Below are 72089 nucleotides of genomic sequence, written 5' to 3'. Positions count from 1 at the left end.
CAACAATGCATAGCAGGGTTAGAACCAGTGTGACTTTTGATGGCTACAACAACGACAATAAATAAACTTATTTGGTGGGTTGTTTGATGCACATGCCTTAAAAGCGAGTGGTTTTCTGTTTGATCCCGCTACGAAAAAAAATATCTTTTATGTGAGCAAGCACAAAACAAAAGTCATTCGAGAATCTAGCGGGTTGGATTCGAACCCACAATTCAATAGGACAACACACTATGTTCAACGTTCTAGCCAATAAGCCAGGATGCTTGTGAAATAGCTACCGAAGATAGCTTATAATAATCAATATCGGCAGGTAGCTTTTCACACACACCCTAAATTTGGAGGAGGTTATTAGTGAGCTAATGATGCTCAAGTTAAGTATTTAATGACTGCTGAAAGCTAAGGCACAAGGCTCCTTTAGGAATGCAATTGAAGAGCTAAATCTTGAGATAGTTTTTCACTTAGGGGCTTTATGAAATTCCCTCAAGAAGCACTTCACACACACACACACACACTCGTTGCACAAAGCAATACCACATATGATGAGAGTTGTGCTAATGAGAAATGGACTGAATTATGAACACAAAAGAAGCATAATAGTTGAAAATTGCACACACATGCAATTATTAAAATGTCGCTAATCACCAATCAATCGATTAAGAAGGGTAGTGGCTCATTGGGATTGCCAAGAACGTGTCCAAGCTTAATCATAGATATTAGTGATTAGAGGAGAGAAAGAGAGGAATAATTTACGCTTAGGTGTAAACTATCGGCTCTGATACCACTTGGTGGGCTAGATACAGAAGCGTGCTCCCTAATCACCAATGGCTTAACATTAGGGTATGGTGGATGAAGCCTTAGCTTGACGATGGTGTTAGGGTTAGGGTTAGAGAGATGGGGATTAGGGTTAGGTTATGCCACGAACAAGAGCATAAAGAGAGAGAGTATAGACACAATGATAATTCTCAAAGTGTAAATGCTTCATTAGAGAGTAGCCTCTTAAATAGGCTTAGTGCTTTACAATCATTGGCTAGAGAGGTTGCATCATCTTGCTATTGGACCATGTCATCATTTATCTCTTCTTAGGAGGCTAGAGGACATTTAAGGAACCACAAGTTGGGCTTACCCTAACAAAATGAAAATGGTTGTGGTGGCCCTTTCCAAAAGCCACAATTTAGCACATCTAACCATCCAAGGCCATTTGGCACATGTCCAGGAGCCTATACATGCCTTCATATCCAAAATGGAACATCTAAAAGATCAGGATACGACAAGTTTTCAGCACGAGGATGACAAAATCATTGTCAAACATTCCTTGCGATTGACAATGTGCTATGACTATCAGTGTAGATACTCTTGGCAGTGTCCTATTCAATACCCAAATCAGCCATAAGGCATCTGAACCATACACATTCAACTGTCGCTGTGAAGACTGTCCTGTACTCAACCTCACAACTGGAAGTGGCCATAGTAGGTTGCTTCTTGCACAACCATGATATGCATGAACTATCAAGAGTGAAACAAAAGCCACTTGTAGATACTCACGTGTCATAACAACCAGCCCAATATGAGTCCAAAAAAGCATGTAAATCTGGCTTCAATTTTCCCCCGTTGGGATAAAACAACCCAAGATGTAAAGTGCCATTCAAGTAGAGAAAGATCCGCTTCACAGCCTGCCAATGCTTAGACCCTAGGCTATGCATAAATTTATTGATCTGTAAGACTGCAAATTGAATATCCGGCCTCATGTTGCATACATAAATAAAGCATCCAACAACAGTTTGATAAAGAGTAACATTGGCAGGATCACCAGCATCATGAAGACTCAATTTCAAACCTATTTCCATGGGAGTGGCAATAGGTTCACAATCCTCAAGTCCAAACTTACATAGAAATGTCTCTATGTAGCTTGTCTGACACAAGCCAATACCACCATCACACTCCTTAAACTGAATGCCCAAGTAATGATGCAACATTCCCAAATCTTTCCACTTGAAAGTAGCATTCAAATCAGCCTTGAATTCAACAATATATGCCTCATCCGGACCAGTGATCAACAAATAATCCACATATAGAACAACAATGAGAAGTACATTGCCCTCACGCTTTACGTACAATGTTCTTTCTGTTGGACTATTACGAAAGCCTCGTTTGACCAAATGAGTGTCAGCTTTCTCATACCAAGCATGAGGTGATTACTTCAACCCATACACAGTATTCTTACATTTGCACACTTTATCTTCTTGCCCTTTAATGACAAAACCATGAGGCCACGTTACATAAACCTCTTCAACTATATCACCATTCAAGAAAGCAGTAACAATATCTGATTGATGTACATCCCATCCAAAATGAGCTGCCAATGCATATAGAAAATGCACAGTAGTCAACGACAAGTGGGAGTAAAAGTCTCTTCATAATCTATGTATTTTTGTTGTGCATGACCCTTGCAACAAGTCGATCCTTATAGCGATCAATCTCACCATCTGGCTTGCGTTTCAACTTGTAAACCCACTTTGTACCAATGGCCTTTTTGCCAAGAGGCAAATCTCATAAAGTCCATGTGCCATTTTCTATAAGTGCATCATATTCTGCTTGCATGGCAGCCAAAAGATTTGAATTCTGTGTTTCATCAAAAGATAGAGGTTCCTTAACATCACATAAGCTAGACACAACCAAAGCATAACAATCTGATGCATAACATGCATGGTGAGAACTTGAATGAGTACGACTAGACAAAGGTGCGTCCAATTTACTGTCACGCAAAGTATGCACCAGCCATTTTGACATACCACTAGCTTGCTCATTCTCAACCCTTTCCTCATCAAGTACATCATGTACATCTGCATCAGTAATAGGCTTATCTGTAACATTTTTAGAAACCCCCACAGACTGTGCATTTGCCTCATTCAAATTTACATTCATATTTTCACCATCGAAAAGAGGTAACAAACTGTCATAAATGTGCCTTGTGAGCTTACATTATTGTCTCTAGTACATGACAACAAGGACTGAACAAAATCTTCCACAAATACAACATCTTGTGAAACCAAGATACGCTTTGTTTGTGGATGGTACAACATGTAACCTTTGGTTTCAACACCATAACCAACAAAAATGCATTTGACAGCCTTATCATCCATTTTTTTGCGTTGCATTTGTGGCACCAAAGCATAAGCCAAAACCGACCTATTTTTTCTTTCAGCAAACACCATTTTGTTGAGGTGTATACGACCATGTACATTGGTGTTTTATCCCACGACTAGCCAAAAATGCATTAAATTCATGAGACATATACTCTCCCCCTCAATCGGAACCTTCAAGAGGCAGCAAAGAAACAACCATATCACATTTTTGCAAACACATCAAACTAGAAAAATTCAGATGTCCAAAATGTGCATGGCAAAGTTTTGCATCTAAAATAGCCTTTGAATCCACAACTGCATTTGCAAAAACTTGTCCACACTTATCATACAAAGTGAGCTTATACAACCCACGACATAAAATGCCATATGCAACAATTTCATCACCAAAATTGAGATCATGGACTGTACATCTGTCATCCACAAATTTGATAACAAGACCAAGTCTAGCAAGTGCGGATACAAACAAAAGGCTCTTTTTGATCCCATGTACATACAATGAATCAACAAGTGTGAAAGAACTGTGATTCGCAGCAGTTAACACAATCTTTTCAACTCCCTTGATTAGATAAGAGGCATTATTAGCACAAGTGACTGTATTCCTATGAGGGACGTCCTCGAGAGAGGTAAACAAGTCACGATGAGAGGTAATGTGCTTTGTAGCGCAACTGTCAAAGTACCACATACGAGCATCTGCAACAACTGACATACATGCATCATGGAGAGAAGGATCATAAGTGCACTCTACACTAAAAACCCATTTTGCATCTACATCAGCATCACAATCTCCTTTCACAGAAGACTTTGCATTTGTAGTGGAACCAACCTCTTTCTTCTTAGCCTCTTATGCCTTCAATTTCGGACACTGCTTGATCAAGTGGTCACTAGCTTTACAATAATGGTGGAACGAATGTTAGGAGTAATAGTGCGCTTCACAGATAATTCAATCAATGCATGAGCCTGTGCATCTCTTACATCCCAACGAGCCTGCTTAGTTGTGAGCAAAACATCTCTAGCAACAGCAATCCTACCACCAAAACTTGCAACATCCTCAATATCCCTTGTATCCTCAAAACAAGGACGTACATCAATGACATGCACAACATTCCACACACCCTTTGATAGAAGAACATGTTGCATCATGTAAGCCCACATTGGGTAATTGTCCCCATCCAATTTATATTCAACAACAAACAACTTGAACACATCTTGTTGTTGTCAGCCATGGTGAATGCATGCACTTGGTGTGAAAACTACCCGAAAAGAGGAGAAACGAAGTGGGAATAATGTGTGCTATATAGCACAACCCGTAGAAAATTGTAAGGACCTATTATGCAAAAAATGACACTAACAAAAATTATGCACAAAATGACAAATTTCCTGTGCAGTACTGCCTGTAGTGAAAACAGAGGCCAAAATGAGCCCAATGGAAAACTGAGCCTTCCCGAAGTATTTATCGACTTGCAGCTCACTAAAATTTGAGAGAAAGTGAGTAGGCAAGTACTGGCGACACTGATGACTAAGCGCGAGAGGATGCAACCTGCTTTGATAACAATTGTTGAAAATAGGGTTGCAAGGAACTGCACACAGCTCGGAGAAAACAAAGGAAGCTCAAGGCACACAAACAAAGAGTAGTATTACTTAGTGTGCAATGGAAAGATAAGATAACCCTAGACTGATGGATATATATACAATGCACCGGGCGGGGGGGGGGGCGAAACCTCCTAGTGAGGAAAAAATGCCCTTACGGTCCTAAGTGTCGTCACACACATCACTACCACATGTATATGATAACAATTAATAATAAGAGTCATTAAACTCATACATAAGAGAGAGAGGAAAGAGACCATCTAGGTAATTGAATACATATCACATGTCTAGCTTCTCTATACAAATTTTGCATTAACCCCACCTAAGAGGTTGAAGGTTGAACTTTGTAAGGGACAAATTGAAACATTTCACATGTATGACTTCTCTGTATAAAGTGTGTGCATTAACCATAGTTAGGAGGTTGAGCCTTGTAATGGACCACTTTATGTTCAAAGAGAAAACAAGCTTGTTAAAATGGCAGACAAGTTCTAGATGCCATTATGACTATTTGGGAAGATTTAGAGCAAGGAAGAGAGATAGTAAAAAACTCTATCTTCTTCAAATTTGATTTTGATCATTTAAATGATAGGCACGAGTGGGATTTTACTTTGTAGTCCTTCCGGTAGGACACTAGTCTAGGTAAATCTTTCATAAAAAATGTATCGACTCTATTTTTGGTAATGCTTAATCCATGGTTGCTATAAATTGTTCTGTAAGAAACGCTTTTGCGTTAGAAGATCCATCAGACAAGACAAGGATGTCCATTAACTCGTATACTTTTTGCTATTGCTTTATATAGGCTAAATATTCTCTTGCATTGGAGAGTGGAGAGGTTTGTCATCAAGGTCGCGACCCGCTCCAGCCTCCTCGGCCGAATAAAGGGGGTCCATTGACGTTACTTCAGCCATATATTTGCATGAAGCGGGGCAAGAATGCGATGAATGAATCAACAAATGCAAAGTCTTCTCAAACCAGAAACGAAGCTGTAAATTATCTCATCGCAACATAAAAAAATGTAGCACCACAATCACCCAAAAAACAACTTCCTTGATCGTAGAGCCACCGAAGCTCTCTCTGACACCAATGTCACAATGCTCAGCATAATTGAGAAAAACTTTGCAGGGGGTTTCGGGTAAGAGAAATATGGAACACACGAGATGAGAGATGGAGAATAAATGCAAGAGAGAGAGAGAGAGAGAGAGAGAGAGAGAGAGAGAGATGGGCCGAGAGAGTTGCCCAACTGCCTGCTCAAGCTTCGTTGTACTACAATGATTAAAAGTATCCACATTAATAGCCTGAATATGTCTAGACATGAGCACACGGAGCTAGCACTAAGCATGACTTGAAGGCCCGGCATAGCCTCAAAATAGCCCTCACTCCGGCCTTTCAAGCCCTTGGGAGAAACTAGGGAATCCATCCAAAAGATGTCAAATTCTAAATATACATCATATGCAACTTAAGGGATGCTTTGTTGAAGTTAAGAATCCTATTGTAGAGGTGCTTTGTCATTTTGAATTGTACTCCACATGACGTGAAGACAATGATGAATCCGAAGACGATTTGGAATCACTTAATTTGTGTCTCTCTACAAGCGCATATCACCCATCAAGCATGTTTCCTTGGAGGTGCAGTTCAAGAATAGGCACCTTGCAAAGTCTTCATCAATTCAGGAGCATACAAGGACTTCAACTAAAGAAGATCTTCTTCATACTGGGAGGCTCCGAGAACATGGTCATCCTTCTATTAGCTTTCTATCCTCTAAATTTCTAAGTCAAAGAATACTCTGCTGTTGCTACTCCTTTGGTTGGAGACTCAACTAGGACAATTTTGTCAATGGGCATGCTTGAGTTTTTTTATTTTCTGGTTTGTCCTATCCATAACGATTCAAATCCAATTCTCACTAGAGACTACAAGCACTTTGGTTGTATTGTGTAATGTTCTGAGCTATTGGAAATTATGCAGCCCTGGTATATAGAGGACCCTTAGTAGGCCATCCGCAAGGTATATTGTAACATCACTAATTTTTAATAGTAACTTTTATTTGGTGTTAAAAAAGAGAGGCCATGTTAGCAAGTTTCCCACTTGCAAGGCGCTTGTACCTTCTTGTCCATCTTAGGGTCTATTCACATGCCCTTTGGTTTGGCAACTAGTTGGCAACCAGTTGGCAACCAGTTGCAAACATTTTCTAGTCACTTGTGGAGTTGCCAAAAAAAATAATTGGTTGTTGGTTTCCAACTAGTTGTCCTCCTAGTCCAATACCAAAGAGCGGAGAGAATGGAAATCACCCAAAAAAAAAGAGGGTATCTTAAAGGTAAACATGTTTTCTCTTTCTTCTCTCACTTACTTTTTGGCTTTCAAATCTCTCGTTTGCTTCCTTTTGCATTGGTTTGGGTACACTTTTTGGCCTGCTAAAGGCCTTACTGCACTATGGGTGAAGGTCGTTCAATTTTCATTGCTTGGCAAGTGTCCAAAGGGGCCTTCAAAGTCATGTGAATAGAAAGACATGATAGTCTTTTAAATGCTATTTTCCAAAGTTGCTTGATCCCATGATATGAGGTATTGATAGAGGTCCTTTCATGTAAAAACTTCATAAAAATTCATTTCAGCATCTTGTTTTATAATGTTTATTAAATTTATATTTCTTATGAAAAACGCTAATACTTTTTGTGTTTTGAATTTAAATCTTATTGTTTTTATTTTACTTCCTTCTTTTTTTTGTGCAAAACTCACAAGTGTGAGTGATTGTATTATAATGTCACCAAGAACTAAACAAAAGAGCCTCAAGCTCAAGCTGAGGCTTGAGGGACATAAGGTTACATCAGAGCTTAGTTAAAAGTACCTAACAGTGCACTATTGTCAAAAGACCAGTCCTTTACCCGACAATGCTTGATCGGATGATGAGGTTGCCCTAATTTCGAGTCCTGGCTTTTACCCACACCATATATAATCTCCTTACTTTCTTGTACAATCTTTGAGAAGCTAGCCAAAGAGTGGTCACCATCAAATATGCGGCAGTTCCTGGCCTTCCAGATGTTACTGAAGAAACACTATCTGACAATTTAAGTATAAATTAGAAGTGTAGAGCTTCGAAACTGTTTTCCACCAAGGCACATATCCTTCTTGAGGAACCCTATATTCCACATTCTTTGTATCCATTTGCACATCTTTCCTCTATTTTTTGCGCATTCTATGAAAAGGTGGGTGAGGTCTTCACTAACTAATCTGCACCTTCATAAAATAAAGCCACTGTGGATTCAAAATGTTCTTCGTGACCTCAACCCATCGATCCTTCGACCATTGTTTCTTCCACTGCTTGTTCAAAGGGGCGAAGCAATCAGCTTCGTGAATTAACGCTTGGTAAATGCTCTTGCTATGAGATTTAAAACATTGGCTACTCATGGGCCATTTCCAAGCTTTCTTCTCAAAAGTAGATTCATAGATCAACATCAGAATATTGTCCAGGCCTTCTACATCTCTATTGACGAGTAGCTTCTTAGTGCCATTGAGTTGGAATTGGGCAGCCACCTGGTTAGAGGATTTCCAAAACTTACTATTTCCATCCAAAAAGTGGCTCAACCATTGGAGTCCTTTATTGTTCATCCTTCTTGCAGTTTCTCTCCAATAAGGGTTTAGGATAACACCAACAGCTTTAGACAACCAAAGGGACCAATACGAGATTGAGTCCTGGAAGTATCTCGTTTATTCTCCCCATTCTAGTACCCTAGCCTCAGGCTAGACCACCTCGGGGCTAATAGCTTGGTGTACACCTCGATCCCTTTCCACTAACCACCTTGAGAGAAAAGGTTTTCCTTGTCTATCATATCCTTGGCCATGATAGCCCAAGACCGGTCTTGTATTGCTATTGAGACGATAGACTTGACACACACAGGTTGAACATGAACAACTGGGTTACTAGAATTCTGAGGCCATGACCAATGGTCTAGTGATACCTTTCCACTTTGCCCATTGCCACGGTGATGAGGCTTTAGTGTTGTTCGCTCCATGTGAACTTGCAAGTAAGGATTTTCGATTGGCAACAACTACTAACTGAACCCTCACGTGAAGAGAGAAAATGAAGACAATAGACATAATCAGACAATCGTTTGAGATAAAGTCTATGTACAAGTGCCAAACACCGCACTCACTCCAATGACCACATTGGAATGCCATATGAGTGCAATGCCTAAACTAGATCCAGAGGTGCTACACATATAGCAAAAGGTGATGGAGGTCGACCTACAAGAAAAAATAGCCCTGGGAAAATGAGCAAACTCAACTATGCACAAAGTACCACCCTATACTTCTACTATAATGTCTATAGTCCTTTAGAAATATATAGGCTACACTATAGCCAACACCCGCTCTCAGATCTGAGCTGCATCAAAAGTAGCCCCTTCTGTTAGCCAAGAAGTCTCCCCCTCTGTCATCCAGGAAGTCTTCCTTTCTATCATCCAAGAAGTGCTTAGGATATGGTCACACAAGGCTTAGTTTTCAGTAACGCCACTCGACTAGCTCTGACGTAGGTAGCTTTTCGCAACGCTTCACCGGCTTAGTTATTTAACTATGCCAAAAAAGGCATAGTTAGAAAACTTACCCGTGCACCCGCCTACCTCTCTCTCTCTCTACCCACTGCTGACCCTTTGAGGGTCCGTATCTGCCATGGTGAGAACTGGTCGAGGCTTACAAAAAACTAAGCCTCGCATGACCATAGCCTTACTACTTAGTTTGAATCATCTCGTATTTGCCATGTGAAGAGCTTCTTGACGCAGTACGTCCAGCCCGCATTCTGTCTCCCATGTGTCTGAATCGTCTTGTATTTGGATTCTTCCATCTGAACCGCCTACTTGATGAAGTATGTCCAGTACACTGATGTGTTGTGATTCCCCGCCAATCAGAAGCCCACCAACCTTCCAAGGTTACTTGTCCATCCCGATGGCACCTTGATCCACATGAACCTGCAACAAACCATGTCCATGAATTTCCTCACAACACTGTTCTTTGGGTGAGTTTTCTCCGGCTCACTCACAACCCCGGCCATGCCTCTCTCCAAGTGAAGTCTCCAACATTCATCCTCAGTATCCTCGACATGATTCTACTGGGTACTTCCTTTTCCCTGCTTCTTCTTTGTCTTTGTGGAGCCCTTTTCCACTAAGATCTTTGAACCCACTCACAAGAAGTTTTAGAAAGAGTTCCATAAGAGAAAACACCATGGTTTATCACATTATCTCCCTCCCTCAAGTAGGGAAGAAATTCGGGAGATCTTTTTCCATGTGGAATAGAGAGGTGGATATGGAAAATCCAATTCCCATGAGGAAAGCATAATGTCATAGTAGTCCCTTTGAGGGAAACTCAAGGGATAGTTTTTCCTAAGTTAGAAGTGGGATTGACAAATGGAAAATCTTGTAAGTCTCCCTTTGAGGGAAACTTTCTTCCGAATGTAAAAGTGGGACTATCAAGTTTACCTCTATATGTGTAATTGGAAAATTATTTCCTTCAAGGGAGTTTTTACTCCGTTTCCCTTTTAGAATATCTTAGTTTTCCTATTCCTAAAGAGACTTTTCCATTACATCAAGGTTTTTTTATTGAGAGCAAACATTTCTCCTTTAATGTATGAAGTCACATTCTTAGTTAACAATAGCATGTGCCGGCGTAACAAATTAAGAAACATAATCATTGCATTATATGGAGAAACTCAATAGTCATGCATTTGTAGTATTCGTGGTAAATGCATCTCACATAATAGGTCAAATTGAGAAATAATGTAACAAGTACTATTCATATTTGTGGCTAGCTCGAGTAGTTCTTTCTTGAAAATGATGTTTGCAATTACTCTTTTTAGTATTTCGATAACTTGAATCATACTCATTCTTTAAATTGTGCTTTAAACTAGAGGATTATGGAATCACTTATGGAATGCTAAACCACATTAAAAATTATAATTAGAAGGCCTTTAACTTTACCAAACAAAAATGGGTATCTAATATGGAAGCATGAGATAGAATGCAATAATTCTTTGAGCTAGAAGAACTACTCACATGTCTTGGTTGAGCCTTTTACCTAAACACATGCATATCAAAGGATAGTTTCACAAAATAATACACTTTAATTTAGCTATACCAAATTGGAGGAACATGATTAACTCAAAATCATATTGACATAACATTTTTTTTTGAAAAAAAACTTTTGTGCTAATTCTTTGGTACATAGCAAACATGCATATTCCTTGAGTGCCATTCTATGGTGAAAGTTTGCTTTCCAAGGGATTGTTTCACATCAAATAAGTGCTAAGATATTGAAGTTGTCAAGAGAAATAATGATTCTATCATCCATCATTTTTCTTTCGATGGATAACAATTATGGATATGCACAACAAGAAAGTAGGTGATAGTTGAACCTTACATGTAAGGTATACATAGAATATTTAAATCTCATACAAGACCACAATTTGTTATATATGCCAAGGTAGCACAAGCGTAAAGAAATGAAGACCATAATACACACCATTTGAAACTTAGAATACCATTCATGGGGTGTTGCCATAATAGGCAAATCCTTCTAAGAAAAAGCAAAAAGTGTCTTCATACATAATCTATAAGGAGTTCTCCTTGGTGTATTTTACTCCTCTACCTTCTACTCATCACTACTCTTTGTAGATGGTTTCAAAGAGTAGGTCACCCATGTTGCGTAGCAATGCAAAAGATGCAAAGAATTGGACTTGCTAGTGCAATCTCCAAAGTACTCCATGTTGCTACCTCTTAGCCCCTTAATGGTTTTGTCAAGCTTCACATACATGTCATTGACATCATTTGTTGCATACCTTGCAAAGTGATGCATTCCATCTCCTCAATCTCTATGTCAAGTGGTTCAATTTTCTACATAAAACAATGCAAGGTCAACTTATGGATTAAAAATCAAGTCATTTATTGAAATACACTAAATTTAATGTTCTTACTCGACTAAATTCATACCTTTACTTGCTTGTTTCGGGGTTGAGTGTTTGTCATCTCTACCATGCTTAGCATACTTTGTTTCTTTCCCTCTTGCTTTTGGGTGTTTTTTGTTTTCCTTGAATTGGTTAGAGTAGTCAATAAATAAGATAGCCACTTTGTTATTATCAAAGTTAATGACAAAAAAATACTTACTTTGTCACAGATTGTGTCATTGTATCGTGAGGGCTTTCGTATTAGCCTTGATGACCTTGAACTTGAAATATTCTTCATAGTTTCAATAAACAAGTAGTTTTGTGTTAAAAGAGATAAGACAATGAATAGAATTAAAATCTATGTATACAATAGCTGATAGTAAGCTTACTCACTTGAGGAGAGGCATTTGCCTCAAAAATCCCATCATTTTGCATTTCCTTCAATACCTACCAAAATCTTATGTTAAAACATGGCTTACAATGAGCTTATACAAACTTTCATGTGCTTGAAATATCTAGCTTTTTCTTCTTTGGAAGATTGAAGTTCATCATTTTGTCTTTCCTACTCTTATCCTTCTTCGACTCCTTAAACCAAAATGACAAAATAAGGCAAAGATTCCAGAATCCTTTAAGTGTTTGTTAATAGATGACTCACAACCATCTTGGTGATGCTAGCAAATTTGTTGTGAACTGTTTTTTTAACTTTCAAAGGAGCCATCTCCCATGAGTCAACTCCATTCCCAATCTCTTGCTTATTGTTATCTTCTTTGGTTATATTGTCATCAACAACTATGGGCTGATTTTCTTCTTCATCTACGTCCTCAACAATTGTGGACTAAATATAAAATAAGACATAAAAAAGAGCGCACTTAATATGAGCAATCAATTTTGAGACCATTGAGCTCATCTATCTAAATAGATAAAAGAAAGAGATCTTTTCACTTGACACTAACTTTTTTGCAGTGAAGCTCCATCTCTCGAGCGATGACATCTATCCTCTTTTCCATTTCGGCATTACCAACTTCTCTCAATACCTCATCAACAACCGAAGTGGGCTAAATCATGAGAGAGTATTGACACAAATAATAATGAACAAAACAATCATATAGCATTAAGCTCTTGAAATAAAATCCACATAATCAATTTTATGTGATAACTATCTCACCTTATGGGTCTCATAAGGATGAGGGAAAAAAATATACTAGCAATGTTAGTGACATGAGTTTTTTTCTTCATATATAAATTAATTGCTTAGAGAACTAAGATCCCCTTCACATCATTGCATATAGAACGTTTCATAAGAAAATCACAAATCACTCCTATTTTGTAATCTCAAGAAAATTCAAGATAAGCCTCCACAAAAGGAGGATAAGCTAGTGCATGAGGCATCACAAGAAGGGGAGTATTATTTAAAAAGCTTGAAAATCTCAAAATATGTATGAACAAGTGAAAAGCATATAGAAAAGGTGGATATGAAGCCACTAAAGAGTGCAAAATACTTGGTAGGAGAGATTGTAGAGGACAATTCAGTGATATGCATCCTATTAACCAAGTCAAGGCCTCGCCCTAGACATGTGGTTGATGTCTTGAAAACGAATTATTGGTCCTCTTCTCTATTGAGATTGTCTTGGAAAATGGTTGCTCTGGATCAATGGAAATGCCAATCACCACTTCAAGTCTATTATCAATGATTTGCTCCACGGCTTTTTGCTTTCACTTCTAAATTTGTGCATCTAGTTTTTAATTATGCACATAACATGCGAATGAGGAATGTTGGGTTTCAACATAAAAAATAGGCAAACCCAAGTAGGGGGTACCGGCTTGTGTTAATTCGGAAAATATGCAGAATCGTCGAAGATGCGAGGCGGGGAGATTTAACAGGGGAAGGGCACAACCGCCGCGGTCATCAAGGCATTGGACATACGAGGAAGGGCTGCGAGAGGCAGGAGACAAACAAGCAGAGCTCGCGATGTTAAGTTCTGTCGGACGTGCAGACCATGCTCAATATATATGGCTTGTCGGCATCCTCAGGGTTGTGGTGGGTTGGCTATTTCAGCGCCCTCAAGCAATAGCTACTAACTACGCGAGTTCGAGTCTATTCCTCTCTCTTTTAGAGAAATCAATTGAGTGTGAAGGTTGACAACGGCTGGCAGCCTGGCATACGCATGGTATCAGGAGAAGGAATCTCTTGAAACTCTGAATAAAATATCAGAGTTACCAAGTATGTGGTCACGATCTTGAACAAGTTTGAATTAACATGAATCTGGCGAGATTCTACATGGTAGCTCTCTAACTCTCTTTCGCATGTATTGCACACGTGGAGCGACGATGCTCTCTCTCTCTCTCTCTCTCTCTCTCTCTCTCTCTCTCTCTCTCTCTCTCTCTCTCTCTCTCTCTCTCTCTCTCTCTCTCTCTCTCTCTCTCTCTCTCTCTCTCGCAGTGCCTACGTTCCTTCTGCTCCCACTAGCGCGCACGTGGGTGATTCCCTATCGAAAGAAAACACAAATAAAAGGACAGCACTTGGGATGCAGTCTCGTCGACACCAGCAGTTGGGGATGCAGACGTCGACATCAGCAAGGCGGAGGGAGGGCAAGCGGGAGAGGTGTGTTGGGGAGAAGCTGGTCACGAGAAGGTTGACCATTAGTGCATTGGGGGTTGGATGTGTTTTTTATTAAATGAGGAGGCTGTTGCGGAGCAATGTGGTCATGTGTTGGGATGGCTTAGACCAGCGGTTAGTTAACTCTACTTCACGATCTTTCAAAGGTTCGAATCAAGACTATTCAGTTTTGGTGGGGTGTAAGGCTGAAATCCACCAAATGGCATCTGGGCAGATTCCAACTGATAAATTAGAGAACCTACCAGTAGTATGTCAGTAAGTACCCAATCATGCTTATTACATGTTGTTTTGTACTAGAGGAAGGATTTCCTGAAGAAGCATAGACAAATCAATGGAGGTGAGAAGGATATTGCAGGCGGGGAGGCTAGGTGTGGTGCCAGGGAGGCAGGCGGATTGTGAGAGGAGACTCATATGTAGCAATGGTAGCAAATCAGCACGAAAGTGTGGTGAGCGGGTGTGAAATCCAGAGCTTGGTCGGCAGGGGCAATGGAGACAGATCCGGAGGCAAAGGGCATCATAGGAGCAGAGAGATAGACGTGACGGGTAGAGGCAAAGCCAGGTCTCTCTCTCTCTCTCTCTCTCTCTCTCTCTCTCTCTCTCTCTCTCTCTCTCTCTCTCTCTCTCTCTCTCTCTCATTTGTGTGCAGCGGACTAGTGGAGAGTGTGCCGGGCTACTGACAGGGATGAAGCAAAAACCGGGCGAGGTGTGTGGACTCTGGAGCAAGGGTTGCATCGCAAAAGAGGTGGCGAACGCAGAAGGTGGTAGTGAGGAAGTGTTTATTCAGGCTGATGGAGAGCATGTAGGGTTTCTAATTCCGGCGACAATAAAACTAATACCTTGATCCACTGATCTTCTCATCTATAGAGTTTTGCAAAACTTGTCTGTGCTAGGGTCTTGAAATTGCTATTGCTTGTTGGGCTTCTTGGTCTCCTTCAACTATCCTGCTAGGAAAGCACGACTCTTCTGCTTTGCATTGTCTCATCAGATTGCATGAGCAGTTCTTTCATTGGAAAGATACATGTTGAAGATCAAAGCCAAGCGATCATGGTAGCGACCAGAAAGCAGAATTCCATGCAGGCTTAGTCTACAATTAATCAGCTTAACAGTGATGTTAACGACATCACCTTTGCAATTGTGCGTCAACTTTTGCCAGTATTATTTAAATTCTTTGATTTGTTACTGAGCTCTCGTTTTGGAGAGGATATTAGGCACTTGTGCGGTGTGGTACATCTCTTTTCTCTCTCTTCTCCCATAGCCAGAGGCCCCGTGCCTTCTCGGCTCACCTCTCAAAACCTTAAACTCCTGACATATTTGGTGAACCCGGCATGAAAAACCGAGCCGGGATGGGAGGTAAAGATGGAGATGCTAGAACAATTGAAGCAGTTTATTGACGTTTTCAATTCCAATGGATTCGATAAAAATCTAGCAGTTGTAGAATTACCAAAAGTGCTGGAATTAGTTCAGGGATGTCTGCAGGAAGCAAAAGACATGCAAATAAAAAAGCAGATTGATGATGTTCTAGAGCTAGCACTGTTGTATGGGAGCAATATCGTAATTTTCAGGGATATGATCAAGAAGGTTTTATTGCATGTTCTAAAGCTAAGATGAAGAGCCAAAATGTTCCTGAAAATCGGATGATTGTAGCTTTTGAAGAGGTTGTAAATTTAGATTTTAAAAGCAGGTTCAAGAACTGGCAGAAGCATATCCCACACGGTGGGACTATTTTGCAAAGGAATTTATTTGCAAAATCTCAAGGATTCTAGATCTAGAAATAAAGGAGATTACTGAACGAAGCCAGGTTGTCTTCAGTAAAGGTGAAGGAGATCAGATGCAGTTCCTCAACTATGATGAATTTAGGGAATACATTTTTGCAAGAAGTAAAGCCAAAGTAAATACAGCTTTGGAGGTAGCAGATTCAGCTTCAGAGGACCATACTTTGAGCAATCTTGAAAAGGTAAACAATAAATTTAATGCAAAAACAAAAATAAATGAAATTTTTTCAAAGATTGCTCGCATGGAAGTTACCTCCAACAATGATTCCAGTGAGGACGTAGACTGTACAACAAGTGTTTTACAAGCATTGACCTTGGCATGGGATGTTTTCTAAGAGTTCATCAAGAAGATGATCCTCTACAAGATACTAATGGATCTATCAGCACTATAGCTGAGCAGGACAACAGGTTTAATGGAAGTGATTGCATTAATAAAGTCATTATATATACAACAGCTGATGAAGTCACAGAGATTGTGGAGCCAACACAGGATGAGCGTGAGAATGCCGATGAGCCTATGGTTGCTCCTAACAATATGTTTGTGTGCAGCGGACTAGTGGAGAGTGTGCTGGGCTGCTGACAGGGATGAAGCAAAAACCGGGCGAGGTGTGTGGACTCTGGAGCAAGGGTTGCATCGCAAAAGAGGTGGCGAACGCAGAAGGTGGTAGTGAGGAAGTGTTTATTCAGGCTGATGGAGAGCATGTAGGGTTTCTAATTCCGGCGACAATAAAACTAATACCTTGATCCACTGATCTTCTCATCTATAGAGTTTTGCAAAACTTGTATGTGCTAGGGTCTTGAAATTGCTATTGCTTGTTGGGCTTCTTGGTCTCCTTCAACTATCCTGCTAGGAAAGCACGACTCTTCTGCTTTGCATTGTCTCATCAGATTGCATGAGCAGTTCTTTCATTGGAAAGATACATGTTGAAGATCAAAGCCAAGCGATCATGGTAGCGACCAGAAAGCAGAATTCCATGCAGGCTTAGTCTACAATTAATCAGCTTAACAGTGATGTTAACGACATCACCTTTGCAATTGTGCGTCAACTTTTGCCAGTATTATTTAAATTCTTTGATTTGTTACTGAGCTCTCGTTTTGGAGAGGATATTAGGCACTTGTGTGGTGTGGTACATCTCTTTTCTCTCTCTTCTCCCATAGCCAGAGGCCCCGTGCCTTCTCGGCTCACCTCTCAAAACCTTAAACTCCTGACATATTTGGTGAACCCGGCATGAAAAACCGAGCCGGGATGGGAGGTAAAGATGGAGATGCTAGAACAATTGAAGCAGTTTATTGACGTTTTCAATTCCAATGGATTCGATAAAAATCTAGCAGTTGTAGAATTACCAAAAGTGCTGGAATTAGTTCAGGGATGTCTGCAGGAAGCAAAAGACATGCAAATAAAAAAGCAGATTGATGATGTTCTAGAGCTAGCACTGTTGTATGGGAGCAATATCGTAATTTTCAGGGATATGATCAAGAAGGTTTTATTGCATGTTCTAAAGCTAAGATGAAGAGCCAAAATGTTCCTGAAAATCGGATGATTGTAGCTTTTGAAGAGGTTGTAAATTTAGATTTTAAAAGCAGGTTCAAGAACTGGCAGAAGCATATCCCACACGGTGGGACTATTTTGCAAAGGAATTTATTTGCAAAATCTCAAGGATTCTAGATCTAGAAATAAAGGAGATTACTGAACGAAGCCAGGTTGTCTTCAGTAAAGGTGAAGGAGATCAGATGCAGTTCCTCAACTATGATGAATTTAGGGAATACATTTTTGCAAGAAGTAAAGCCAAAGTAAATACAGCTTTGGAGGTAGCAGATTCAGCTTCAGAGGACCATACTTTGAGCAATCTTGAAAAGGTAAACAATAAATTTAATGCAAAAACAAAAATAAATGAAATTTTTTCAAAGATTGCTCGCATGGAAGTTACCTCCAACAATGATTCCAGTGAGGACGTAGACTGTACAACAAGTGTTTTACAAGCATTGACCTTGGCATGGGATGTTTTCCAAGAGTTCATCAAGAAGATGATCCTCTACAAGATACTAATGGATCTATCAACACTATAGCTGAGCAGGACAACACGTTGAATGGAAGTGATTGCATTAACAAAGTTATTATATATACAACAGCTGATGAAGTCACAGAGATTGTGGAGCCAACACAGGATGAGCCTGAAATGCCGATGAGCCTATGGTTGCTCCTAACAATATGTTTGCAGATTGTGTTATCACAGAATAAGATGCCATAATTGATGGTTTTTTGGCCAGATCTGAAGGAGATGGTTATAACAGTATAGGAAAGCTTTGTGATGCATGTACCCCTTCAGAGGGGGTGCCAGATGAACCTTTGCAGTATTATGATGGATTGCTAAGTAGAGTGGATGCAAATGAGGAAGCAAAGGATAGCATTGATGACTTTGAAGATTGCCTAGATCATGCTGATTGTGAATAGGTTATCAACATGGATTTCATTGTTCTTGTAGTAGGTTGCATTGTTCAAGGTTTTGTTATTGGATTTATGCTAAGTGGGAAGAGATTTTGGTTATGCGATCAATAAGCTTACATGGCTAACTTCCAGTTGACTCTTTGGACAATTGATGAAGTATCTTCACATCTTTTGAGTTGGTTCTGCTACCAGAACTTGAAGTAAATGACTTGATGGCCATTTGGTGTGCAGACAGAGTAAGGCATACTTGAGCTTGACAGGGTTCCCTAAAGCGAGCTTGATGGTTGAGACATGTGCATCATTAACCGGAGCACTTGAGTCTGGCAGGGTTCACTAAACAGGTTTTCCATAAGTGAATGCTTTGGAGATATGGCAGATACGGTTCAAAGATTTACTATGGACAATTACCTAATGATTAAGCTAAACCATTGATGATAGGGTATAAGCCTTATCTTATTTTTCTTATGTTTACTAGTTACGTGACTTTGATGATGGAAAAGAGCTTAAGGTACCTATAGCAGATGCAGATTGAAGTGCATTTGGCACAGATTGGAGGCTGTGCAGGTTCAGAGGGGGTGGATGTCTTGCAGCTCCGATTCCATGATGGGCAAAAGAGAAAAGAAATGCAAGCTAAGGTTTTTTGAATCCTACACATTTATTGAGCAGCGATCAGGGCTTGTTAACAGGTCAAGTTTAATGCAAAATGTATGCCAGAGGCGGCCTTAAGGGACTAGAACTTATGTTATTTATGCTAGAAGTGGATACATATAAAGTGGTAATAAATCAAATTTTATGGGCTAGAATGTAGGGCTCAAGGTGCTCTACGAGCCTGTCTTTATGGCTTGTCAATTGGAGCTACGGTGAGGAAGTTATGTCAGCTTGAAGTTTGTGTCGATTGCAAATCTGTACCGGATTGGGCAACTGCAATTGAGAGGATAGAAATGAAATGAATGTATGATCGTAAAGTGCTCACTTTGTGGAGCACGTCAGTATTTTCACATCAGCAATCACAGATCTGGTCACCAAGTTATTACCATTTTAAGTTTCGTCGAGGGCCAGTTCCATGCCAGGTCCGTCTCCTCGCTCAATGTTCCATCTGAGAATTTTAGGGCCTCAACAGGGGTTGTATGCATTTTTCATATAGCTTGAGAAGTCTAAAGGAATTTACGGCTTGTCAGACCGAGTTCGGGTTGATGAGATAATATGCCTTGAGGCCGGTGTCAGTTGCGGCACGGTTGAGCAGGATTATTTTTGGACTCTGAGATAATATTGTTATTAAAGGCTGCTAGGTTCCGATATGGTTGTGGCAAAGAAACTCAGAAAATTTTTAACCGAATGCAAAGAGAATGCCTTTTGTGAAAAGCAATCACCTACACTAGCATCTTGAGGGCATCCGACACTATCTTTGTGATGCATAAAGAGGGTGAGGCCACCCAATTGAGGCTATGGTGGCAGCACGCCCATATTACAAGGGTTGTCCATCCAAAATCTCAAGAGGAGGGGCCACCCATGGATGGCCACCCAATTAAAAATTTAAGGGCTATATAGTGTGGCAAGGAGGAAAGCATGGCGGCACGCAGCGAGAGCATGCGCAAGAAGGGGGAGATGAGTTGTAGTGGCTCATGGCGAGCTCGGAAGGTGGAAACTATGAAACAAAAAACCCTCAGCACGGTCTAGCGCTCACATTTGGCATCAACGTAGATAGATTTGGTGGAGGTCCATCGAATGGCATGCCACATCATCAAAGAGGGTTCACGTGCCACATCATTCATGACTGATGGGCATGAGGCAAAAAGGAGAGAAGGGAACTTTTTAAGAGGCAAAAAACGAGAAGGCTTAGAGAGGGAGTTGTGTTTTGGCATGAACGTGATTGACAAAGAGAGCTTGAAGCAGGGGAGAGGAAGGCGACCTCTCTCTATCTCTCTCTCTCTCTCTCTCTCCCAATGGAGGCTTGGAGGCCTCGACGAGAGCAAGAAGGGGAAGATGGGGATAAGCAAGGGCATAAGCAAGGAAGCAAGCATCTCTCTCTCTCTCTCTCTCTCTCTCTCTCTCTCTCTCTCTCTCATCTTAGCAAAGAGGTCAAAGGAAGCTAAGAAAGAGGTCGAACAAACCAAGGGTGAATTCTCTCTCTCTCTCTCTCTCTCTCTCTCTCTCTCTCTCTCTCTCTCTCTCTCTCTCTCTCTCTCTCTCTCTCTCTCTCTCTCTCTCTCTCTCTCTCTCTCTCTCTCTCTCTCTCTCACGGAGAGGAAGCCATATCGAATCAAGAGTATAAGAAGTAAGAGGCGGATTTGGCAACACAGGTAAAAACTTTGTGAGAAAATCATCATAATTAACCTTATGTTCATCAACACTGATCACTGGCAAACATTTTGAATCAGTGCAGGCTAAACTAATTTGGCCTAGCTTTTGTAAACGAGAGCTTAAACTCCTTAATCTATAATTAATCAGCTTAACAGTGATGTTAACGGCATCACCTTAGCAATTGCGCGTCAACTTTTGCTAGCATTATTTAAATTCTTTTAATTTGTTAGTGGGCTCTCGTTTCGAAGAGGATATTAGGCACTTGTGCGGTGTGGTACATCTCTTTTCTCTCTCTTCTCCCATAGCCAGAGGCCCCGTGCCTTCCTGGCTCACCTCTCAAAACCTTAAATTCCCGACACTGCAAACAAGGGTCCAATCCCTCTAGGGGATATGTTCATAATAGTGACCTTGATTGACCACGCTTGAGTATGTACGTGGCATATACATATGCAGCTTCCAAGCACCCATAAAATCTTTAGATGTTTTCTCAGTCGCATGAAAAAACTCGTGTGGAGGAGCCATCAAAGTAGATCTAGTTTCACAATCACCACGCACCATGCCATTGCTCAGTAGCTCTTGCCATTTTCTGCTAGCTTTGCATGCCAAAGCACCACCACCGAACACAGATCAATGGGGAGCATCCTCAAGCGGGGGGGGGGTGATGCTCCCATCTACTCGAGTGTTTTTTTGAGGGATCCAAAGCCCCTCGTCCTCCACATGCTCCAGGGGAATGCGCCTTAAGCAAGTGATTACCCCTTTGCACTTAACACAAGGGCAAGGGAGTTTGTCAATGAGCCATCGCTTGCGTTTGGGGCCATTGGGAGGGCCTCAATGATTCCAATTTTCCTACATACGAGTGGAGTGGAGTGGAGTGGAGAGAGAGGAAATCAGAGGGAGGTGATTAGTGTGTGTAAGAGGGAGAAAAGAATGTTTGACTAGTGTAGGAGAGAGGGAGATGAAAAGAGAGAGAGAGAGAGAGAGAGAGAGAGAGAGAGAGAGAGAGAGAGAGAGAGAGAGAGAGAGAGAGAGAGAGAAAATGTATGACTAAAGGAGGTTTGAGTTTTAATTAAGGGAATGAGTCTTAATTAGTAGGTTTAGTTTTAAAAAAAAGACCATAAAGTGATGTCTAAATGAATGTTTTTAAAAAATCCACCATTTTAAGAAATAAATAAAAAATTAAATGAGTTTGTAAAAAGAGTAGAGAGAGAGAGAGAGAGAGAGAGAGAGAGGAAAGAGGGAGAGAGAGAGAGAGGGGGAGATAGGGAGAAGGAGAGATAGAGATATAGAAAGAGGGAGAGATAGGGAGAGGGAGAGATCGAGAGAGATAGAGAGAGGAAAGAGGGAGAGATCTATAGGGAAAGAGAAAGAGAGAGATAGAAAGAGGGAGATATGGGGGGAAAAGATAGATAGAGAGAGAGAGAGAGAGAGAGAGAGAGAGAGAGAGAGAGAGAGAGAGAGAGAGAAATATGAAGAGATAAAGGGGGAGAGATAGAGAGATAGGGAAAGAGAAAGAGAGAATGAAGAGATAGAGAGGAAATAGGGAGAGAGATAGGAAAAGAGAAAGAGAGAGATGGAAGTGTATATGCATGTATATATATAGTTATGTATACACGTGTATATGTGTATATATGCATGTACATAGGAACTAAGCAAGGGAGCATAGCACCGGATGGTCGAACGTTCCTCTTAAGTATAGTCCCTCTTTAATCGTGGTGTTGTGGTCTTCGATGTATAAGAAGGCGTTTTTGTTTATTCAACTTTTTTGGTTATTGTTTAGGAAAATATCACTTTGAGCCATCCTACTAGAGAGATGGTCAAGTATAGAGAGAGAGAGAGAGAGAGAGAGAGAGAGAGAGAGAGAGAGAGAGAGAGAGAGAGAGAGTTCAATACTTGGCGATGGTTGTTGGAAAACCATCATATCTCTTGTGAGCAATTCGACTCAGCAGTTAAAACCCTACAAGCAGTAAGTGTAGACAATGAATATTATATAAAAACTAATTTGGGTTATTGATTTATCTAAATTGTTTTTGGTTGGTGTAGAGTCAAAGTGATCCAATGTATGCAGCTGGGGACAAGGACGCGGAGGACAATGAGGAGGATTAGGATATATATATATTTCTATGTACTCCTCTTCTACAAGTGCAGATGTGGCACAAAAAATCTTGTTTTGTATATAAATCCATTTGCAAATTTGGCTTTATTTATAATTTTTTTAAAGTATTGTTCTTTTTTGCTTTAATTATATAAAGGTAAGGTATGGGTTGTAATTTTAAAGTGTGACATTCTTTTTTTTACACTTTTCAAAATGCAATTGATATTTCATATGTTTTATGCAGATAAAAAAATAAAGATGTTCATTTGGGCCACTTTGGGTGGCCCAAATGAGCATCTTTATTTTTGAAAAGCCGTATAGCGATAATACATGCGATAATGTGCACGATAATAACAACGGTAATATGTACGTGACCATTATCGCGCTTATTACCAGTAAACCATTACCATGTACATTCCCGCTCCTATTGCTACTCACACAAAAATTTCTTCGTATAATTTCCTTTGTTAAACCGGGGCTATGCTGGCGGTTCTAGAGTTTTGCTCTCACCTTCCCATTCTAACCAAGAAGCTCTCACATTTTGTGAGAGGATTCCATACCTTAGCCATATCACATGCTCCTAGGATTGACAATTTAAAGGGTATGTATCCTAAGCATGATACAATATGGTGAATACATGCACACGTGCATGTGTGCATGTGTGCGCGCGCGCACACACACACACACACACACACACAAATTGCATACCAATTTTGTGTGTGAATCTGGTTTTTTGGTAATTTGAATGTTAGATGCTTAGATGCTTGAATAGGCCTTGTGTGCTTGCAATTGCATATTGATGGACTTACAATTGACTATTTCTTGTGATTAATTGCAAGACTAGGTACTCGATTTGGAGCATACACACCCATGCACGTGCACATGCGCGTGTGCACACACTAGAAGTGTAAATGTTTATAAGTTTTCTTTCAATGCCAGATGAATGTGTTTTATAGGCATTCCATGATCTAGGATCATCTTATAGTCAGCTAGATAAGCTTTGAGAGTACCATGGACACATTAAAAAATCCAAAAACTTCTTATATTGGGCTAGGTACCCTATGAGAGACCTAGGAATACATAAGCAAAATATCTTAATTCCAAAATTTTCACAATTATGCTAATTTTGCATCATTATGCTATTAAAATTTTCTTAGAATTTTTATGCAAGTATACACGTAATTGAGGTGAACTATTATGGCTTGCTCCAATTAGGTATCCCCAATCTTAGAAAATTAAAAATCCTTTCAAAACATCTCAGTGCATTGCATATGTGAAGGGTGAGTTTAGGAAATGAAAAGAGCATGGAGCTCGAAAGCCAAAAGACTATTTTGTGTGCATATAAATAGAGATGATCAAATGCACCTTATACGTTTGTGTTCCGTTTCTTCGTTTTCTTTCACTAGCATTTTGAAACCAATAAGAATATTTACAAATTTGCCACATTGCATTGCACTTGCCATGCTCATCACATCCGTATTGTTTCTTGCATTCTTTTGCAAAAAGAACCACTTCTTGCACACCACCTTTGCACACACTCATCCTTTCATTAACTCCACTCTTACAATCCACATTCTCAATAGCTCTCCAAAATTCACTTAGATTTTTCCTCTTGTGTACCCGCTCTCAAGTAGTTCTTGTCTTTTTCTTTCCAAGTTACAACCCATTAAAGTGAAGGAAAACTATAGTAAGAAGTGCAAAAGTAGTCAGCAAAATCCCCTTGTGATAATTCTTCCTAGAAACTTTTGTAGCAAAATGGTGTTGTAGTATTATACAAAGTGACTTTTATAGGGAGATCAAGTTCTTGCAATGCATTATTGTGATATTCTGCAAGTGACGTGATTGCCATTGCTACTCCAATTCTCATCATGTGAAATCTTTACAAGATGATGCTCATATTCTCCATCCACTCTCCATTTCAAAGGCCACAACAAAACCACCTTTTATATCACTTTTCATTACTCACATTTGAACCCATCACGTTGAATGTCCAAGGATCAAGCTAAACCACTAAGCTAAAAACCTACGATGGTGTGTATGGTGGCCGTTTCATCAAAAACAAAAAGTTGAACCAACTTTGGCTCCCCCCTCTTCCACAATATGTGGGTGGTTTTATTATAAACACCAAAAAATATACAACCACATCCGTGCTCAGCACGAGCCATGTATATCAAAAGAGCTTCCAGAACATAGACAAGACGACATCAAATACATAGATCACAAGTTCATCCACGGGTTGCCACCAACCCATCGGATTGCCACCCTGAAATAGGTTGCCCACAAGATGACTATGACCAAAAGTTCATGGCTAATAAGTGTGCCACCCCACTGAAGAGATAAGACCATCCAAAAAGACATATCGACACAGAATGAGACTAGATTGCCTTACCCGACACAAATCAGTATTGAGTAAATCCGTAGTGCAAAGGTATTGTCGAGAACGGGTGGAGCCCACAGGTCTCCATCACTGGCCCCAAAGGGCCATCACCTTAAAGCATCAGAACCAATGCACAAAAAGAGAACCGAAATGTACCTTAGGAGAACAGAACTTTGATGGAGGGCCAAGCATCATCCACGGGATCACGCCACCCACCGAGTGCCAGGTGGTGAGAACTGAGCTAAGAGCTGGAGTGAGGCTACAAGGATCTCCCCTCGAGATGATCCCAACCCCTCAAGCAACGTGACTCAACCCCGCCCAGCTGGAGAAACACCGCCACACTCCTGTCGGCAGTCTGCCTATGAGCACCCTCCCCCCCCGCTCGTGCGATACTCGTAGGATGTCACAAAGTGACGAAGCTCTGCTCCTTGCAACCCTAAATCTTGGAAAACCCCGTATTGACTTTCCTTTAAATGCACCTCAAGGAAAACTTGACTTTCCTTTCTCTTCCATAAAACTCAAGGTATCTCCTAAGATTCCATATAATAGTAATAGGTCCGAATTGGCACCATCTATATTTTCTATTTCTATTCGCTCCTACTAGCTCCCGCTCAATTACTTGAAATATCCAAAGCTACCTTCAGAGTTCCACCTCAAGGCTCACATTATGGTCCAGCAGTGAGTAGAGTCATCATGGGCACACGACATCGAACTTACTACGTGAGCAAAGGGACATAAATATTGTGAGGCTAACCAACAAAAAAAAGGGTTACGTACTTGGCCAGCAAACGCGAGCTCAGCTCCCTGGTGCATCCCCTGCATTGGCGCCTATGATGTCACCATGTCTTGCGATGCATGCCATGCCGTGCTTGCTTGCCACATGGCAATCTCTCCCACCCTTGGCAGCTGACGACCGTGCACATCTGGCACTCTCTCCCCCGCGGCATCCACCCTTCGCACGCGAGCTGCTCCCTACATGTGGCAGAGTCCGCATCCTCTATCCATCGTTTTTCTTTTTTCTTCGCTTTCTCTTCTAACTCAAGCTTTATGTACTCACATACTCGTTCTTCTTAAAAGAAAACCCATTACCTCGGATATTCCTCCCCCTTCCCTCAGCTACCCTACGCGTCTACACGTCTTCTCCTGCCTAACCTCAACCCTGCGTATGCAGGCGCCCAACACTGATGACTGCACGAGGTGTTGCAGGAATAATCCATAGAGAGAATCGAGGGATTCCACGAGAGGGCCTGCGCACAAAGAGAGAGAGAGAGAGAGAGAGAGAGAGAGAGAGAACTACACCTCAAATAACCTCTCATGCAAAAAGGCAGAGAGAGAGAGAGAGAGAGAGCTCCACAGGTGGTCGCTGGCGTACAACATGAGAGAGAGAGAGAGAGAGCTTTAGTCTGTTTTCGAGGCCCCCAACAGCATCTTTAGATGATTCTCATTAAACTTTTATTTTTTAAAATGGGTACGACATACTCAAGCCAAGAAAACACTCCCCCCCCCCCCCCCCCCCCCCCCCCTTACTGCCATTTTCCACTCAAAGGAAAGTGAGGATCTCCAACAGATTCCCAAAACGTGCTTCAAATTTTCCAAAATCCCCAAAATACCCCTGGTTGTGAAATTAAATTGCTCTAAAGGTAAAAAAATTTGTAGCTTTTCATATGAAGACTAGTTGTCTATCGATACAAGATGCTAAAACTAGACTTTGAGTTGGTTATGGAGGCTTTGGAGATGATTTGCTTCATTATTTTTTGGCATAATTTCCCTGTTTTGCCAGGTAATTTGTGACAAATTATATTATAAGCACTCAAAAATAGATCTCAATTGTTAAAACTAGTAAGACGGCGCCGCTTTCGGCAATTGTTAAAACTAGTAAGACGGCGTCGCCTTCGGCGGCGGCATTACCCTCAATCTCCTCACTCTTGACAAATTTCACAAAAGAAGATTAAAAAAATTACTCTCTGTTTGTCTGTGTGTGTGTGTCATGCGCTTTTTTTGTGGCGGGTCTCGTTCTCTCTTGACACCAGTACAACGATAAGACCTTAGACGATGCTTAGGCATGCCAACAATATCTACATAAGCCCTACATTGAGAGAGAGAGAGAGAGAGAGAGAGAGAGAGAAAGAGAGAGAGAGAAAGAAAGAGAGAGAGAGAGACCTGTTTGTTTCAAGTAACCTACTTTCACAAATATTAGCATGTATCCTACAGTCTTGGAACAAATCCTTCTTCTTATCACAATTTTAAGTGAGCTCACAAAAGAAAGATCTCTTCTCTTCATCTCCATGTTTGCTTGTGTAGCGGATATTGCTGCTGCTGCTTCTCTCTCTCTCTCTCTCTCTCTCTCTCTCTCTCCCCCCCCCCCCCCCCCCCCCCCCCCCTCTTCCCCTGGGCGTTGCAAGAAAGAACGTATCCGGATAGCTCTCTTTCCCTCTCAATGCTGCAAGCATCATTCGTCGTAAGTCCAACGCTAGAAAGGGACTTTGTAGTGTCAAGCTAGCTATCAGAATTATATTTTGATCTCTCTTGCTGTCTCCCTATCCGCTTAGAGAACACTTCCCGAAGGTGCCAAAAAAAAGGGGTTCTTGACATGCGTTCGATGGGGGGGTGGAATTCCTCCCCCCATTAGAGAGAGAGAGAGAGAGAGAGAGAGAGAGAGAGGATCCGTTCTATCCTCTTTCAATTTTTAAACTTGCACTTGGACAGCCTTCGAGCTATTGTTCAACATGTAAAGGGTGGGTCGTGACCTGCAAGTGCTCTTGGCAACCCTTTCTTTCATAAACTTTGAAACATGTTGTGGTTGGTAGTTTGGGAGGTCCTATGCCGCCAAGCGCTGGAGAGGAAGGAAAAGGGTGAGCAAGCATCCGGATGAGGTTACCGGATGTGGCATAAAGTGTGAGAAGTTGGAACAAAGGTTTAGAACAATCAATTGAAGAAGCAGCATATGCAAACATTCCAAAAATAATTGGAGACCTTCCCATACACTCATTCTAGGAGATAAATAAAATGGAAAACATTAGCCTTGTTGCTACCTCAATACCAAGGAGGCGCCCCTTTATCTCTCTCCTCCCTCCCCCTATACCTGCCCACCGACGTGCTTCCTACTCATTGCCAACCCACGCCTTCCACGTAGCCATCACCTTTTACCTTTCCTCCTGGCCTAATAGTCTAGATGTTCGAGAAAATGTGTCTCAACTTAATATCGTGCCGTTTTCAATTTTAAACATGTCGATTGAGGGAAAGGTAAAAAAGACAAATTCCGCCTCAAAATAGACAAATATAGTGTAAAAACCCGTAAAAATAACCTAATATTTTGAATTTCCTTTTCACAAAATAGAGGAATGGAATTTTGTATACTTGGAAAAATTATTTTTCTCTCATTGTTGTTAGCGTCTGCTAACTTTGCTCCCCATTGGTAACTTGGTAGTATTCTCTCTCTCTCTCTCTCTCTCTCTCTCTCTCTCTCTCTCTCTCTCTCCTCTCCTCCTCCTATACGGGCCAAGAATGCATGCAGTTACCATTGAGTCCTCACCAATACCCTCTCTCTCTCTCTCTCTCTCTCTCTCTCTCTCCTCCTGCACGGGCCAAGAATGCATGCAGTTACCACTAAGTTCTTACCAGTACTCTCTCTCTCTCTCTCTCTCTCTCTCTCTCTCTCTCTCTCTCTCTCTCCTCCTGCACGGGCCAAGAATGCATGCAGTTACCACTAAGTTCTTACCAGTACTCTCTCTCTCTCTCTCTCTCTCTCTCTCTCCCTCTCTCTCTCTCTCTCTCTCTCTCTCTCTCTCTCTCTCTCTCCTGTACCTCGAAAGAGGACACCAACTCCCACCCATCACCATCATGGTTCTCTCTCTCTCTCTCTCTCTCTTCCTCTCCTCTCTCTCTCTCTCTCTCTCTCCCTCTCTCTCTCTCCTCTCCCTCCTCCTCCTCTCCTCCTCTTTTGGTGGTTAGCCTTCGTGCACACTGAGGATACGCGAACAGCGAGCGAGTGAGGAGGTGGCCAATGGACTGAAATTCACATCTGATGCCACTAGGGGGCAAGGACTCCCATGTGCCAACCTCTCTCTCTTACGCAGTCCCTTGTGTGTGTGTGTGTGTGTGTGACACCCTCGTTGCCTTGTCCGACGGTGCCTACAAAGGAAATTAGGTCTAACATAATGAAGCAATTCATCTCCAAAGCCTACATAATCAACTCAAATTCTAGTTTTAGCATCTTGTATTGATAGACTATCAATCTTCTCACAACCTTGGGAATTTTTGACAAAATATTGGGGGTATTTTAAGAATTTCCACAAATTAGAGGGTATTTTGCTACTCTAAATTTTGTAACCCTCATTTTGCAACGCGCTGGCACCACACACAGAAAGAGAGAGAGAGAGAGAGAGAGAGAGAGAGAGAGAGAGAGTTGGCACTATGGCAGTAGCAAGAGAGTTGAATGGCGCAGATTCCAGAGCTAGGTGACAGGATCCACAAAGAAAGGGAGGCGCAATGAGCATTAACTCTAACTCTCTCTCTCTCTCTCTCTCAAAAGTTGGCTGCTCTCTTTGTCTCAAGACTGCTATGTTGTCGGGGCTGCAGAGGACACTGGCCGAAGCAAGGAGCTTCTGCCACATGTCGGGGGGGGGGGGGGGGGGGGGGGGGGGGGCGCGATCCCCTTTTATATGAATAGATTACTACATGGAAAACGACTTACAAATGCAGACATGGCTGAGGATATCTTTGTTGCAAGAAAGTCCTTTGACAGTGAATTTCACAGGTTTCAAAGAAAGAATACTTCTATGGGTATTGATATCTGAATTTCCTGAAGTTGAAGGAATGCCACATAATTCCAACTTGAGGACATGACTCATAGAGGAAAATAAGAAATCTCTCCACAATGTCAGTTCTCTTCAGCTTTAGGGAAAAATGTGTCTCAGCTTAATATAGTGTCGTTTTCAATTTCCAAAATGCCAATTGAGGGTAAGGGAAAAAGGAGGAATTCCGTCCCAAAATAGAGAAAAATAGTGTAAAAACTTGAAAAAGTAGACTAATTTTTTAAAATTCTTCTTCGAAAATTCAAAGAAAGGAATTTTGTATGGTTGGAAAAATGCTTTTCCCCGAACACCGGTTCTCTTCAATCTAGAGGATAGGGTTCCCTTGACATGGGAGGTCTGTTAGGTGAAAAAGAAACATTTTCAATCAATCCAGGTTCCTTATGTGTGACCATGATTGTGGCATGGCAATTAGACATAGTTACTAACCACTCCTGGTGTAGCCACCAACTAAATTGGTCCTTACATCCTACACATCTCTAGTTTCCATCGCCTCTTGTATTGAGTGCGCAAAAAAAACTTTTTTCTGAAGATCTTGGATTACCTAGGCATACAGAGGTAAATTGACTCTACTTGAAGAGCTATACACTAAATTTTTTTGATTTTCACCGTTCAATTTAAAATCTAGAGGTAAATATGTGGGTGAGATCATACTAAACCTAAGTTTTTTTGTGAAAAAAAAAAAGTCAACACCCCAAACTATGCGCAGTCCTAATTTTGGCTCCTTTACCATCGTACCCCACTTTATCACCTCTCTTGCGCTCATAGCATCTCCCTCTCTCCGTCTTCGCCATCGCCTTGGCGCAGAACGTCTCCCTCTCTCTGTTTCTGACGTCGCGCTCCCGCAGACCCTACAGGTCCTACTATCACTACACACGATAGCATAGCTAGAGAGAGAGAGAGAGAGAGAGAGAGAGAGAGAGAGAGGGTAGGTCTCCTGCGTCAGCTGTAGCACAACCTTCCCTTGCTTTCTGAGTACATGCGTGTTTAATGTGTGCGCGCACCAGCAAAAGTGTGTGTGTATGTAGCCTGCAGCATGGAGCACCGACAGGTGTGTGTGTGGACATACAACATGTCTATGTCGGCATGCCAGTGCGAAGTCAGCTGGCCGACGGCCATATTGTACTCCGCCATCACCTTTCTGACGTGATCGCCTGCCCGACGGATTACATATGAATAGCGCGAGGACAATTGCAACACAAAGAAGAGATAGCCATTCCTCAATGCTCGTGCCTAAATTTCTCACACACAAAGGCCATGCCCCCTCACCAATGCAAGAGCTTGAGGTAGCTACTATCTCTCTCACACACACACACACAGCTATCGGCCATTCCTACTCACCAGTTCAAGAGCTCCTGGTTATTACAGTTCTCTCTCTTTCTCTCTCTCTCTCTCTCTCTCTCTCTCAAGTGGAAGACGATGAAGATAACGTTTACGTGGATATGTAGAGAATATAAGGTCACAGCTCCCTGGCCAGTGGGCCACCGAAACTCAATAGTTGCAAGCAACAACCTGCCAACGGGCTCATTCAAGGGCGCTCCAATTTGAAATGTCCTTTTTTCTGTTGTTCGCAGATTGCGACAAATGGCAGTGAGTATTCTCGCTCTCCCTCCCTCTCTCTCTCTCTCTCTCTCTCTCTCTAGTTCTGTTTCCTGTGTCGCCTGGCTACCAGTGTACACTGGCTGAAGAGCTGTCGGAGGCAGGAGAGAGGGACACGTGTCCCGGGAAGGGAAAGATATAGAAAGAGATAAAGAGTAGAAAACCTTGATACAAGGGCATTTTGGGAATTTTTGAAATTTGAGAGCCAGTATTTTGGGAATTTCCACAAATTAGAGGGGAATTTTGGTAATTTTCCCGAAGTTTTAACGTTATAGGAACTAGGCCTAGAGTCGCGAGAGAGAGAGAGAGAGGGGGAGGAAGGGAGGGGGAGCGACTCACGACCTATTGGAGAACCTTCTGGAGCACATCCAAGTGCCTTTTCCTTCCCTCAAATCTCAATCACAATAGCATCGGAAAACCAAAAACAATTATTGAACCCACTGTCTTTTCCTTCTCGTTTTCTTTGTAGAAGCCGTCATTTTTCTTTCCTCTTTAAATCCTAAGGGATATGCGAAGATGCTTAAAAAGACATGGGTCCAGACCAGTGTTAGAAAAAAACCGGGGTCTAGTGTATTTTGACCGGCTGAAATTATAGAATCCCGGTTAGATTTTGAGCTTGCCTTCAAGAAAACCGGTAAATTTACACAAGTTTTAGTGTAATTACCAGCAAAAGCTTCAAATTTTGACCTCAAAACCGGGAGAATTTCAAGTTTCCCCTTATTTTGATTGGTTAGGAAAAATGTATTTTTCTAGCCCTTGTCCAGACTTACCTCGGTCTACTTTGCAAGAACTCATTAATTTGCCATGAAGATTCTTTTGAATGGAAAATAAAAACAACTTCTAGCTCCGGTCCATGGTCCACGAACTCTATGTGTCCTATGATGTGTCGACCTTCTTGCATGCCCTGCTGTGCAACACAAAGACAAATCCCATCCACAACTTGCCCTACCCTACCGTGCTTCACCCCGCTCTGTCTGCCATGCCTTTCTGTCATCCACCTCGCTCTACATGTCATGCACTGCAACACACTGCCCTCATCCCAATGCTCTACTTTAGGACAAAGGGGGAAAAGAGAGAGAGAGAGAGAGAGAGAGAGAGAGAGAGAGCCATGGCTCTAATATATCAATCAACTCCCTATTTTGTTTAGCTTTCATAAGCATCTTCTTAGATTCTTGATAAAAGAAATGAGTTGCAAAATTTGGCACACCCATCCCTCCCGGCCATGTGCCTGCTCCCTTCATCTTGCTTTTTTATCCAATCCAAGGGCGCAGGAAACTATCTTAAATATATGGAGACATTACCGGTGGAAACCAAGAAGTTTTTCTTATTTTTTGCTATTCCTTTTGTTCTTGAGCCCCAAGCCAAGGGATCTCTCTAGATCCCATCTTATTCAAACGTTGGTAATACCTATTTTGATATGGTGTTTTGTATGCTTTCTTTGCTCAATTTAAGTATTTTCAATTACACTTTTAAAGTGACTTTCAGTAAATGAATCAATTTGAAAGTTTTAAAATTTCCTTTCTCACTCTTGCAAAATTTCAGCTTCTTGTGCATACCTCTACGATGACCCTACGTGAAGCTCTCGGTCTGTAGCTTGCTAAAATAGAGTTTCAAACCATGCAAATGTGCTAGTACCTATGTTTGAGGGATCCGAACTTGCATGTCAAGCTTTCAAAGAGTATGTTCTAGTGCCTATGTTCCAGTGCTTGCAAATGTGCTAGTACCAATATTCCCTCCATCAACATGGAGGGAACATCAAACTTGCATGTTGAGCTTTTGAACAGTTTTTAGAGTACATGGAGGAACACATGGAAGAGTATGCCATTATTTTTTAGGGATTTGACATGATATGGTTGCATATGGATTTCTTTAAGCGCTTGTATGAAGCTGACATAAAGTTTTTGTTTTTCCTTTTAAGGTTTTTAATGGCCTCATTAAGAGAGATTATAAGACAGAAGATGAGAATGGCCTCGTCAACTTGGGCATGGGATATATAAGGACCCAATTCCTTAATTGGGACTTAGTTTTGGTGTTGCTAGTGTTTGAGGTCTCCAAAAAGGCAAAGTGAGAAAATAAAGCAACCATCGAGCTAGCAACAACCTTCACTGAGAAGGCAATTTGAGAAGTGCAGATCCTTATAGACCAGCATCTATGGATCTTGTGCTTCTATTAGAGACCAAAGCTGCTAAGATGAGCTTGACAAATGGTCAAGTAAGATGCCATCATGGAGGAAGTCCCAGAGTTTCAACTACTCATTTTGCGACCAATTGTAGGTGCAAGGCAGCAATTTCTCTTCCTAGATGACATTTCAAAGACACTTGGACTTAGAGAGGACGAGATTGATTTTGAAGCTCGCTCTCTTTTGCAAAGACCATCCTATTGAACTTAGGGAGTAGAGTAGACTTGATGGAAACTATGGCTAGCACTCTTGTGGAAATCAAGGCATGTAAGTCTTTCTATGAGAGTGTCCCCAAAAGCACTTTCCAATCACACTAGCCTCTACCGATGCAAGGAATAAATGATCAATCCATCACAGACCTTTGAAAGGAAGCTCCTGTGTAACCCTAGAAGGAACCAAGGTAGACTTAGCCTTGCACTAATCTAGTGTTTGCTCTTTCTACAAGAATACAATACATCCACGCTCTTAAAAATGTATTGCAGAGAGTGTTTCATGTTGGCAAGTTTGCTATGTAAATTGAAGGCTATCATGGTGGGTCTATTGGCTAGGATAGCTTACTCTAGCACTAACTTCAGACAGCTTGATCTTGTCAATCCTCCATGTTATCTATGCAAGGTATTTGAAAAATGCCATAGTGAGATAATCATGTGCAAAGTGTTGGGATGTAGACCAGGTGGCCATGGGAAACCACCCTTACTCTTTTTTTCCCTAATCAATATAGGGAGAGAAAGTGAGAGAGTTGACTCTCTCTCACTTTCCTCTCCACTAACCCAACTCCCTGTCTGTGCTTCATCCCCTTCCCCAATTCTCTTCTCCCCTCTCTTGCATGCATTCCACACACGCACACTCCGCCCAGACAACCCCCACAATTGGTATCAGAGCCCAGGAGCACGGCTCCCGAGCCCTGGCTACACCCCGCGTGCGCAACAACCCCTATCGAGATTTTAGGAGAGCTTTGACAAGCTCTGCAGTGAATACACAGGAAGTCAGGCAGTGTTGCCCTTTTTGGATCAGGATAGGGCTCCATTCTTGTGTTGTGTAGAGGTGTGTACACACACACACACACACACACACACACACACACACACACACACACACACACACACACACTAACTTGGGGGGATTGAAGTAGCAATCGGGCACCGAATTTGGGCAGAACCAGTCGAGCAATTGAAGGAGAGCAACCGGTAGTTGTTAGAGGCAGGCGCAGTAGCGAGGGAATACACGAGCTTGGTGGCGGTGTGTATACACACACACACCCACTCCCCCTCCCCCTACCATCAGACTTGCCAGGAAGCGAGGTAGAGCAGGCCGTCAGCTCTGACAAAGATAGCCAGGCTCGACAGACTGAAAGTTTTTTTTTTTTAATTTTCACTTACATACCCATTGTGTGCAAGCCCTCGTTCCCATGAGGTTCTCGAAAAACCCCCTCCCCACCCCTCGACTCTCCGACCCCCCTTTCCTACCACACCCCAACTCATCGGACCCCAAACTCTCCACTACGGCTTTGAGAGCTAGCTGAGAGAGAGAGAGAGAGAGAGAGAGAGAGAGAGAGAGAGAGAGAGTGGGTGAAAGAGATTGAGATCTATGAGAGAGAGATCGAGCGAGAGACAAAGCGAGCGAGTGAGAGTGAGTAGGTTTTGCCACATCGACATACGCGCCTCGACATTGACGATTCACTTTTTCCTATGGCTATTCAGCTAGCCACTCCCGTTGGGCAGCTGGGGACGACATTGACATCAGCAATTAAAGTCGTTTCGACATCGATTCTCGCGTTTCGGCATTGCCTCAACATTATCCCATTACAGGCGGATTTTTGACATCCGACCCGACGCTGGTTTCACACGGACAAATTTTTCTCGCGATCAACAATTGTGCTTGCTACACGCATGGGTAAGGTGTCTCTACCATAGAGGAGTGACACCCGGCATTGGCACCGAGTGCACTGATTGTGCTGTACAGCATGGTTTTTGGCTACGACACCTTTGGTGGCTATTCGACTAGCGCATTTTCGCCCGGCAGCGAAAATCAGCACATAGCAACACCCACATGCAGGTTATAGGTTACAGGGGGCTTTTCAGTCTATTTACACACAGATTCTCCAGGTTTCCAGACACAACGCTTTTTCAGGTGGTTTCAGCAGTCATTTCGACAACAACTCCTTTGCGGACAGACGCGTTGACAGATGCATTTTGCTGTGAGCACACCTAGTGCTACTGAGCTCTCTTGAGAGCAGATATCCCCGCACGAGTCACTTTTACTACATGCAGCAGCTCTTGGTGCATGTTTCAGTGCGGTTCACTCATGTACATTGAGTTGCGAACACTACCCACTGTTCTATGTGTGGAGCCATTTTTGGCTATTTCGGCAGTTTTCCCCGGTCATTTCTGAGACTTAGACCGGAAGAGCCCTTTCTGAGACTGTGGCTAGTCCATTTGTGTCTGCATTAGCCTTTGGAGGATCGATAGTGTGAAGTTTTCTTTGAGCTGGGGTGTGCTCAAATGTTAAGACACCTTCGGTGATGCAGGTAGCTGGAGTTCCCTACCTTCGGTACCCTTGCCATAGGAAATGTATCTGGACGGTTTCATATGCTTTTGACGCCGAGTTGGCAATCACATTGGCAATGAAAGTATCAGTTTTTTGATGCCTAGTTAGTGAAGCTGGCACATTTGTGCGTATTTTGACTTGAGTTTTGACTCGTCATACAAAGGAGATTCTATTGGATTTCCTTCCCGCGGGTCGTGACTTTCATTGTTGGTACCTTTTGACCCTATTTGGTTGAGATTTTACTCCCATTACAAAGGCTACTCTGCCCAAATTTCTGCGGCTTCTCTCCATAGTTTGGCACCTCTCAAACCCTCTTCTCAGCGATGGCTTCTTCTTCAAAAAAGAAGGAGTATTTCATTCTCAAGTTCGATGGCAGCAACTTCACCATGTGGAAAGAGCACATGAAAGTTGTTTTGACAAACAAAGTTCTATCAGAACCGTTGAAAGAGCGTGCAGAGGATGATGACTATACGCAAGCTTAGTGGGAGGTTTGGGATGCGAGAGCCAAGGATACGATACGTCTACATCTAGCCGAGTCAGTGTTCTTCACTATCATAGGGAAGACAACAACCAAGGAACTTTGGGATAGCGTATGTTCAGCATGGGAGAGAAAAAGTGCATCCAACAAAGTTTTTCTCATAAAAAAGATTATGAAGCTCAACATGAAAGAAGGTAGAACAGTTTCTAGTCACTAAAATGAGTTCAACTTCTTGTTCAGTCAATTGACATCTCAAGGCTTTAAGGAGACTGATGACGAACTCAAGTCTATATTCTTGGTTATGCTCTCTACCCAGTTCATGGGACATCTTTTGCACAACCATTAGCAATTCGGCTCCGTATGGAAAGTTAGTGTTCAATGATGTCACAAATGCATTGCTCACTGAAGAAATTCGACGTAAATCTCTCGACGGTGCTAGTCATGGAGATGCATATATGGCTGGCAGTTCATAGTTTCCTAAGAGATCAGAAAAACATGCAAAAAGATAATTATGGCAAAGGAAAAAGTATGGTAAACATTGAGGAGCTCAATGTGGTTGAGTCTCCCATACCTACCACTGCAGTAGAGGATGCTCCTCCTCCAATGATGAACATTATGCCAACAGAGATTCATGCAGAGGTGACAACAGATTTCTTAGATGTTCTCATTTTCACTTTAGATCTCACTCTAGATGCTTTGGTTGCATAGAATGAGGGTTAAACACAGAATTGGATTCTTGAATCTGGTGCAAGTTTTCATGTCACACTGCATAGAGAGTGGTTTTCCTCTTATGCATCCATGCATGGAGTAGTCAAGCTTGGTGATTCCTATGAGCTTCACATTATTGGCATTGGTGATGTAAAACTTCAAATGCATAATGGCACTACTTTTGTGTTGCAGAATGTCAAACATGTGCCCAAGCTTACAAACAGCTTGCTTTCTATAGGGCAATTGGATGATCTTGGCTACACTGATCCACAAGAACAACTTGTCATGATGAAAGGCCGTAAAAATGGATCCCTGTACTGTATATTTGTTTTGAGTGTTGATGAACACTCTATCTATGTTGCTGAGCTGTTGTCTACTGAGTTGTGGCATAGCCGGCTAGGGCATATTAGCCAAAAGGGAATGAAAACACTTTCGTATTTTGGCTACTTATCTGTGTTAGATTACACAGACTTTCCATTGTATAAGCATTGTCTATATGAAAAACATACTAGGTTGACATCTTTGCCATGAACAAGAAACTAGGTGAACCCCTAGACTTAGTGCATAGTGATTTGTGTGGTCCAATGCCACATCAAACTCTACGGGGGGAAACTACTTCCTCACATGGCCGCCCAAAGCGCGGGGTCAGAGAGAGAGAGAGAGAGAGAGAGAGAGAGAGAGAGAGAGAGAGAGAGAGAGAGAGAGAGAGAGAGAGAGAGAGAGAGAGAGAGAGAGAGAGAGAGAGAGAGAGAGAGAGAGAGAGAGAGAGAGGGGGGGGGGGGGGGGGGGGGGGGTTGTTCCCACAATGGGAGGGGGGAAGAGAGAGAGAGAGAGAGAGAGAGAGAGAGAGAGAGAGAGAGAGAGAGAGAGAGAGAGAGAGAGAGAGAGAGAGAGAGAGAGAGAGAGTAGGGTGGGTGTGGGGCGGAGGAGAGAGGGAGGGGGGAGAATTTAGATTTGATGTTGGAGAAAGGAAATGGAGAAAGAGAGTTAGAGAGGGGGAGGTAGCATGTAGAGAGAGAGAGAGAGAGAGAGAGAGAGAGAGAGAGAGAGAGAGGTAGCCGAGAAGAGTCATGGAGAGATAGAGGGAGGAGGTTGGTGCTGGATGGAGGAGAGAGAATACAATTTTTGACAAACTAATTTAATTTGGATTTTTAAAATTTGTTAAATAATATTAATAACTGTTAGGATTAATATAAAATGCCCTTAACTCTTCTAAACATAATTACACACTTTTACTCTCATATTATCAATCTATTGTTTATTTTTTCAACTCTTCTATCAGATCGTGCACTATAGACTTCCATTCTTTCAAATCAGCTTTTCTCTTTACCAATGGAAGATCATTTTTGGGGTTAGATATCTGCAAGAGCATGTTGTGTCGCAAACATTTAGTGCTCTACATGCCATTGTCACGGTTGGTAGTGAAGAGTTGACAGTGCCACTTGAGAACACAAGCAGTCACTTAAGAGAGGAGTTTTATGTTGTGGACAAATCTCTCTCTACAAAGTTTGTGGTGCTAGTCAAAGATGACATAGTGACGAAGTAGAGTGGCATGGTTGCTCCTTTGGTGGACCTTCCCTACATAGACCTTACTAGCGCAAGCAAGGAACAACTCTATGGGGAGCAAGCATTGCAAAACTCTACCGATGTAAGGAGAACAAATAGCATTTTGTCCTTTTTTAACTCAATGACGAAGTCCGACACCTTAACGAAGCTTCTTTCAAAGATGGTGGAAATCAAACAAGTGTTAAAAATTCCAAAGGTGTACAATGGTAACATGGTGTTTGAGTTTCCATTGACCTTAGGAAAGGTTCATCCAATGGATGCTATTAAACATAAGTATGACCAAACCTCAAGCCTCAAATATTGCATTTCTTGGAGTGTCACAAAAGTCATTGTGTAGGTGCCCTAAAGTATCGCAATGAAAGTTGTCCCAAATTGGTTAATTTTGGAAAGTCAAACACGACGCATTTCAGTGGTAGTATGCTAAAATTACCCCGATGAGATTTTTGATGGACTTGGAGGCAAGCTTACTTGCCACTATTGTGAACAACCACCCATTTGTTTGCGTACATGTGATTGTTTTGTATATTATGTCATGCCAAGGGATTAAAGCATGAGCAGATTGATGGTACATCAAGGAACTCACTAGCATGACATGATGGATGGTACGTCCAAAGGACTCATTGATAAAACCAAAAAATGATTGCACAAGTCCTTACTGTAGATAGGCATGCAGGTGCACGAAAGGTACAAATGTGTGTGGCAAAGGAAACTATGACAACAACTTTGATGCAAGACGGGGCTCTAGCCATGAACTTGACAAGCAAGAATTTCTAAATGTTGTTGAAGCAATGGGTCCCTTTTAGTGGAGGACAATTGGTGAGGATGATTATTTGTTTCCCTTGTTTGTGCATATTATTTCAAAGTATCTAAATTATGTAATACAGGTTTCGCAGGTTCGTGGTAGCAACAAGAAATGGGCCAACAAAGGAGAGCTTCGGTGTGGATTCTTTGCTGGGCTAAGAAGGGATTGCACATATTATTTTGTTTCATAGAAGCAGGTTTCCCGAGAAAGGAGCGGAAGGGGAGTGGTGATTTGTGTTCAAGATGTCTACGGTTGGCCCTGCATCTTGATTGGATTTGGTTAATCGAACGGAACAAAGTGAAACTGGAGATCTTTGGCATGCTTGGGTGCAATTTGATCACATTCATCAAGTGGCGGATTGGGTGACCATGACATGCCATGTTTACAATCCAAGGTTTGTTATTTTAGGAACATATTTTTCAAGTTTGGCATATCTTAAGAAATGATTAACAATATGTATACTGATATGAAAGTCTTACGTTATAGCATGCAAGATCTCTTCACTATTGCAACTTGTGATATGAAAGAGGAAGGCGTGGAAGCACAGATTCTTTGCTAGCGATCTCTCCTTTTTCATTGGAAGAAATACATGGTGGAGTACAGAAAAAATTAGATTGTTTCTTCATCTCAACAAACTCACAAATACATGTGCAAAGAGTGGCGTTTAACCCCCTCTAGAGAGGCAACTACAACGGAGTCTTGTCTCCTTCGTCAATGGTGGCACAATGAAAACTGCACGGACAAAAACATCCCCGCAATGGACTCTTGGTTGATTTGGTGGGAGGTGTGTATTGCACATTGGGAGAGCATCATGATAGTAGTAGAGATAAGTATTGATGGCGCAAACACTCCAAGAACCAACTTGGCCGAGAGTAAGCATGGGAGTTGGCTTGTGGGCGAGGGATTCACGAAAAAAATCTCATTGTATGAATCATGTACTTCACATATGGTGAATGCAATACTACAAAGGAAGAAGGAAGTTTCTTACTCTCAAGATAAACATATTTGAAAAGGTCCTTCATTAGAGAGACTCAAGGAGAGAGTTTCCTCTAGTCCAACACAAGTTATAAGAGTAGTAAATGAGGGTACATCTAAAACACCCTTGTATAAGGCTCGCACTCCGCTTGAAGAGACAAAGAAACCATTCGACAAAAGCAAGGGCCATCAATTGTCATTGATTTTGAGGATGAATAAACACGTAGACTAGAGTATAACGCAAAAATATGTGACCGCACACCATGTGGAAGGCCCAGGAAGATCAGTTTCATGGAAGATTCACGGGCAGCATATGGGAGTGAGAATTCTAAATAGAAGGAAAAGTTATGTGTTTTGGAATGAAAGGTCAATGAATCTATGTGGGCAATTAGAAAAATCCCCCTTGGCAGTCATGTAACATGTAGTGGCATCCCTAGTGGTGGAAAAAGATGTGGACAAAGTATAGTGGACAAAGTATAGTGGCATCCCTAGTGGTGGAAAAAGATGTGGACAAAGTATAGTGGCATGTAGTAAAGGGACTCCTGCAACATCCTTTGAGAGGTATAGAAAACATCCAAATGGGCTACTCAAGCAATGGTTTTGGTTATGTCCCAACCATGTTATTCATTGTTATGTGGTGGACAATAAAATAGATCCAAGGCCATCTCCTCCTCCAACAGTTTGGTCGGTTGACCTAGGAGCAAATCTTACGAATGAAGAAGTTGAGATATTGCTTGAAGGAGGATTTCAAGTGGAGATAGTTGAAAAAGAAAAAATGGGTGCAACCACAATGCAACTCCTCCTAGGGATGGAGGTGATTCCTCTTCCGCTTCAACAAAAGCAAGTAGTAGTGGTTCAATACTAAGAAATGGCATAAGAGTCAAATTTCGTACTTCCATTTTGGAGGAGGCAGCAAAGGAAATTGGTTGGCTCTTTCTTAAAAGGCTAAGGTGATTGAAGAGAAATGCATCATAGACAAAGTACATGAAGTCTTCAAGGTTGAGTCTCGTGCAGGAGACGGGCATGTGGGTGTGTATGAGGTGCACATCAAGGATGAGCCCTACTGCACATGCCACAATTTCACTGATATGGAGGCCAAGAAAAAAACTTAATTGGCTTGCAAGCACTTGTAATTTATTTTCTTGAAAGTGCTTGGATTGAGCCAAAAGGAAAACATTATTGGGTTTTCCAAGCCCTAAATTATTTTGATGTCAACCCGTGGGAAAAAACCTCATAAGGCATGCATGTAAGATTCAATTTAGAGTCGAGTGTTGCATGGCAAGTTTGGTTATATATGTTGTAAGGTTTTACAAAGGACTCAATATTAAAAAGAATAGCGTGTTCTTTGTGCTTCTGCTGTCTCAAGTCTTTCTCTCTCTCTCCATCTCGTTCTGTACCAATTCTCCTAGCCATGGCACCCCACAGGCTTCACCCCCCATATCCTCCATCTCCATCAGCTGGTATAAGAGCCACCAGGGCCTGCGATTGAAGAGCAAGAAATCACTTGCAAAGGAGAGCTGAATATCGTCAACCTATAGCACGAGCAACGTTGGGGATTCGTCAACCTACAACACGAGCAACGCTGGGGATTCGATAGCACGTTCGAGAGGTTTGATGAGGTCTTGGTTGATAGAGCCAAGGAGCTTGAAGGAAAAGCTACACCAGCTCGGTGTGTGGCAAAGAAGCCTCAAAGGGCGGCTCAATTGAAGAAGACCCAGAGCTTTAGAGGAGCAAGCGAGCAGAAGGATTCTGGATAGCCAGTGGGGGCTGTAGCATTCAACTGGCTCCACAAGGCGGCACCACAGAGGGCTTGGAAAACCCAACAATCCCCCCCTCAAAGCTCCTCACAACACTACAATAGAGCTTGCTACTTGGCAAAGGTGGCGCTTCTCCAGCATTCCTAAACACTGTCAAAGCCTATTAAAGGTGCAACACACCAAACTGAGCAAGCAAAGCGTTTGCCACGAGGTGATATGAGCACAGTTTGGAGAGTCGACATTTACAATACTTGGCAACGGTATAGAAGAAACAGCCACAAGAATATGGTCAATACACATATGCAGATCGAATTAAGATATTTTTTGACCAATGAAGCCAGTAAAGATCTTTCAACTATTTGCTTCAAGCACTCGGCATATCAGCAAATGCTACACATAAAGATCTCCTTCAAGATTGCAGTACAAAGTTTCACAAATTATTTTACCAGTTCCGTGTTATAGTATTGTTTTGTCATATACTTTCCAGTCAAAGCCTCCTTTTACATTATCTGTTGTCAGTTATTTCCATGAAGTCAAAATTTTGTATAGGGTTATAGATACTGCCACACATAAGTGGTAAGACCTCCCAAAACTATTTGTTCTGAGCTCATTTTTGTCCCGCTTCTCATGAGGTTACTGGGTACACCTTAACCCCAAGGTTTGGAAGTGAACCAAAAACTCCACTCATTGTTAGCTAATTTTTTGACCTACACCCTATCTGTTCAAGGGGGGTTTACTATCATAGCACCAAGTTATGGATACATCAAAATCCTTGGTTGGGAGAGAACTTAAAACTCACAGTTGCCGAATATACCAAAAACTCGAGGTATCATGAGCAGATTTGTCTAGTTCGGGGTTGAGGGGGGATTGTTGGTTTTTCCAAGACCTTGATTATTTTGATGTCAACCCGTGGGAACAAGCCTCAAAAGGCATGCAGGTAAGATTCAGTTTAGAGTCAAGTGTTGCATGGCAAGATTGGCTATATATGTTGTAAGGTTTTACAAAGGACTCAATATTAAAAAGAATAGCTTGTTCTTTGTGCTTTTGCTGTGTCGAGTCTTTCTCTTTCTCTCCATCTTGTTCTGTACCAATTCTCCTAGCCATGGCACCCCACAGGCTTCAACCCCCATAGCCTCCATCTCCATCAAACATGTTCATACATCAGCGTGTGCTAGGCAAAGTAGATGGTTACAATGCTCATAGTTGTGAACGTACATATCCAAACTTAGAGTAAAGCCCCATGATTGGATCATTTTGTGACGCAGTTTCCACTATATATTGAATGTGGCAAAGCTGATTTAGAATGGTTAGGTATTGAACCACTGGCAAAAATATTTTGGATTATCTTAGTTTATAAAACATTTTGTTTCTCTTTTTGTTAGCATTAATCTTGGTGTCCTAGAGCACTTTTTTATCTCGCTAAAATGTTTGACGATCTTGAGAATAGTATCAAGTGTGCTTGGGATATCGTGGAGGCCATCCCCAATGGAGGGGCAACATATGGTGCCAAATGGTTTGAGAGGCAATGTTTGAGCCTGAGATCGATGAAATGATCGAGACGATCATGGATTCAGAAAGGCTTATCTATGATGATATGAAAAGTGAAGCTGATACGCCGTTGTATGATGGAGCACGTGTGTCTAGATTGAAGGCGCTCCTGGTTCTTCTCAACATGCAGGCAAAGTTTGGATGGAGTGACACTAGCATCACATCGCTTTTCAGGTGATCTATTAGAATGTGTTTACTTTAATAAAAAACTCTAGATGCATAATGATCTTATAGATTACTTACACAAGTGTTTTCACATTTTTTTCGCTGTGTAGATTGCTTATACTGCCAGCTGATAATGTGATGCCAGATTCCTGAGAGGAAGCAAGAAAGATCTTGCAAAACTTGGGGATGGATTACAATTCGATTCACGCTTGTCCTAACGACTACATTCTTTTCAAAGGGGAATACATAGACATGGAGAAGTGTCCAAAATGTGATTCCGAGAGATATCGAGTAGATCTCCACGGAACAAAAATCCCTAAAAAGGTTTTGTGACATTTTTCTCTGCTTCCTCGCATCAAGCATTTCTCCGCATGTAAGTCCATGGCCGCCCTAGCATCATGGCATGAGGAGAATAAATCTTCAGATGGTGTGATACGGATTCCTGCAGATTGCGCAACCTAGAAACATATAGGCGAAACATGACCGGATTTTGCTCGGGAAGCTCAAAATTTGCAACTAGGCCTCGCTATGGATGGCATAAATCCATTTGGTCAAAGATCAACATCTTACAGTGTATGGCTCGTTGTCATCGTCAACTACAACATTCCCCCGTGGTTGACTACCAAGAGGGCTAAGCTTGATTGTGCCGGGGTGGTATAAAGTGAAGAATATGGATGTGTATCTTCATCCACTATTGGAAGAGCTACAACAATTTTGGATTTGCATAGAAGTGGTGGATATGAGCCGACACACAGGTCGACGGACCATGCATGACTATCCTGAACTGACAGAATGCTCAGGTGATTTACACTCAAACTCAAACACTGTAAATCTTGGTTTTTCTCAATCTTATCTATTGTCATGTGTATACATGCAGGGCTTCAAACGAGCGGATACAGAGCATGCGTCACATGTGGACCTAAACTGAATGCACGTCGGGCGCCCTTATTGAAGAAGCAAATCTACGAAGGTCATCAAGCGTATCTTCCAGAGAATCACGTGTTACGTGATGGATTTTTGGGAAGAGAGCCACCGAGGATGTTTGCACAAGCATGGTTAGAGCAAAAGGAGATGTGTGATGACGGTTTGCCCCCAGGGATGAAGAGACTCTCTCTATGGTACGAGTTACCATATTGGCTCCGACTCATGATCAATCACTTGCTCGATCCAATGCACACATTCACGAATGTGGGTAATCTGCTATGGGACCATCTGGCCGGCAAGAAAGATACTTTGGGAGCCATGATTGACCTTAGAAATGTGGATCGTAGAAAGCAATATTGGCCACAGACAGCATCCGATGGATCGATAAAACTCCCTAAAGCGCCATGTATTTTCACAGGATCCCAAGAACGCAAAGTAAAAGAGACCATCCGATCTGTGCGGACCCCCACTGGCGTAATGCACCACTCCGAACGTGTTTCACTAAAGAAGGAAAGCTTATCGGTTTGAAGTCACACGTCTGGCATAAAATGTGTCATGTATTTTTGAAGTGGAATATATCATAGTGGAAATTGTGTAACAAAATCGTGTGTGAACTTTAATATCATTGCTAGACGTATTTTGCAGTTTATTTTGCTGGTGGCCATTGAGGGATGTTTGTCTCCTGATGTCCGTAACACAATCTAAAAACTTGCAAAGTTGGTGCAATGGATCTCACAAAAGGAGATCAATGTAGACTCCATACCATTTGCCAAACTAAATGCTCTGGAGGTTGTGTGCATGTTTAAGAAACACTTTCCTACTACCATGCTAACCATTCAGGTGCATCTTCTTGTTCACATAGTTGATGAGGAGGAAATAGCTGGCACAGTACATTCCAGATGGATGTTCTTTTTAGAACGTTTCATGAAAACACTTAAGGATATGTGCGTCAGAAGGCACGTCCGGAGGGTAGCATGGCAGAAGGTTGGCTGGTATCAGAGTCCCTAGTTTACATTGGAGAGTGGCTAGACGGATTTGATAAAGCCCGGGACACGCTATGGAGAACCATAGATGATGAGCGCATATCTGGGATTGTCATGTGCAATCTCGGTGTTGAGAAGAAGATGATGGAAGATCTAGAGGCTAAAATCAATCGATTTTGCATGCTTCACAATCCAGTGATGCAAAAGTGGATTTCACAATACGAGGATGCAAAGCAAGAGCGACAAAGGGCACGAATCGAGTGGAGAAGGGAAAGACGACCACCGATGCATTATCCGGCGGGTCTGGAGAGCCTACCAACATTCATGAGCTTAAGATGGTTGCAGAACCAATTGAAAAGCGCACAACAGAGCGATGAAGAAGTGACCCTTGGAGTGAAGTATCAAGTGAATTAAAAGACAGAGTCATTAGCATGCTGCATGACGGGTTTCCCGTGTCAACACAGGATGGCCGCTTCAATGAAGTGCAAAAAGCAATAAAGCACGGGTGGAACAGACCAGATTGGCTGGCCAAAGAAGATTGGAAGAATGCGAAGCGAGCAACGCACGAGAATCCTGACAAGTGGAAGCAACAAAAGGAGGTAGCCAAAGCACGAGTAGAGGCAGGGAGCTCGCACCACTTGGGGAGCGGCGGGTGGGCATCATTTGAGGCCGATTTTGTAAGTGTTTTTGCATTGCTCTTTAGGTTTGATAGTTTAGGGATTAGGGGTTTTTAAATTCTAACATAATGGATTCTTTGTATATTTTTAACAGTGGTCAATGACAGGACGTGACCCCACACCGTACGAGCGCGAGTGCGCAGGTAGGAAGGGCTTAAACACCCTGATGGGGACATTCTGAGTTCTCGCGGCGGCATGGGTAGTATTAGGGTTTACTCTGTTCTATTTGTTGTATTGTTTTGCAAATTATATGTTTATACTTACAGAAAGCTGTCTTATTATGCGAAATCCGACAAATACGCCGCATGGACGTGATGAGACGTCTGATTAGACGATGCCAGTTTAGTTGTAGCTAGATAGCATTAGTTTCCTTTTGTCGTAGCACATGTATCATGAGATGACATGTATACGTCTTTTTGTAACTATTAGAAAACCATGTATATTTTCTCAATAAGGACAATGGTGTTGTAACTATTACATTTGCAAAGCTTAACAATCAAGTGATTTTGCCTATGATGTGTACACTTGTCATTGATTTACTTTCATCAATTTACTTTTGTCAGTTTTGTATCTTTATTCTGCAAACATTACTATGGATGATGGAGTTAATGGTTATATTGTCCTGTGGGTGACTACTTTGGGTCTATACCTAAACTTGCACTTTCTTTCAAAGGTGAACTGGGCTTTATCTTAGATTCATTTAGGTTTACTCTATTATTGAAACATTCAATATGGTTGATGGGTGAATGCCCTGCCACCAAATTTTTTTACTCTCAGGCGTTGCTATAAGTGTGGCTATATAAGGCTTTGCAACATCGCTATGAGCGTAGCTATAGGTAGCATGTAAGCGTCGCTATAGCCATCGCTATATGCATCGCTATATAGCAATGGCTATAGCGATGCTCATAGAGACGTTCCCGTATCCACGCTATTAGCGACGGTCTTAGCGATGCCGGGGAGTATAAAAACCCAATGTATTTCCATCGCTAAAAACGTCACAAGTGCACACAAGCTCTTGTAGTGGAAGCTTCCAATAGCACCACATGCCAACACGTGGTGCTATAACCAACTTTGCAAATGGCTTAAAGCCCCTTTGAATATTTCTATAGCACCACATGCCAACACGTGGTGCTACAGGAAGATCCAAAAAACGCATAAATTAGACTTCCTTTAATTAGCACCACGTTCCGACACGTGGTGCTACAAACAGCTCCCTAAAGTGCTCAGATTAGCCCTTATGAATCTTTCAATAGCACCACATTTTGACACGTGGTGCTACAAGAAACTTTGCAAAGGGATTAAAGCCCCTATGAAGATTCCTATAGCACCACGTAATGACACATGGTGCGGAAGACACCGACTGCCAAGTTCTCCAGATTCCAAAAAATAACGGGCATCTTTTGGCAGCCATTGGGTGAGACCTAGTTATAGTGGGGGTAGCATGAATCCCATGCTATAGTTATGGGAGCTCCACTACCCCCAGGTGTGACGTAGCTCAAAATCAAAGCTCTGTCTAGTAGTCCAGGCCGACGTGGACTACTAGAGAGAGAGAGAGAGAGAGAGAGAGAGAGAGAGAGAGAGAGAGAGAGAGAGAGAGAGAGAGAGAGAGAGAGAGAGAGAGAGAGAGAGAGAGAGAGAGAGAGAGAGAGAGAGAGAGAGGAGTGATGAGTGAATGCATCAAAAAAAAATCCTAAATTAAATCTCTCTTTAGCAGTCCACATCGGCATGAACTGCTAGAGAGAGAGAGAGAGAGAGAGAGAGAGAGAGAGAGAGAGAGAGAGAGAGAGAGAGAGAGAGAGAGAGAGACTTTGAGTGAATTTTGATGCAGAGAATGGTGAGAGGAGGGCGAGAACTAGTGGTGTGGGTGGCAACACTACTAGTTATAGCGACAACATTGCTAACTATGCGGGTGGGGGTGAGAAATGGTTGTGAGGGTGGCATCACTGCTACTTATAGTGACAAAGTTGCTAACATGTTCCAACTAAATCCAAAAAGGAGGAGCTTCTCTAGCTTAACATAGTTTTTTTTTAACACCCATAGCAATTCTCTTTGCACCCGCCTGGTCTAGGCCCTTGCATGCTAGAGAGGAGGCATGGATTCGGAAGTGCCTAGTCTCCTTGTAAACTTTTTTCCTGAATCAAATCTTGTATTCTTTGCAGTCTTGAAGTCAAGTTCCCTACAAAGATGAGATGTTATTGTAATACTTCTCATTCTTATGTAAAGGAGAACCACAAACATGTTGTGCAAGAACCCTAGAGAGATAAATAAAGAGAGAAAATAGAACATAAGAAAACTTGCAACATAGATGGAACATTCTAGATAGATAAATAGATTGAATCATTCTCCACGGAGGTCAGATATGACCCATGGGACCGAAAACAAAAACATTACAACACGGCCTTCTAAGTGAAGGCATTAGATACATAGTAGTTAAGGACTGAAGGTCCGTCAAGAGGGTGGGTGGAAAAAAGAAGCAAAACCTAGGTGGGGTCGGGTAAGGGGATAGCCCCTTTGGGAGTTTGAAACTCCTGGATGATGGCCTTACCTCCTAGATATACTGACCATTTACCTTGTTTTCGTGCTTCGTAGACCTTTTTGAGTTCTTGTTTCTTCATCTTGAGTTGATTCATGGTCAACTCCTCAACAATACAAACCTTTGTTCCCTTGAGGAGGTGGGATTGGCGCACCAACCTCACCCGCTCCTCTTTTTTCTTGAAAGTGAGAAGGCAATGCTCAGGTGGAACTTGCCTATGGGTGTCATTGATCCAAGAAATGACTTCTAGCGTGATGTTGATTGCTTGAAGGATATTGTTGAGCTTGATAATTGCTTCTTCAAGGGTATCGTCGGTGGTGCACCATCGTGAGGGAAGCCCACCAATCTAGACCTTGAAGGAGTTCTCTTCCTGAAGTCTCTGTTCTTGAAGATCCATTGTCACAGAGGTCTGCACTTTTTTAATGTCTGCAGAGTGAGCTTGGGTGACTTTGGCTTCAACTTATTTGGCTTTGTCTGTGGAAAGACTGACCATAGAGTCAAAACGTGCCTCAAGATTGCTAAGGTGTGCTTTGAGGTCACGATTCTCTTTCATAAGATGATCAACAAATCTTTGAAGCTCTTTGATCCGATCGCTTTTACTCGATGCTTCTACAATGGCTGAAAAACTTGGTTGAATCCTCACAGTACCCTTTGGGGTATTCATGATGAGACCCCACTATAATCCAATGAGACCCAAATGTAAACCAGTGTGACCCCACGGCCTTAATTGAGCTTTAGTTTGGCGGTTAAGGTTCATGAGGGTGCCTCGTGAGGCTCGCATGGATTTTTCATAGCTTTGCAGGGCCGTGAGTTCAGGGCCACGCAGCGAGAGATCCGTGAGTTAGGCTGCAAGAGATTCAAGGCTTGCGAGAGACTTGATATGAGAGGTTTGAAAGCTTACTGTGTTCGAAGGCTTGATGTGTGCTGATGTTCTGACGTCATCACAAGATTCAGGGGCTTGGATTTGGTTTGAAATTGAGGCTATGGTGATAGGCCTACCGCCTCCCCACAGGGAGACTCAGGCGTTAAGGGGTTGAGGTTGAGGAGGGAGAAATCCTACAGTAGAACAAGCACACAAAGAGAGAGAGAGAGAGAGAGAGAGAGAGAGAGAGAGAGAGAGAGAGATTGTATTAATGTCATCAAAGGTCAAACATGACCTATGAAACCAAAGAAACAATTCTTATGCTCTATCGAGATGATCAATGGGCACTTCATACTTTAGGACCATGGAGATACTAAGAATCCATGGGGTTTCTTTGAGAGAAAGGAACATAGGGAGAGATCCAAGCTAAAAATGTGAGCGAAAAAAGCTTGAATATGACCAAATATGGACACGTGATACTTAAGAACCACGGATGTATTGAGAGTCCATGGGGTGCCTGTGAGAGAAAGGAATATAGGGGGAGATCCAAGCTCAAAATGTGAAAGGAAAAAGATTGAATATGTTCAAACGTGATCCTCACTCTAAACTTGTAAGGGGCATAGTGAGCGTGCGCATGCCGCACGTGCACACATGCATGCGTACACACACACACACATAGCACACAACTAGGATTGATGTGGATGTGCTACTGGAAAAAATCGCAATGGAAACATATAGGATACCCTGATAATTCTTGCTTTGCACAAGCCCAACAAAATTGCATGGGGACAATTCCTAGATCCATACCTTGTGTGACTTCTTGAGTTTTAAAGTTTATGAGGGTCCCTACTCCAAAAGGCTTGTCCCTCATGTTCTAAACATGCCTTTCTTCTATGAGCTACATTTTCCACACTCATTCCTTTTTAACTACATCTTCACACAAGAAAGATAAACCACATTATTGCTAAAGAACAGCTCCTTAATGGTTCATTTGAGGAATCCTTTGTCTCCTTTGTAATGTGTTATCACACCAACTTTCAACTTAATGTCCTATAATAGCCACCACCTCTATCTTGGCTTAAATACACTGCAAGATCTAAATAAAAACATTATGTGAATGATTATTGAATTAAGTAGAGGTATCTTGACTAGTTTGGGCTTTTATAAATCGTATATTCTATTTTTTGCTCAATTTAATAATTGCTCAAAAAAACTCGTTCAAGATTTGGGATGCTTCTTCTAAAGTATAGATGTCAACCAAGGCATTTCCAAGCACGACATCTATTTTCAACAACCCTTGACTAAAAAGATCATCATGAACTCTTTTGCTCATATCAGCATCTAGTGTAATGCCACATGCCTTCAAGATGCAAGTGTAGGGGATTACATTTAGAGAGATGCCATCTCTTGGCATCTGCTAAAAAGAACACAGAGCTCCTGGCCCTATCCCTATTGGCCATACCTCCAGGGGCATATCTCCAGTCAATGCATCAACCCATGCCGAATGTGCATCAGTGCTAGTACAAGACCCTGCAACAATGCAACAAACCTGTAGGCTCACCAAGTAAAAATGTTAGGTCCCTTGCATGGACCTCAAGACCCAACAACACACGAGGGTCCCTTGAGCCCAGGCACAACACTATGGCTGGGTCTATAATCGAAAACAAAGTGTGATCAGGAGCTCTCTAGCTCGTACATAGCACTTTCGCAAATGGCATGGATGATGCCCCACACAAAAGACCAATAAGCGGCCTCCAAGAACCACTAAAAGCAACCACGCGCTCTGGCTCTGCGGACTCGAGGCCGCTTCACCCACAATAGCCCGATCAGGGAACTGGAACAACAACCTACATGTGTGCTGACCTACTCAAAACTCTGTTGCATAACAGTTTTCTGCGAAATAAGACCAAGTCGACCCTCAACGAGAGGAATCGGTAACACAGCCCACTGCGGATGCCAATATTCATTGTGAATGAGAGAGAAGGACTAGTGTGCCCTGCTCCCATGAACCTGCTCAACAGATGCACATCACGCAGTCCCTTCTCGGGTCAGCTCACAACCAACACCTACCCACGCAGGGCGCTGATGAAAAACAGCCCAGAAGGGGGCAATGACACTCCAACAAGGGGCTTTGATCGGAGCACACATACATGTTCCTGATTTTTAGAACGTTGGTTACGTCGCGTGATAGAGTCAACATCATAAAACGGGCACTAACACTGGTTACGTCGCGTGGCAAAGTAAATTAAGCTTTGTAGAACTGCTTATATTGAGGCCATTGATTTGGGACAAGAACAATGGCCTAGATCATGCCAAGCAGCCGCTTGTGGGCTCAAGAAACCACCAAAGTACCAAGTAAACATTTCTTTTATGGGTCCGATGTGTTGGGAGAAGAGGGGGAGATCGACCACTTAAAATATTCAACACAAGCTTCCAAGCAATCACCATCAACCTGTCCACCTCTTCTTCCAATTTCCAAGCACACACACTCACCTAGACTATGACACACACACACACACACACACACACACACACACACACACACACACACACACACACACACACACACACACACACACACACACACACACACACACACACAGTAAACATAGAATTGACATAGACAAGCTTGTAAGAGATGTGTAAGAGATGGAGACTAGATTAGAGAGTACACAGCAAATAACCATAGCATAAGAGAGTAGAGAAGAGAATCTGCAAGAGAAAGGCCTAAATCTCGCCCCATACTCCATGACACCTCTCTTGTGGAGTTGGTATCTGGTATATTATTTTGAGTTTAAGGTGCCAAAAATTGAGGCCCCTCTTTTTATAACCACTTTACTTTTGCAAATGAGTGAAGCTCATTAGTTCTTGCATGACCCATAAGGGAAGTTCCCACTACAACTATTTACATAGCCATAGTGGCTTATTGAAATGATGTTCTAAGATACTGTGCAAATATAAAATGGCCACGAGTAATTGCCGTCGTCTCTTCATCAACTCCTCGCATTCCACTCTACAAAATCATCATCAACTCAATTAGTAAAATAAATAGACAGCACATAATTAACCATTACGCCCAGCTATCCCAATTGTAGCTGACCACTACAACAGGAGGGTGCCCAGTCTCGTAACATCCCTCCCACCAAGGATAGCAACTATCCTCAGTTGTTCAATAGACAAATCAACTGGACCGTGAGTGATGGAAAGTGTGGAGAAGGTCGGGAAAGTTGCGAAAAAACTTTTCAGGCATCCATTTGGCATCTTCTCTAGGGTGGCTTTTGAAAGTCAAAAGGTAACGATTATAAACCATTCCCGTGCGTGTAGTGGTGGTGTCATGGTCAACTATTTTATCAGGGATGAGTTGCTCTTCTTGGTCTACAAGTGAAGGTGGGTCTTCATAAATGTGGTGTGTAGGTAGGGGTCCTCGGAATGGGCGTAAAAGACAAATGTGAAAGGCATTGTGAATGTGCCAATGTGCAGGTAGTTCTAAACGAAAAGAAACATCATTAATGACAGCTGAAATTTTGAAAGGTCCATAAAAACGAGGAGCAAGCTTAACAAATACATTAGTATCAATGCTTTTGATCTTGCGTATTTTGATGTGAAGTAAAACATGATCACCTTCTTTGAATTGGTGTGCCTTGCGGTGCTTGTTAGCATGCTTGGTGTAAAGTTCTTGTGAGTGTTTAATGGCAGAATGCACACTTGCATAAATATCATGAAAGTCAGTAGTGAAATCATCAGCGGTAGGCACAACATTAGAAAGACGTGAAGCAGGAGTAGGAAGTGAGTGACCATAGACAATTTCAAATGGAGACTTACCCGTGGCAGTGTGAGTGGTATTGTTGTAGGAAAATTGCAAAATATGAAGGTAATCATCCCATTTCTTAGGTTGAGAAGAAACATAAGCCTTTAACAAGTTAATAATAGTGCGGTTGGTGACTTGGGTTTGACCATTAGATTCAGGATGAAATGCAGAAGTGAAGTCAAGTGTAGTGCCAAGATTTTCAAACACAGTAGTCCAAAAAGCACTACAAAATTTTGAATCTCGATAAAAAATAATCACTTTAGGCAACCCATGATGTGGGAAAACAGTCTTAAGAAACAAAAGTGCAGCTTGATGTGCTGTGAGTGTTTTCTTACACGGAACAAAGTACGCTTGTTTAGAGAAACGATCAATAATAGTCCATATCATGTCATGTTTGTGCGTTGTGAGTGGGAAACCAGTAACAAAATCCATTGAAATATGTTTAACATCCATTCTCATAGTAGGCCAACAGAAATCACGACATAAATTTTGAAAAGTTGCAGCAAATCCTCTGTGTCCAGCATAAGGTGGTTTGTGCAATTCTTCAATAATTAATGTACGGAAAGGTTTAGTCACACACAATTTTTGTTTGAAATAAAGGAAGTTTTCTTGAATAGTGTATTCGAGAAATGTGTGTACAGAATTATCAAGCATGTGCAACCATGTCATTTTGAAGTCATCATCATGTGCATAAGTGTCAGGCATAGTGTCAAATGAAGTTCCCGTAATGGTTGATAGATGATTAAGTGATGGTCTTCTACTCAAAGCATCAGCTACAACATTTTCTTTACCAGGTCGGTATTGAATGTTGGGCTGAAAGCTTTGAATAAAAGCGGTCCACTTAATATGTCTATCATCTATTAAGGGATGAGAAAGTAAATATTTGATACTTTGTTGATCAGTTTTAATGATCAAGTCAATACCCATTACATAGTGTTTCCAAATTTTCAATGCATGTACCACAGCAGTCAACTCTTTATCATAAGTACTGAACTTTGTTTCAGACGGTTTGAATTTACGACTTTCAAATGCAATTGGATGGTTATCTTGCATGAGGACTGCACCGATACCTTTTCCACTAGCATCAGTGACTACCACAAATAATGGTCTTTCAAAATCAGGCAATTGCAATACGGGTGCATTAGTCAAAGCATGTTTAAGTGCATTAAATGAGCTTTCTTGCAAATCAGTCCATTCATAAGGCGTGTTTTTCTTCAACAAGAGAGTCAAATAATGTGCTTTGTAAGAAAAATTACGAACAAATTTTCTGTAATAGCTACAAAGACCAATAAAAGATCGTAGCTCATGCAAGTTTTTGGGTCTAGGCCATGATTGAATGGCTCCAATTTTCTTTGGATCGACATGTATTCCCTTACCCGATACAATGTGTCCCAAATATTCAATTTCATATTGGAAAAATGAACTCTTTTTATGATTCAAGTACAAGTGATTTTGTGAAAGCAGATCGAATACACGTGTTAAATGTTGTTTATGCTCTTCTTCAGATTTACTGAATACCAAAATGTCATCAAAAAATACAATCACAAAATCTTGATGGTCAATGAAAATTCGATTCATCATGCGTGTGAATGTAGCTAGTGCATTTGTCAAACCAAATGGCATGACAAGAAATTCATAGTGTCTAGTTTGTGTTTTGAAAGCAGTTTTGTAGACATCATGTTCAAACATTTTGACTTGGTGATATCCTGATTTAAGGTCAATTTTGCTAAAGATGTGTGCCCCTTTCAGTTTGTCTAGTAGATCATCCACTCTAGGAATAGAAACCTATTCTTAATGGTGATCTTGTTTAAAGCCCTGTAGTCAATACACATACGAAAGGTTCCATTTTTCTTCTTGACAAGAAGTACTGGAGCTCCGTATGGTGAACTACTAGGGCGGATTAGGCCTCGGTCAAGTAAATCAGTGATTTGAGTTTGTATTTCCCTGTGTGCGATAGGATTTACATGATAAGGTGCTCTACAAGGAGGTTCACTCCCCGGTATGATGTCAAATTTGTGGTCTTCTGGGCGTGATGGTGGAATTCCAGGTGGCAGATCATGCATGAAACAATCTTTAAATTGTGAGAGAAATTCATCGTGGGTGGAATTATGTGAAGTTTCCGTTTCATCAGAAATTTGATTTACCAAGACTAGGTATGTTTCCCCTGTTTTCGAATTGCTCGTTTGGCTTGAGTGTGAGAGAGGAGTGGAAATTTTTGATGTGCCAGTGTTGCTTGGATGGAGAAATTTTTATTATTATGAGTGAGAGACATTTTACATGTTTTATAATTAATCAACGGGTCAAATTCATGACGAAATGGCATTCCCAAAATCATGTCAAGACCATGCAATGGTACTACCAAGAATGTACGTGCTTGTGTGAATTCACCAATGCAAACTTCAACAGTGACTTGAGTTTTACAATTAAAACTTTGATTATTAAAAACAGGTTTGACCTTATGAGGTGATGAAATTTCAGAGAGTGATAATTGCTGTGCCAATCGTGTGGAAATGAAATCATGGCTACTACCATCATCTAACAGAATGGTGACATTTTCACCCTTAACAGTGCCTTGCACTTTAAACAAAGTGTGAGGAGATATAGGAGTACCTGAGGATGGGTTGTCATCGTTATCATAATCAGGATCATATCCCTTACCGTAGTTAACTTCCACTTCGTTATCGTCGGGTATAGCATCTTCGATGAGGTTAAGAGTAGCTCCGTTGGGGCGGTTATTGTTGAAGGGTTTCTGATTTGAATTCCTGTTGACTCCATTTGAATGGCCATTGGATTGACCATTGCCCTTAGCATGACCATTTGGGCACTTATCTGCATAGTGACCATACTGAAAGCATTTAAAACACTTCACCTTTTTGTTACCATTAGAATTTGGAGAAGAACGCTGGTTGGAAGGATGTTGGTTGCCTCGTTGCTGAGTGTTGTTGTTGTTGTTGCTCGTATGTGCAGTTAGTGTTAGCAGGTTGATCAGTGTGAGAGGAATGTCCACCTTTTTTCTTTTCTGCGTTGAGAGCCAAATTAATGGCCTTTGACAGAGAATCTGGTTTGAACATATCTACCTTAGCACTAATTTGTAGTGCCAAGCCTAATATGTACTTTCGCTTCAATTTCCTACGACTAACATGTTCAATAGCTTGCAATTGAATTAGACAATTCCAAAAACTGTCAGTGTAACCCTGTACATCTTCATTTCTACCCTGTTGAATTAAATCCCATTGACGTCGTGCTTTAGCTTTGTACTCGGTGGGAAAAAATTGAGGTAAAAATACTTTTTAAAATGCATTCTAGGTGCGTGGTCTTCTTCCATGTTGTTTGGTGGCGTTCCACCACAATGGAGCGCTGCTAGTGAGATGATTTGATGCACACTTTACCATTTTACGCTCGGGAAAGTCTTCATCATGAAAATAGTTATCTAGTTGGCTAACCCATGCTAGAACCGTGCTAGCATCTTTAGTGCCATCAAAATCTTTGAAAGTGAAGGCTTTTTTTGCTAATTTTGTTTTTCTTGGGTGCCGGTGCAGATTCGGTGCGTGCAGAATGCAATAATTTATCTTCAAGTTCTTGCCTTCGCATGTGTTTATATGTGAGTGACTGCTGCAAATTTTGAAGTTGCTCTGCAATCGTGGGTGCCTGAGGAAGGTGTGCCATGATTGCGTGATTTTTTTTTATTATTATTTTAAAAAAATAAATAAATACTTAAATGGTAATGCTGAAAAAGGCTATTTGGTAATATTCATAGATGCAATATGCGGAATAAAATAAATAACAGAAATGTAATGTACTTAGCTGAGAAATAGTGGTTGCGTCTAGTCCAGAATGGCGATACGCTAGGAAATTGCCAGAGAGTAGACGGTCTGACGGTGTGTCACCGAGCCAATTGAATTTTGTAGCGTTCGGTCTCCCTTACCCCCAAAATAATAATACACTGATAATTTTACAATATGGTCACTGCCTGATTCGTGCCCTGTGTCGTGGCGGATAGTCGTTAATTATACCCGGCCTTTGATCGCCTCCTGTTTTGAACTTTGAATGCGTTTCATTCAATTTCGCCTTGTTCAAATCGACAGGTTTTACTGTTCAATGGCCGATTAATGATGATGTGTGGGTGCCCTCTTGAAGTATCAACAGTGGTTGAATTTAAAGAGCTTGGAGGATTTTGCAGTGGGCGGCTGAGGCAACCAAGTTTAAATGGCAAAGCTTGTAAATTTTTGCAGTGGGCGGCCGATTAGGAAAAATGGGCGGCCAAGTTTAAATGGCAAAGCTTGTAAATTTTTGCAGTGGGTGGCCGATTAGGAAAAATGGACTGCCAAGTTTAAATGGCAAAGCTTGTAAATTTTTGCAGTGGGCGGCCGGCCAAATTTTAAGCCATCTTTTATTTTTATAAATGGTGTGTAAAGGCTACCAAAAGCCTTGCATGGCGTGCTGGAAGGCTGCGGGCAGCGCGCGAGTACACAGAGATGCTTAGGGTGCCGTGCAGGGTGAGCTTCGGACCGCGAGGGAGTGACGTCTTTTACCTAGCAGGCCTAGGCGACAGCATTGGTGGCAGTTGCGGGCATTTCCGTGCAGGTCGATAGCCTGAGTTGGAGGTCCTTCCCACGGCCGGAATTTGAATTAGAATCGCTGCTAGGCAGTCCTTCCCACAGTAGGGGTGAGCCGGATGGCAGAAATTGTGGATGTACTCTGCTTGAATAGAGGAAGCACAAGGCAAGGGGGAATACCGAACTTGAGGCTTTCAAGCAGGAGAATTACGGCAGTTCTCCGAGGGTTTCGATAGCTCTTTCCATCCTTCCTTCTATCTTCTTTAATTAAGCCTTCCGATGTCGTTCATCATGACAAACAATTACCCGCTCGAAGTAAAAAATCTTCCGATTCTCCAAGCTTTTATGCTTTCTTCTTGCCTTCACAATCCGCAATAATTATGCATTAGAATTGAAGGTGAACACTCGACATACCATATTTTGGGTCGTTATGAAGCCGAGTTGGAAATCAGTCGCTGAATAGCCACCAATTAACAGGTGATTTTTCTTATGCAAATTCGGTCAATTATACTTCGAATTTCCACGAGTCCTTGAATCCTTGAATTGCAAGGTTGATGATTTGCAATTGGGGTTTTGTCGATTAGAGGAACTCCTCCTTAAACTTGAAATCTGGTGCCGATTTATCCTCGAACCTGAGGCTCTGATACCACTGTTGGGAGAAGAGGGGGAGATCGACTGCTTAAAATATTCAACACAAGCTTCCAAGCAATCACCATCAACCCGTCCACCTCTTCTTCCAATTTCCAAGCACACACACTCACCTAAACTATGACACACACACACACACACACACACACACACACACACACACACACACGATAAACATAGAATTGACATAGACAAGCTTGTAAGAGAGTGTAAGAGATGTGTAAGAGATGGAGACTAGATTAGAGAGTACACAACAAATAACCATAGCATAAGAGAGTAGAGAAGAGAATATGCAAGAGAAAGGCCTAAATCTCTCCCATACTCCAATGCACCTCTCTTGTGGAGTTGGTATTTAATATATTATTTTGAGTTTAAGGTGCCAAAAATTGAGGCCCCTCTTTTTACAACCACTTTACTTTTGCAAATGAGTGAAGCTCATTAGTTCTTGTATGACCCATAAGGAAAGTTCCCACTACAACTATTTACAGAGCCATAGTGGCTTATTGAAATGATGTTCTAAGATATTATGCAAATATAAAATGGCCACGAGTAATTGCCGTCGCCTCTTCATCAACTCCCCGCATTCCACTCTACAAAATCATCATCAACTCAATTAGTGAAATAAATAAATAGCACATAATTAACCAATACGCCCAGCTATCCCAATTGCAGCTAACCACTACAACAGGAGGGTGCCCAGTCTCGTAACACGATGACAGTTCGCCTACTAGTAGTTACGGTTCGTATATTTAGGAATTTTGTGTGAAGGCCTTGAGATTAGGGACAAGGGAGGCAGTACTAGTGTTAGAAAAAACTAGGAGTCCACTGTATTTTAACCGGCCAAAATTGGAAAATTTTGGTTAGATTTTGAGCTTGCATTTAAGAAAACCAAAAAATTTACTCAAGTTTTAGTGTAAATACTGGCAAAAGCTTCAAACTTTGACCTAAAAAAAAGGACAATTTCAAGTTTGCCCATATTTTCACCGGTTAGGGAAGATGTAGCCCTGGCCGGTACTGACGATGTTTGGTGGAACTTTGATTGGGGTCCCATGTGTCCCTTCCAGGGCTAGAAAAAAACATTTTTCCTAACCGACCAATATAAGGGGAAACTTGAAATTCTCCTGGTTTTCAGGTCAAAATTTGAAGTTTATGCCGGTAATTACACTAAAACTTGTGTAAATTTGCCGATTTTCTTAAAGGCAAGCTCATAATCTAACCGGGATTTTATAATTTCAGCCTTTCTACCACTGGTCCGACTCCCTTCCTTTCGTGCCTTTCCTTTTGATATGCATGCTTATTTGGCAAAGAAGCCGAGAGGAAAGTGCGAAAGATCAGCGTTATTGATGGTCAAATGAAGGGCAGCAGTCGCAGCGGAAAGATGGCAGCTTCGGCCTCGGCTGCGCCAAATTGGGCAGACGGACTTGATTTATGCAAGAAAGCTTGCCCGAGTTGCACGTTCTTGAATGGCAAGTCTGCTGGAACATGCAGCGCCTGTGGGCAGGCCCTCAAACGTGCAAAAATCCCATCGGATGCCCACATCATAGATGTGAGCAGTAGTGATGATGATTCCGAAATAGAGTGTAAGAAGTGCAGTCTGTTGAACAAGGGGGGGTCGTGGGAGTGTGCTGCATGCGCCACACCTTTTCTTGAGAGTGGCAAGGAGCCCATGGGTGTTTCAAGCTCTCACGTGTATGGGGATCCTACAGGGGCCAAGTTTTCATGCGAGCAGTGTACCTTCTTGAATGACATGATTGCTAGTCATTGTGGTTGCTGTGGGTGTGATCTCGGATCAAGAAAGCTCATGATCGAGAAGCAGATAAATGCATATAGCAAGGAGATCAACGTGGACTGGAGTGGTGCTTCAAGCTCTCATGTCTACATGGATTCTACAGGTTCCAAGTTTACATGTAAAGCATGCACCTTCTTGAATGAAATGTCTGCCCCTAGTTGCGCTTGCTGTGGCTTTGCTCTAGAATTGAGAAATCTTATGGTGGAGGATCAAACAGGCATAGATGTTCACGAAGCAGAGTGTGAGCCATCCGAGGGCCGTCTCATTTTGTGCCAAGCTTGCAAAGGGAAGTTTGGATCTAAGAGTAGTGGATGCGAGTTGACAAATTGCAACCATGGATTTTGCCGATCATGTTTGACTACTCTTGTGGTGGAACGCCTACTTGACCTGATGCAAGCAAAGGAATCTGATCAAGTATTGATTAAGTACGACTCCACAATGCGGTGCCCTATGGAGGGGTGCAACCATCCTTTCAGTCGGGGTGACGTACGGCTGGTGGTTGGGCCAAGTACTCACGAGATGCTTGATGAGTGGCTAATGACATCCATCAGGGATCGAGTTGTCTGCCCAGTTATTCGATGCTGCCCCAATTGCAAAGACATGGACCAGCAGCTGCTAGTTCACCCTGACCAAGCCCACCGAAGGTCACTCGAGAAGGCTCTCAAATGCAATGGACTCAATCCGGCTCTAGGAAGGCATCCAAGTAAGTCTGTGCTTGTGCAATACTTAAAGAATGCAGCACCATCTTCCATTCTGTGCTCGTCTTGCTTCATTCTAGTTTGTCAGAATTGTGGGCTGCCATATGTGGGGGGTGTGGCCCATCAATGTGACCCCTTGCAAAGACAATTGATTGGCATCACTCGCTCCATCACGAAGCTCTGTTTTGCATACATCCAAGAAACTACCCAGTGTAGGAGAAGGAAAAGCACAAGAAAAGGTCGTAAGGGAATGGGATTCTTCTTCACAAACAGCAAGGAGTTCAACCAGCCAATGCAATCCCAGGATGGTAATGGGTTGATTTTTGAAAGCTTGGTCAAGTGGTTTACTTTGAAAGATTTTGGAGATTTTGAAGATGTATCAAAGATACAGGGTACAAGTGATCAAGAGCATACGATTGAGGATGGGGACATGAATGAAGCAAAGTTACAGAGGGGGACGGCTTCAGTTGTGGATAGGCTTGCACAAACAGCTTTGGAGGAACTCACAAGTTATATATCACGAACATCAAACGATAACAAAGGCAGAGTTTCACCATTAATTGCAGAATTGCTATGCTGTCATGACCTGCCTTACACTTTGATGAAGTGGTTAGTAAGCATTGACTCTCTTACGGACATCACTGCTCGTGGTGATCTTTATTGGACCGTGCTAAGTTTCATGCGGGCTTTATCTAGCAGCTGGGATTTACTACCACTGCTTTGTAGTCGTGAAGCAAAGCATGACTGTTTTGCAACCCAATCTCGATGGGAAACACCTGGCTCTGTTATGTCAGAATTTGAAAAGCTTTTCAAACAAGCTCAGTTTATGCTTCGACGAGGTGATCACCTGCTTTTGAGTAACAACCAGGAAATCAAGGGTCCCAAGGATCAAATGAAGAAACACACTGAACACGATTCCTCTTTGTCATCTAGTTTGGTGGCAGACGTGGTAATAACCTATGAAAAGCTGCATAAAGAAATAATGTTGTGGGAAAGTAGGACCTTGAAACATCACTGGTCAACCAGTAATACTGAAGTATTGAGATTGTTGGAAAAAGGTGTGCGCCACAAGGAGCAGCCGTTATGTCATGAGTTAGAAAATAATCTGCTTAAACTAATTGATGCATCGAGTCAAACCAGCTCAAGAGGAGTAAGGACACGCTCAATGCAAACTGAAATGGAGGTGGACAGTAGTGAGCTCGGTGAGCAATCATCTGCAGTTGAACGTGATGAAGAGGCAAAGAGGGATCAAGTTCATGCCAACCCAGGGCCAACTTTAGCTCTTGTAGAAGCCTACAAGAAGGCCTTACAAAAATTACAGTTCAATGAGGCATGCCTCCTTCAAAACCATTATTTTCGGCACTATGTCTCAAAGAGTGAGGCATTGATGCTGAACAAAAGGAGAGCACGGGCTATTATTGAGGAGATGACACAGCTCAACACTGTACTTCCACTAGAGTGGGAATCATCCATCTTTTTGCGCATGGATGAGCAGCGCTCAGATGTGCTTCGGGCCCTCATTATTGGGCCTGAAGGCACGCCTTATGAGAATGGAGTGTTCTTGTTTGACTTGTTACTTGAGGAGACCTACCCAGACACACCCCCTAAGGTGCAATTTCTCACTACCGGAGGTGGGATGGTGAGGTTCAATCCCAATTTATATGCAGATGGAAAAGTGTGCTTGAGTTTATTAGGGACATGGTCAGGACCAGGGTGGAAGGCTGGACAGTCTACCATCTTGCAAGTGCTGGTGTCTATTCAAGGATTGATATTGGTTGCGGATCCCTATTTCAATGAGCCCGGTTATGAACACAGCGGAAATCGGCAAGCTGCAGATGTCTACCTCCACGATCAACGAGTAAACACAGTGCGCTACTCAATGCTGCCTGCTCTTCGCTCTCCTGATCCGCTTTTCCTGCCTGTTATACATACCCACTTCCTGCTCAAGGCTCCGTATATTCTCCGACAGTGCACGACTTGGATGCATGATGTTTGTTCCTCCTCTGTGGCAATCGAGCTCAAAAGGCTGATCAATGAACTCCAGCTTGAATTGAAAAAGCTAACAGATGCCAATTCTCGTCCATCACAGGATGTCAATTCTCAAGCTGAGTAAACAAACTAAGGTTACACCCAAACCCTGCGCATCTCAGTTAAGGTAGCTCTCATGGCTTGTGACCCTGCTAGAATCTGGTGGTTATTGGCTAACACAAGGATTGGCTAAAAGAACCACACACCCCCCCCCCCCCCCCCCCCCTTCCTTCCAAACACACACACACACACACACACACAAACCCTAATTTCCTCTCTTACCCACTTTTGTTCATGTCTTCTGTCTTGCAATCCCAAAATGTTCATATATGATACTTAAATGATTATATACTGTTGACTTAATTCATGTCTTTGGTCTCGTGGAACATTTCGGCTGCCTTCAGGTCTCTGTAACATTCCTTTAAAAAAAAAGTGATACTGTATTTTACTGGTGGAAAAAGTGAAATTGAGGGAAATCCGGATCAGGTGGGCGGGCCACTGCCATTAACATGGCTTGTCATGTTTGTTGGGCAGCCCTCTCGACTTTGGGATACCTTGTCATGGTGAAGCTCTGTTACATGCATAGCATAGAGACTCACCTGTGCTTGCTGCTCTAGTTTGGTGGTACTTTTCAAGGATGTACAAGCTCTTTGCAAGATTGCCCTCTGGATGAATTTGGCATCTTGTGATGCGGCATAGATGGGTCCAGCAAAGTAAAATAGAGACAATATTCAATATCTCCATCAAAATAGCTCGTAAAGCAACAGAAGTGCGGTTTCTGGTTTGCACTGTATGGCAAGTGGTAATCCTCTTCACACTTCGGGAATAGGTAGACAATCCATGTCACTACCAGCTTAAACTACATTGGTGACTTTTCTTGCGAGTTGGCAACAGACTAGCTTTTCCCTCATTTTATTTGCTACTCACTGTGATGCTCTTTGTGGACTGTCAAAAAAATTGTGTGAACAGTTAATTATGCACATGTGCTGTTTCTCAGACACACATTATCAAATGGGATTTTGTAGATAGCCAAGATAGTTCAGAAATTAAAACAGGGTATGAAAAAGCAACATCTTACCTGTTTGTAGACTCCTCATAAGTCTGGGGAAATTTTTCTCACTCATATTGAAGCACGTAACCCATTCCTCCTTGTTCCCGTATGCCAAAAATGTTCCTGTGCACGACCATGTGGGGGCATTTCCTCAAGTGATCTTGTTTCCTAGTGTGCCCATAAAAAACACTTTAAAAGAGTTTGATGAAATCTTTTAGTACTAAATGTCGAAGGAAAATATGGTATTGCTATTTTCAACTTTGTGTTGGAGTTCTCTTTGTCTGTCTATTGACAACTACCACCAGGTTACTAGCAATGTGTGTTCTTCCTCTCAATCTTCTCAATTCCCTTGACACGATCATTGCTCCATCTCTTGATCCCTGTTCCCTGTCGCGTGTGACTGTCCTTGTTGATTTTTACGCAGTGTGTGCCCTTTTAACCCTTTTTCACAATTGAAATTCGATTGATTGCTTTCCTGCATGTGACCAAACCTCTTCTGCATGCCGTACAGCACCTTGCTTTTATGTGATTCTTGCGAGGATATGAAAGGTATGAGAGCATGTTGCACAAGGCAAGCATTTTGGTACTAATCTGAGAAGGTTTGCTTCCCTTATGAATTGTCAGTATTAAAATGTGATAGCCTGTTTGTGTGATTCAGGGGATGTTGAAGCTTGTTGAGAGCTTTATGATCCAAGCTAGAACGACTATGTGCTTTTGCTGTTTATGTTTCTACTTCCATATGTGTCTGTGGGTGATTTGTCAAATAGGAAGTCCAAGAGAGAGGGTATATCTAATGAAATGTTATATTAGGCCAAAACGACCTATGAGACCAAACGGGTACAATCCTAATGAATCTGACATTACAATGTCTGGGTACAAAATAAAATGAGAAACTTGAGCATAAAAAATCAAGCCTCAAGGCGGCCTTGTGCAGGGAAGAGGGCATACAAATCGCTTATCGCAGTGTCCTCTCCTCATGTTGGAACTAACCGAAAGCTGAATTCTGGTTGATTTGGAGGGCAAAGGAATTTAATTCTGCACCAAACTTATTAGTAAGAGTATGGTTTTCTGAAATATGTGTGCAAGACTGCCTTCTCTACAGGAACCTCACAAGAATCTTACAAACACGTGCCATGGATATGGGTAGAGAGGATGAATTTGAAGTTGGTACCCCCGACACCTAGATGCCGGTTTCTAACGGGTTGGTCTCATAGATAATTTTGGCCACTTGAGGATGCTAATATATCATTTCATTTCTCTCTTGTGGTAATCTCTCCCCCAAAATTTGAAGCATTAATAGCTCTCTCTCTCTCTCTCTCTCTCTCTCTCTCTCTCTCTCTCTGTCTCAATGTTCGCGGGAAAAGTATGCCTCAGCTTAGCCTTGAGCCTGTTGAAGGCAGGGAAAGAAGGACAAAATTTACTTGAAAAATTTAACAAAATAGAGTAAAATTTCACAATCGTCCACTCATATTCATATTCGGTAGATCATGACATACTCGTTCGTTCTTGGTTTTATTGGGGAATCTCTGCAGATACCCCTCACGTCTTCGGCCATGTCCTCGATCAACCCTTGTGTGGGTGCTAGTCAAAAAAACTACGAGCTGAGATCGAACTCTGACGAAAAAACCCCATATCACAATCTCATCTAGTAACCATCTCACCCAAGAGATTTCCGTGCTCAAGAAGCAGTTGCGTATATATTAAAAAAAATCCTTCCGCAGTTCACCAACACTTTTGTAGTAGCTTCTAAACACAACGCTTAAGCCCAACCCGAGGGCCGACATGCTATGCTCTGTCCTCACCTGCTCTCCACCTTGCCTGATGCCTTTGGCTTCGCTCGCAAACATCTTCTACGAAGATTTGCTTTAATTCAGGTTTTCTTGAAATTGTCAAGACATCTAGAGTAAAATTGTAAAAAGTGCCGATTATTTTGAAACATCTCCTCTTTCAACCTACCCTAAAGAGCATTTTGCATGAAGACGTCAATATATCATTTCATTTCTCTCCTTGGTAATCAACTTCCAAATGACGATTATTTTGAAACATCTCTTCTTGCAAAAAATGACATGTGGACTGCATGCTACTAGAAATGCAACCCGCTTCATGTAGAGTATAGATAAGACATAGAGAGATAGAGACCTTGTTCCCTCTCTCTCTCTCTCTCTCTCTCTCTCTCTCTCTCTCTCTCTCTCTCTTAGATTTTGGCGACCGCAACAACTGAAGCACCTACCGCAACAGAGCAAGCTTCCGACACTCAGTGGGTCAAGGATTTCCTGGAAGAGCTCAAGAGTGTTGGGCGGGTCCTCTGCACACCTCACCCGCTCTCTGTACGCCGCCAGTCCTCTTCACGCCGCCGCAGCGGGGGCCTCCTTAACCTTAGCTCACTTCACTTGAGTCTTGTAACCCTTATTCAAAGCCACTTGCTAAGGGTTTGATCCCACGACATACCCTCGAGACTGGAAAGCTTCTTTAGACCCCTTATTCAAAGCACTTCTGCCTAGGGTTTGATCCCACGACAACCCGACCTACTTTCAAGAGTGCATACTCCAAAGTTCACCGCAAGGGGCTGACCAAGCTTTGCAGCAACCGTAGAGCCCCAAGCAAGCTTACACAGATTGGACAGCTCCAAGCAGCCCTTGATCGGGTAATGGAGGAGAATCGTGACCTCAAAGCTCGCCTTAGCAAGCTTGAGGCACGCTTTGATTCCATGGTCTAGCTCGCCACTACAAAGTAAAAGAAGTTGAATCAAAGGTCACCCAAGCCCAATCGGTCGCCTTCGCCAAAGTGCAACCTTGTGTGACAACAGAGTTTCGCGAACAAAGATTCCAAGAAGACAACGCTCGTATGGTGGGCTCCCCTCGCCATGGTGCATCACTGAGGACACTCTTGAAGAAGCGATCACCAAGCTCAATGACATCGTTCAACCAATTAACATCAAACCTGAAAAGGTTTCTTGGATCAACGATACACATAGGCAAGTGCCACTTGAACATTGTCTTCTCACTTTCAAAGACAAAGAGGATAAGATGCAGTTGCTACGGAAAGCTCGACTCCTAAAAGGAACAAAGATTTGGATCAACGAGGAGCTTACGACAAATCAATTAAAGATAAAAAAGAGCGAGCTCAAGAAGATGCACGAAGCCCGCAAGGAAGGTAAATGGGCAGTCTACCGAGGTGGTAAAGCCATCATCCAAGAGTTTCGAGCCCCTAAAAAGGCTCTACCCCACCCTCCTTGAATCTTTTTTCCTTTTCTTGATTGGACCCTCAGTCCTTAACTGATATGTATCCGATGGCTTCACTTAGAAGCAACGAGCCGTTGTAATGTTTTGTGATGGTCCCATGAGTCATATCTGACCTCCCTGGACAATAAATCAATAAATCAATCTATCTCTCTCTCTCTCTCTCTCTCTCTCTCTCTCTCTCTCTCTCTCTCTCTCTCTCTCTCTCTCTCTCTCTCTCTCTCTCTCGCACATGCGCACGCACTGGATTTAAATTCAAGCTCTAGGTCGGCTCGTGCATGGCTTGCTTACATGCTACAACTCGTCCATTTGGTAGCTTGGGACATTGGACCTAACGCTTCATCTAAGCGTCGGGTTGTATCTCTCCTATCGGATTGAGGGGATGGACACATGGGCTGCAAGCTACTAGAAATGCAACCCACATCATGTAGAGTATAGATAGGAAGACAGAGAGATAGAGACCCCATGTCCCTCTTCAAAAAAGAATACCATTTTATTATGCATAACTCTTTATCTCTCTCTCTCTCTCTCTATGTCTATATCTATCTCTCTTTGTCTATATCAATCTCTCTCTCTCTCTCTCTCTCTCTCTCTCTCTCTCTCTCACACACACACACACACACACACACACACACACACACACACACACACACACACACACACACACACACACACACACACAATTCTAGCCCCAATAGCACTTCTAGTTTCATTTTAAAATATTTTTTTGTACCCAAACATGATATCAATTTTACAAGTTTGTAACGATTTGGTCTCAAAGGTCATTTTGGCCTCTTGAGGATGCTAATATATCATTTCATTTCTCTCATGTGGCTATCCCTCCCCCAAAATTTGAAGCATTAATAGCACTCTCTCTCTCTCTCTCTCTATGTGTGTGTGTGTGTCTCTCTCTGTCTCCTCAATGTTTGAGAAAAATATGCCTTAGCTTAGCCTTGAGCTTGTTGAAGGGAGGAAAGAAGGAGAAAATCTGCTTGAAAAATTTAACAAAATAGAGTAAAATTGTAAAAAATGCCGATTACTTTGAAACATCTCCTCTTTCAACCTACCCTAAAGGGAATTTTGCATGGAGATGTTATATATCTATGTTCTATATAAAAAAGGGTGAAGTGAGGCTACACATGGTTGTATTTCCATACAGCCACAACCACAACCATAGCCACATCCTCCCTTCTCCTTTTCCGCATGGTACCACCAACTAGCTGGTTACCAGCTTGGCTCCACTTTGTCTATTCTTCACTCCAACTACCTTGCTACTCTCTTGCCGGCCCTTGAGTTGCGGGTTGGCCACCTTTGGCAGCAGTGTGGGATTTAGTGTTGATCTACCTTGCCGCCTCGACCATCCTGTCCACCACTTTCTCTGTCTTGAGTTGCAGGCACCACCACTCGAGAGCAAAAATTGCAGAGCCCCACTCCTTAAGCCCACCATCTTCTTGGCAACGATCTTTGCCTGTGTTTTGGTTGTGACATAGCTGCAAGCCTACACATAGGGCATATGTATGACAGCCATGCTTGGTACTAGAGGAGGATGCAGCTTGCAAGGTGATGCACCTTCCCTGTGTTTTGCGTGTGTGTGTGTGTGTGTGTGAGTGAGTGTGTGTGTAAGTGAAAGAGAGCACCAATGTACGATATTACTATGTGCACGGCTAAGTATGCTAATGGTGTGTGCATGCCTAACGTAGATCCTGCAGATCTCTCTCTCTCTCTCTCTCTCTCTCTCTCTCTCTCTCTCTCTCTCTCTCTCTCTCTCGGATGTATGCGGTGGGCTTGAAAAGTTCGCCACTCGCAAAGCGGGAGATCTTCAAGGTATCAAGCCGGAGATGATCAAATGGATTGTATATTCTACACGAGTGGATGTGTGATATGTTCAACCTTGCACTTCAACATGGTATGACCTATGATTGGAGTACTAATTGGGTCAAGCCTTTGCATAAAGGAGGGGATGTAAAGAATGTAAACAACTATCGGACTATAATGATTGGGTCTCTTATGGCAAAGTTGTTTGGGTGCATAATGGAGATGAAATTGAGTTATTGGGCTGAAGAGAATGACAAGCGGGTGTTCGTCAATGCCATAGCACCATTGATCATCTTGTCACTCTTATGTTCTCATGGAGGAAAGTCGGTTGAAAGACAAGCGATTAAATTGTTGTTTTGTGGAATTTAAGAAATCCTTTGATATGATTCCATGTAACAATTTGTGGAGAAGGATGGAAGAACTCCAAGTGCCAAGTGATTTTATGCTTGTGGTTTCTCGAATCTATGAGAAGGTGACGTGTCAATTGTGCATGGGAAGAGGAATTTCAGATTTTTTTGTAAGCACTATTGAGGTTAAACAAGGATGTTCGTTGTTACCAACTCTCTTTGGTTTATGTATCGATCAATTGGAACAAATGGTGCTTGACTTTATGCAAGAAGAAGGCAATGAAGAGGTCACTATTTTCAATGCGGTAATCATGTGAGGATGATGTAGTGCTTCTAGCACATACTTTAGAAGATGCACACAAGCTTATGGTTGTCCTTGAGAGCTTTTGCTTGCATAGTGGGTGGATTTTGTGAATGAATCCAAAACAAAGGTTATGTTTGTGAAAACCAACAATAAGGAGAAGCCATGCATTGTGTACAACAATGAGACACTTGAAGTTGTTGAGAGCTTTAAGTACCTTGGTCTTGAGGTTTTGGCCAATCACAAGTGGCATGAATGTGCTGTGCGTTGTTTGGAAGCGGGAAAGAAAGCATACTATGCATTTGAGAACATGTGTAATGCGGGAAACATGAAGTGTTGGGTTCTCAAGAAGTATCTTTTTAACACATTGGTGATGCCGGTTCTTCTTTATGAAGTTGAAGTTTGGGGTGGGAGTATCTCAAAGTCTACTTGGAAAATTTTTGAGAATGTCCAAAAGCGTTTTCTTACAAACTTTCTCCTAGTTAAGACACAAACACCATATATGCTCCTACTTCTTAAGTTGGGATCTCTTCCAATTGAGGTTATGGGCATGGAAAGGGTTGTGGAGTACATGATGAAGATGCATCAAAACCCCTCACATCAACTTCCTACAATTGCATGGGAAGTAAGCAAAAAGTTCAAAAGATGCATAAAAGCAAGATCTTGAGCATGGGATGGATGCAAGACATAAAGAAGTGGTTTGGGAGATGGTATACATTACTTGCTACATGATGCTTCAATTGACTCCCAAGTTAATCAAACTTTTCTATAACACCAATGTATTACAGCTTGGGAGGAATCCGGTGGATCACGCTTCATACATTACACCACCTATACTGTAGCCAAATACAAAACCATGAAAAGGGGAAACCGTATTCACACTTACATGCTTGAGCCTATCCCCTTGACATCAATACGCACTATTGTAGCCATTCGGCCTAGCTCCCACTCCCTTTGATGTGAGATAGGGTGTTGGGGCAATGGAGAAGAGTCAAATTGACTGTGCACCTTATGCTCACTGCAAGTTCGAGAGTCTGAGTAGAGTGCTCAATTTTTGGTTACATCCGAACTTGCTTCCCTCACATTTTTAGCCATGACTTAGACCTACACACTTTCCTCTCCCAACCACCATGTGGGCTCTCCATTGCGACTCTCATGACCACAATGTTGGAGCATCGAGAGTCACTCATAAGCCACACACATACTACATTACATGTAGCTTTGGTCCCATAGGTCATATTTGACCTCAGAGGACGAAAAAAGGAGGTGACAACTTTATGATTTTTGGCCTTCCATAACTCCTACATATGATCTCCAATTTGAGCGGAGATTACAGAGCTGTAATCTTCATGCCGAGCTCTTTTTGTACATATGTTACATGATATGGTTTTTCCCGCTAGATTTTAAATTGCATTTTGACGAAAAAATTTGAATTTAA

General features: G+C 42.1%; 1 protein-coding gene, 1 long non-coding RNA gene and 1 pseudogene across 4 annotated transcripts; 2 read left to right on the top strand and 1 right to left on the bottom strand.

Moving 5' to 3' along the window:
• The first annotated feature begins 30066 nt into the window (after nucleotides 1–30066).
• Nucleotides 30067–42133, top strand: LOC147445222 (uncharacterized). Of its 3 annotated transcripts, none has more exons than XR_015189908.1 (4): nucleotides 30067–30626; nucleotides 39819–39961; nucleotides 40030–40341; nucleotides 40434–42133. It is a non-coding gene; the product is annotated as an uncharacterized LOC147445222 (long non-coding RNA). The 3 variants fall into 3 exon arrangements; XR_015189906.1 differs by lacking the exon at nucleotides 30067–30626 and adding an exon at nucleotides 30698–31658; XR_015189907.1 differs by lacking the exon at nucleotides 30067–30626 and adding an exon at nucleotides 30852–30925.
• A 7323-nt stretch (nucleotides 42134–49456) lies between these two features.
• LOC147445221 (uncharacterized) lies at nucleotides 49457–50062 on the bottom strand (annotated as a pseudogene).
• A 10591-nt stretch (nucleotides 50063–60653) lies between these two features.
• LOC147445220 (uncharacterized) lies at nucleotides 60654–64261 on the top strand. Its single transcript, XM_086524775.1, has one exon. It carries the CDS (start codon nucleotides 60735–60737, stop codon nucleotides 63981–63983), a length of 3249 nt encoding a protein of 1082 aa, XP_086380901.1. The 5' UTR covers nucleotides 60654–60734; the 3' UTR covers nucleotides 63984–64261.
• The last annotated feature ends 7828 nt before the right edge of the window (nucleotides 64262–72089 follow it).

Source organism: Adiantum capillus-veneris, chromosome 12 (assembly GCF_014529385.1).
Source record: "Adiantum capillus-veneris isolate H3 chromosome 12, ASM1452938v2, whole genome shotgun sequence".
NCBI lineage: Eukaryota > Viridiplantae > Streptophyta > Polypodiopsida > Polypodiales > Pteridaceae > Adiantum > Adiantum capillus-veneris.
The sequence above is the reverse complement of the archived record's forward strand: the minus strand, read 5'-3'. Positions and strand labels throughout refer to the sequence as shown.

Coding starts and splice junctions, on each gene's coding strand:
- LOC147445220 (XM_086524775.1), top strand. CDS start 60,735: ATGAAGGGCAGCAGTCGCAGCGGAAAGATGGCAGCTTCGGCCTCGGCT.